Genomic DNA, 60,948 nt, shown 5'->3' with positions numbered 1-60,948 from the left:
TCTTCTTTTCCTCCATCCCCGTGTCTTGCGCTAATCCAGTCTTTTTGTAATCTCCCGTCTACCATGCTGAAATCATCTTCTAATTAATTTCCCTGCCTCCGGTCTCAGCTTGATTTAATCATTCATTCAACAAACATTCGTTGAATATAGATTGTGCGTCCAGTGCTGGGCTGGGTATTAGGGATATAGAACTATCGGACATCATCATTGTGTTTAGGAATCTGATATTATGTTTCTAACACGAAAATTTGGATATGCTGCTCGAATCTCCTTCCGTGGCTCCTTGCACACGTGGAAGGGTCCGCTCTCCTCGGCACAGCGCGCAGTGGGGCTCAGTTAATTAAAGGGCACAGAAGCCCGCATAGGGTGGCTCAGGCTGTCCCCACACTGGCTGTTTTCCTCCACTTGCTCTTCCTGCAGCTTTGCCATAGTTAACTGTCTTCCTCCACGTCTCTGCTCAAATGTCATCTTTCTTATTTACCGCTAGAAACAGCCCCACCCCTTCCTCTTAGCATTCCCCTTACTCTGACATTTTTGGTAATAATCCTTTCACTTCCCAAAATATTATATAATTTCCCTATGATTCTGTTCATTGATTATTGTCCACCTTGACCTCAAGAAGAGCAAAGATTGTTTTCTTTATTTCCTTGCTGGTATATCTCAAGTGCCTGGAACAGTGGCTGACATACTAGGTACTTAATAAATCACTGTTAAAATAACGAAATACTGCCCAGTGGTCCAGGTGAGAGAAATGGTGACATGAAATAAGGTGCAAACAGTGAGGACGGAGACAAATCAGTGAATTTGAGACAGAACTGACAGCAACAGTGAGTGACTGGAGGGGTAAAGAGGTGGGGTCAAGCAGGAATTATTCCAGGTATCTGCAGCTGCGTGACTGGTGAGGTGCGAACGTATAGAACACAAGAGAAGAAATACTTTGGACAAAAAAAAGTGAGCTTAGATACAAGCAGTCTATGTTTGAGGTGTCTGTAGGTCATCCAGACGGCGGGTTGCTTCCGTGGACTGTTGCATACACAGCTTTGAAGCTGAGAAGACCTGCTTTGGGAAAGGGGCTTAGGCAGCCGCAGCCACAGAATCTAAGCGGCAGCGCGTCCCCGGAATTCTGGCATTTCCTGGGGGGAGCTCTTGAGTGAGAAGAGGGCACACTGGTGGTGACACAGGCCTGGGGGCAGAGCCCTGAGAAGGGAGGGGCAGGGCGGGGAGTGGGCTGGGGGGACGCTCGGGCAGCTGGCCTGGGGAGGGGCGCAACAGGGTGGAAGTACAGGGTGAGGAATGGGAGGCTTGGCAAGTTTTTTTTTAAACACGAAAGATACTTAAATACATTTAAATTATTTGGAAAGAAGCTTACAAATCGGAAGTAGGAAAGAGTGTGGTTCCACCTAAGTTGGGTGGAGGGGCAGGAAACCAGCTGCCGTCTGAGCACCCATAGGCCTGTGGGACCGAGACACGGAAGCCACAGAGATGTGGGTCTTGGAGCAGTGTCCTCCGTGGACACTGAGGCCCACCTGCAGGGCGTCGGGACTTCCAGTGATGAGGGAGACGACAAGCCGAGTTCTTCTAGGTCCTTGGTCAGTGGGGAGAAGGAGCCGGTGGGTTGGAAAATGACAGGGAGGATTACGCAGTCATCGGTGATGTTCGATCAGGTGTGTCATGGAGAAGATCTTGGCATCTTCTGAAAAAGACCCTGTGTGTTAGGGTCTGTATAGATTATATGTATATGTGTACTTGAAATATATATGTGTGTGTGTGTAAATTTACATTTATATTGAATATACACATATCCTTTATAGATTTGAAGCACATATGTATGAAACAGGTCATTAAAAGGAGGAGGCAGTTTTGCTGAGTGGCGTCGAGCTGATCTTGTCCTGCGCTGCTAGACACTTTCCCCTTTACAGGCCGAATTTGAAGGGTCTGGCACAAAATTCTTTGTTTCCCCTTGCTCATGTTTATAGTGCATGTATTGTGTGATCCTGTTAGTTCTTTTCTTGAAATGACAAAATTATAGAAATGGAAAACATAAACGGTGGCCAGGGGTTAAGGGATAGAGGAGGGTTGGGGATAGGGGGGAAGTGGGTGAGGCTGAAAAAAGCAACATGAAGGAGTCCTGTGATGAAAGTGTGTCTTGGCTAAAGCAGCACCAATGCACTGGTTGTGTGTGCGTGTGGTTTTTTTCACTACAGTTTTGTAAGATGTTAGCAATGGAGAAACTGGGCAAAGGATACGTGTTTCTCACTCTGGCTGGGAAATCCTCCTGCCCCATTTGTCTGGCCAAAGGACCAAAAGTAGGGACCCCAGAGAAGGCGACCAGTTGGGGAGACTTCAGAGAAGACCGAGCTTAAAAGTGCTGTCCCGGGAAGTGCTGGACGAACAAACTTCTGGGCTCAGCTCTGAGTTTGCATGTGTTCATCTTTCCCCAAATAACACGCTAGAAGCTCTGGGAATTGAACCGCAGGCTGGCTGACTGCCCAGGAACCAGCCTGGCGCCTGGCTGTAGTGTGCATGGGACGGATTGAATGGCATCATAAAGGCTTTGAGAACTGAACAGACCTTAGAACTAGAGTCCACTCAAGGTGAGTTGGAACTTTATGGTCATAACCTAAATAGATCAGTTGTCTAACTAAAAAGAAAAAGCATTCCTAGGGTTTAAGCAAAATCCAGAATCTCATGGCATGCTATTTAAAATACCCAGGATATGAGCCAAAACAATTCAGTATATGAAGAAGCAGGGAAATCACAGCTAACAAGGGAGTAAACAACAGTTGCCAACCCTGAGAGAGCAGATGCTGGAATCATCAAAGGCTTTAAAACAGTGATTTTAACCGTATTAGCTTTCTACTCCTGCTGCAACAAATTACTACAAACTTCGTAGCTTAAACAGTACAAATTTATTACCTTCCATTTCTGGAGATCACGATTCCAGAATGGAGCTCAGTGGCCCGACGTCAGGTGTCACCAGGATGCATTTCCTTCCAGACACCCCAGAGGGGGGCTCACTCCCTGGGTTTTTGCCGCTCCTCTGCTCCTCCACGTCAAAGCCAGCCGCAAGTTCCCCACTCCCATCTCTGGTTCTCCCTCTTCCGCCTCCGTCTTTCACTTTTGAGGACTCTTAGGATCCCATTTGGCCCACTTGGATAATTCAGGATACTCTCCCCATTTTAAGATCAGCTGATTAGCAACCTCCGTTGCACCTCTGATCTTAATTTCTCTTTGCCACATAACCTAACATAGTCATAAGGTGTGTAGAATAGGACGCAGCTCTACTGTCCTTGTTCCTCAACAGGTAAGACACTTTTTATCCCTCTGGCCTCTATCATTTTTGTCTCCGTCTGATATTTTGCCGTGTGAATGTGATATGTTTAGATTTTTTGCTATTCTCCTTGGTGTTGTCTGACCTTCCTGGGTCTATGGTACAGTATTTGTTATTAATTTTGGAAAATTCTCAGCTATTTTGAATGATTCTTCTGTTCTTTTCTCTTTCTTTTCCTTATGGTGTTCCTTTATGTACATGTTAAAATGTTTGTATTTGTCCCATAGTTCTTGGATATTCTGTTCTGTTCTGTTTTGTTTTTTTAACCATCTTTTCTTTTCAGTTTGGGAAGTTTCTGTAGACATACCTGCAAGCCCATTGATTCTTTCCCTCGCTGCGTCCAGTGTGCTAATGAGCTTGTGAACGGCATTCTTCATTTCTGTTAGTGTTTTTGATTTCTGGAATATCCTGTTGATGCATTCTTAGAGTTTCCATCTCTCTGCTTAAACTACCCATCTGTTCCTGTACATTGCCCATTTTTTCCATTAGAACCCTTAGCACCCTAATTAAAGTTATTTTAAATTCTTGGTCTGGTAATTCCAAAATCTCTGTTGTACTTGATTGAATCTGGTTCTGATTCTTTCCTTCCTCCCTTCCTCCCTCCCCAGAGTATTTTACTATATCAAAATAAAGAAAAATATCGTGGTTCAATCCTTCCAAGCCAGTGAGTCATTCTTACGTTAATATCTGGGCAGATATCAGCCTAGTTTATTTTCCTGTTTCTTGAATGCCCAACATGGGGGTTGAAATGAAGAAGTTACCTTCATCCAGGTCTTACATGTCACAGTCTGTTGTACTGATGCTTGCGGTGTTCACAATGTATCCATTTAAAGGACATTCTTACTTCTTTGACATTGGCCATTTCACTCTCTCATTTCCTGGGTTTTAAGTCCTGGTTTTTACAGAAGGAATTTTATTCTTGGAAATTATTTTAATATCAGTTTAAACCAATTTTTATTCGTAATCAGATATGAAAGCCTAAGCAACCTTTAATTTTAGCTATCTACTCTCAAAATGTTACAGGGTTTTTTTTTTTTTTTGCTATTTAAACTTGAGGGTTTTCCTGAAAAGCCAGTAACTAGGCACTGGTGAAATGGCTCAGATGAACTACAGTTAGGAAGTGTCTTCGGTGGTTTCTAATCTCTTTCAGCCAAACCATCTCAGTTGGTGTTCTGTGAACTAGCAATTTCCATGGACTTTTTTTTAGTTTTTAACTTCAGGGGTCAACACAAAGCCATCTTACTTTTAGAAGTGATTGTTTCTGCTACTTTAAGTAAAGGTGAATTTCAAAAAAGCAAATGACTTCAGTTACAACAATCAATACGAGAGCATTTACCCATTGCGCCTTTGTGATGCATTCAGCAAATGTTTATTGAGGACTTCCTGTAGGCAAAGAACATTCCTAAACCCTGTGGAAAATAGAAACAGATGAATCAGGAACCCAGATGACAGTCCGTGGAAGAGACGGATCTGTCCCTTCTCTCTCATGGGATCCATCATCCCCGCCCAACTTCTACTCCAAAGAATGTTCTTAAACTCCTGAGTCGACTTGAATCCTCTTAACATCCGTGTAGCTTCCCTCTTGCTTGGCCACTAATTTCTAGAAAAGTCAGGTAGTTTCTTAGAAGACAGTGCCAGACTGTTATTTTTTAGAGCCATTTATAAACCTGATAGAATTCAATATGGATAAATTGAAGGTCCTAAACTTTTACCTGAAATCCCAACAACATAGGTAGATGACAAAGGTGTGGTTTTTAAGTGGAAAAATATGAAAGTGGCCTGAGTCTTACCTGGGGGAAAGTTTGACTTGAGCCAGTGTATCCACCTTAGCCCCCCTTCATGGTGTTCAGATAAGGAGGTAATCCCCTCCCGTTCTCTGCATTCATGAGGCTGTACTGAGACTGTTATATTCAGTTCTGGGCAAAGCTATGAGACACTTAAGGGGTTCTCTGATTAACTGGAGAATGTGATTCCGGCACGCACAGAAATGAACGCTGTGTGACACTCATGCCATGAACATGTTCTAGCTTTCTGTGTGTATCAGGAGTCTGAGGAAGGTCGGCGCCCCGGGGACAGTCTTCAGCTGGGCTGCCGAGTACCACTATTTCACGGCCACAGATCTCCTCCTGACGAGCTGTCTCGCAGCTGAGTGGCCCTGGGGACAAGGGGAAGCCTGCGGAGACATTGTGAACCCACAGGAGAAAAATCTATCCCAACTCTAGGAAGGGCTACTCATTAGCTTTTTTTATTATTCATTCGATTTCTCAAAAGTGACAACTTTTCATTCATCCCTTTAACATGACCTTCTTAAAGAAAGATGTGTGGAAGAGAGAAGGGTAGAAATAGGTCTGGAGAGAGAAGAGGAGGCGGGGGGAAATGAGGAAGGGGCTTCAGAAATAATTTGTGGTGATAAAAATTACTTACTGTAGGAATTTTTATTGCCAGAGAGTGAGAACAGAGAGAAGCAACGTCAGCTTGGAATGAAGACCCCCTTTCCCAGTGATCATACTGTGAAAACAAGGCGGGTCGCAGCACTTTGAAAACAGTTAAATGATGGGACAGAAAAGACAAATGATTGCTTGCAGAGAAAACTTACCTCGTGGGCGATGCCACACCAGGTCCGCAGGTTTGCTACTTACAGAGAGTGGTGGAAAGTATGTATTTTGTGTTTATTCTGAAATTGTAGTTGATCTCTGAGGTTACTTTTATAATAACTGGAATTCTTTTCTAATGTAGTAGTAGTATTTAATTTGCCAGACATTTGGATTTGAGCATTTAGTAAAAAGTCAAAAAATTTTTAAATTCACAAATGCCATTTTTCTTCCTGTATTCCAATAAAAAGCTAAAAATTTTGTTAAGATTTTAATGCAGCTGGTAAAGTTCCCTCCCTCCCGTAGGCAACAGTGTTGTTATAACTAAAAGTACCCTTGGTTAGAATTTTACAGATGTGTGCATTTTAAAATTACATCATTTTCCTTTTGTTAAAATATTTATTAATTTGTTTTCCATTAGCCTTAAAATATTTTGATTGTCATGGAACTGGGGCCTTAAAACACATGTGCTTCTGGATGCCAAAAGATGTATCTTGACTCAGTGGAAAAAGCATAGTCATTCATTTATTGCCAAAAATCTGTTCTCAGTGGAAGATAAAACCTGTACCCCATGGGAAATTGACTGGATAGCAGCAGACAGAGGTACAGCCATTGTCGTCATTACCCTCGGCCAGCGCTTCAAACCGCCCCCCATCAATGCTTTCGTCTGTAGGGCCATCGAGGTCAAAAGGCTGTGAAGCCCAGAGACTAAGGCGGCCCTGAAAACCAATGCCTCCAGGGAGACGCATCCGACTCGATACAGGGGGGCTTGGCGGCCTTCGCGGCTGTATTCAGAATCTCACCCTGAACGGTGTTGTTATTGGTCTCAACGTGGGTATTATCGGTTCCTAGGATGGGCTGTTGCATAAGGCCTGAATAAGGCCCATCCACCTAACTATGTGACTGGAAATCAGATTAATAGGTTCTTAAACTATATTTACTGAAGGAAAAGTAAATACATTTAACTATAAAAAACCAGTACTAGCTGTCCTCTCAGTTGGCCTCACACATACTGGAAGGATAGTTTAATGCAATCTGATGTAGGAGGAATGAAATTTTAAAAAATTGATTGTAGAAAAATATACATAAAATTTACCATTTAAATCCATTTTAAGGGTACATTTCAGTGGCAGGATGTATATTCACAATATTGTGTAGCCATCATCAGGATCGATCCCCGGACTCCCCAGAACCTTACCATCCCAAGCAGACCCTCCGTAGCCACTGAACAGTAAGGTCCTCGACTCTGCCTGACCCCAGGCTCCTGGGAAACAGCATCCCTCTTTCTGTTTCTGTGAATTAGGCTATTCTAGGTAGCTAGGCTAAGTGGAGTTACACAGTCTTTGTCCTTCAAATTGGCCTCTTTCACTTAGCATATGTCTTTAAGGTTCATCCATGTCACTGCATGTGTCAGAATTTCCTTCCTTTTTAAGGCTGAATAATATTCCATTAGATGTATACCCCACACCTTCTTTATCCATTCATCTGGTGATGGACACGGCATTGTTCCCACCTTTTGGCTACTGAATAGAGGAAGCCGGACATAAGCGATATCTCCGGTGATAAGTATAATGACAGAAGTAGTAAAACCTCACCGTTCTTAATTTAAGAAATGTGTGGCACACAAAGGAGTTGTCTAAGTGATTCTAGCTTAGAGAAAATGTGATTTGTAGGAGAAAATCATAGTAACAGTCTTCTTGCTTAAGAAGATTATTTGAAATTTGATAACCAGTTGTTCTAGATCCTATTAAGAACCAAAGACCACAGTCCAAAACCCTCAAGCTCCTTGAGAGAAACTAAGTATTATGTCAATGTACAGACCCTAAAACCCTGATTCTTGCTGACCCTAAAAGTGAGGTGAGATCCCCTCCAGAAGACCTCATATGACTTTACAAGCTTTGTTTCTAAATCTTTTTTTAAAAGTATCTATGCTTTCCATTAATTTGCTCAAGGTCTTAAGAGTGGAACTATTGTTACTTGGGGGTGATTTCCTTGTTTGGAATGTTTCTTAGTGAGAGGAAATGAAGTTATATTATTATAACAATAGCACAAAGGCCTGGTCAGCCAGGTTAGGATGGACTCTCATAAATGAGGGAACACACATTAAGAATCTTTTCCTTCTATCAAGCTATCCATTGATTCTAATTCTTCTTATAGGAAGCTTGCAAAATAAATCTAATTATTCTTCCAACCATTGCACTCTTAAATCGTTACATGAGTTATTTTCCCAGCAAGGCTACCTCAAAGTCCTTTAACTTAGTTCTCATACAATAAAGTTTCTAGTTTACCCATCACTGTTCTCTGATGCACCGAACTGTGTCTCTGTCACTGTACAACATGCCTTTCACCCCATCTCACACCTCTACAGAATGAAGGGCAAAAATCACGTGATCATCTCAGCGCTGAAAAGACAGCTAACAAAATTCGATGCCCTTTTCAACAAACTAGGACTAGAAGGAAACTACCTCAAAATAGTAAAAGCCATCCATAAACAGCCCACGGCCAACAACATATTCAGTAGGGAAAGACTGAGAGATTGTCCCCTAACATCAGAAATAAGACAAGGATATGTACCCCTCTGACCACTACTATCTAACATAGTACTGAAAGTTGTAGGCAGAGTAATTGGATAAACAGAAAAATGGGCAAATCGGAAAAGTGAAATGAGGAAACGAGCATACAGATTGGAAAAGCAATGCCGTGATCTTATATTTAGGAAATCCCAAATATTCCACACAAAAACTGTTAGAATAAAAGAATTTAGTAAAGTTGTAGGACATAAGATATCAGTTGCATTTCCATACCCTAAAGATGAACAATCTGAAAAGAAAATTCAGGAAACAATCTCATTTACTATAGCATCAAAAAGGATAAAATACTTTAGAATAAACTTAACCAAGGAGGTGAAAGACTTGTAAAATGAAAAATACAAAACATTGCTAAAAGAAATCAAAGAAGACACAAATAAATGGAAAGACATCCCATATTTGTGGATTGTAAGACTTAGTATGTTTAAAATGTTCATACTACTAAAAGCAGTCTAAGATTCAGTGCAGTCCTTTTCAAAATTCCAATAGCATTTTTTGCAGAAGTAGAAAAAAAAAGTCCCCAAATTCACATGGAATCTGAAGGAACCCCAGATAGCCAAAGCAATCTTGAGGAAGAAAAAATTCGGAGGACTCAGACGCCATGCACTCCTCTTGTCGCTCTGGAAGGTAATTCTCAGGTCATCTCTTGCATTTGTTCAGGCTTCTAGCGGCCACGGATGAGGTTTCACATGGAATGCTTAATTCTTTGTAAATAGAGATTGTGGGATGAAGGCAGAGGCTCCTCTACCTGAAGAGGAGCCCAGGGTTGACTCTCACTGGCCAGATACGGGACAATCTGTGCCTTGAAAGGAATGATTGCAATTGTTTGAAACACCTTGAATGTAGAGAATTCTTTGAGTTTATAAGGGAGGCAGGAGAGGGGGAAGGAGAGAAAAACTCATTTACCATCACTGCCGGTAGCTAGTACAGGAAAAATTACCAATTTTTGGAGTAAAGTAAGGTAAAAGAATTAAGCATCCATGTTGCTTTTCCTGAGGAAATTGTATTTCAGGGAAACCAAACAGCTCAAACTGAGGGAAGCTCTCAACAGAGTCCTTGTGGCTGGTAAACGTAGAAAGACTTGGAAAGTCACCAGCTTTTAAACTCCTAATGAATTTATCTGTCTAGGCAATAATGATTCTAATAGGTGCTAAAATGATGGCAGATATCTGCAAGGTGCCCAAACACAGATCGCTTTCTGCCTGTAAAGTGCTGTGCGATCTCGAAGTCAGCCTGCAACCCCCTGAACCGGCATTGCCAGAAGGGGGACAGTCTGCTGCTGTGCGCCGCCCTACGTGATGCAGTCTGAAATGTTTTTGTCCAAAATGTTGAGCCAGAATGTCGTGGAGTCTCGAGATCTAATTCCTAGGATGCAGGAATCCTAGAAGAGCAGGAGAACAACTGCCCTGATGAGGAGCAGGTGGAAAGCTCTAGAAGGCGGGATGTTCTGCAGACCCATTGCCCTGCTTTCCCCAAAAGTCAAAGGCAGGGAAATAGGGGACGTTGGGAGATGACTGTTCTAGAGTAAAAGATTTAAGAAGTAGAGTGATGGGTGCCAGGGGCTGGGGGGTGAAACGGGGAGATGTTCATGGGTCTGAAGTCTCAGTTGTGCAGGAGGAGTAAGTTCCAGAGACCTGCTGTGCACGGAGCTTCCTGAGTCTGACAAAAACGGAATGTCACAGACCCTATGATGGCAGTACTGAATTGTGCACTTAAAATTTTGTTGACAGAGTAGATCTCATGTTGAGAGCTTTAACCACACACAAAAAAACCTAAACAAACCCAAACCGAAGAGCACAGGGAGAGTCTCCGTGTGTTTAGTACGTGTTTATTGCCTGGATTGTGGTGACCACCCCCCATGGGGGGTGCACGTGCCCAAACCCACCAAGTTGTATACATTGAATATGTGCACTTTTTAAATATTATACCTGAATAAAGCTTTCTTTTTTGTTTGTAAAGAGAATTGAGGTATAACATCTAATTCTTGAATGTGTGATGATTTATTGGACCCTGGTTTAAAATTGTAAATGATGTTTGTGACAAATGGGAAATTATTCAATATGAATGGGGCACTCGATGAAATTAAGACATTACTGTGAATCTTGTTAGGAATGATGACATTGTCCTTATGTAAGAGATGCCATTTTTTTAAAAAGGAAGGCATACATACATATTTGGAAGTAAAATGTCATTTGTCTGACATATATTTCAAAATTCTTCAGCCAAAACAAAATAGATGTAAAAATATATTAAAATATTATTCACTATTAAGACCAGACAATAGGTACCCAAGGATTCATTACATTATTTCCATTCTACCTGCTTGTAGAAGTGTTGGGAAATATTCGAAATGAAAACGAACGAATACCCAGAATTCCTACGGCGGAGGGAGGCGAGGAAGCCCATCATTGCCAGGTCAGTTGAGACCCATAATTAGGATGTAAATCTGGCGGACTTCCTGGTGAAACTGCTGATTGTAAGGACCTGTAATCCCTGGAGTAACTGGTATGTTCAGGCTTCATCCGTCTCTGACAAAAACTAAATGTTGCAAATCCTCTTTGAACTTTAAAATAATAACATATGTACATGGTGAAGCAAGTCCCTGTATGACAGGATGGTTTTACAGGGAAAATGCTTTACCCTCCAAGGAGTTAATATTTCTGTTTCAGGTCATCAGGTAATTATAACAAATTCAAGTCCCTCCTTATTGTTCATACTGACATAAGACAGAACCAACCAAGTCACACCGAGAAGAAACCCTGGCTCATTTCCAGCTTCTCCTTGTCAGGGTGGGATTGGCCCGATTCCTTCTCGTGCTTCTATTGTTTTGATGACCGTGGGTGACATACTCAGATCTTTGTTTCATGTCAGAACCCCTGTAGTCTCCCAGCATGGCAGGCAAAGGTACGCCCCCAATTCATCCTTCCTCTGCCTCTCCCGGCCCACCCAAAGGGGGACAGATGATATTTTTAAAGAATAAATGAATAACACTTTTAGGAAACAAGGAAGAATGTCAGAAGCGCATGAGCAATGCTGAACAATTTCTGAAAGTCAGAACACAGAGACGCCCTGGGCGCGTGGGGATGGCAGCCTGGAGGGGCAGAAGCCTGGCTGTCGTGGGCCGTGGGGCAGGGAGAGACGCCTCTGTCCCTCCACGTGGCTCTGGGTGGACTGTTCTTGTCATTCTAGGTCTCTGGTGTGAACCGGAGGTGGCAGTGACGATCAGAACCATTGGATGCACGGGTACAGGGAAAGGGTTTAGAACAGAAATGAACACTGTCCCCCAGGCGTGGGGGAAGGGCTGCTCCCAGCCTAATACGCACACTGCTTCTGGTGGCTGGAGGGTCTCAGGAAACCCCGGCAGGGCCACATCTCTTCTCCGGCAGTTTCCTGGCCTCCTTCATCTCCTGGGAACCTCTCAAGGTAAACTGGGTGTAAGAGGGATTCCAGGGTGCCCGGCCCCTGGCCCTCTGATGTCAACCCCTCCCCAGGGCCTGCTGGAAGCCCTGTACTTCCCACTGGTACCCAAACGGCTGCCCTAATGGGGACACCCTGGGAGGAAGCCCAGCTGTGACAGCCGGATGGAGCCCGTACCCTGCGTCCGAGCCCCTCAAAGCTTTGCACTGTTCCTGGCAAGGGAGAAAACCTACACGGTCAGGGGCTGCCCAGGATGCTGAGGGTGAGTTCAGAGCATGGGCGGCCGGAGCCCACTCTTATTTCCCACCTCCTGGCCGACACATGCGTCTTCTTAGAGGTTCCTTGGACGTCCCCCATTCCTGAGCATGTATGGCCCTCCGGCCGGAGCCCACAGGCCCTGACCAGCCTCCCACCCTGACTCGGTCACACCTCCCACCCCCCGCACTAGCCAGGCTTGTTCCCATGCTGTCACCTCCTGAAAACGCAGTTCCAGGGCTTTCTCCTGCCTGGGCTCTTGGTACCTGGACATGCTGGAACCAGCCTGCAGCCAAGTGTGGGCTGCGTCTGCCCGCTGGCTGGGGTCACCTGAGCCCACAATGCCCCGGATGGTTCTCTTCTTGTCTGTCAGCCTTCGGGGGTTCAGTGGCCTCTCCTGTCCTCACACATGGACACGATTTAATGAAGCGTTTTGATACTTCTAGTTCGGGTCAGTGCAGTGTTATGTTAGGAAAGTGTGGTGGCTTTTAAATATCTACCTGGCAAACCAAAAAATTGGAAGTTTTGTCAAGAAAACAAATTTTGAACAAAAGGAAGTCGCAGGGTATAAGTTATATGAAACTATGCATATAAAGTTTGAAAACCTACAAAACGACCTGTATGTAGATAGTTACATACATATGTGGTAAGATTCTGGCATCACGCACAGGAATGAGGGGAACGGCTGCCTCTGGGAGGCAGAGAAGAGAAGTGGATCGGAGGCGGGTTGTCTGCAAGGAGCTTTGTTTTTACTTCTTAAACTGGGCAATGAGTACGTGAGAGTGTTTAACACATTTCCTAAACTTCGCAGCAAGTTTGCAATTTACTGAAGAATTGCAGGGGGAAAGGAAGAGAGGAGAAAAGAGGAGGTAGGGAAGAAAGGGAGGGAGAGAGAGGAAGACATGTGAGGAAGGGGAGAAGGGCAGGACTGTGGATACTTGAAATCCTGAGTATGAAAAGCACAGAGTTGGAAACACAGTAATGCATGATGTGTTTGTGCAGGAAGAGAGAAACTCAATATGGTAAAATTTCACGGGGGATTCAGCAGGGACGACCCTCAGAAGGGGATTTGTGTTCGTATGCAGTCATGACTTCCCCTGAGCACGTACCAGCTGCATCCCCAAATCCGAGTCTTCTCCTTAAGGAGACAGATTTACTTTGGCCTCCCTGGACAGATGGAGTTTCATGAAACCATGAATTCACCACTAATGTGGTAGGTGAGCAAATGCTTTCTCGTTTTACAAAGTCTTCGGGGTTTGTAGAAATGACCCAGGCAACTACTACAAACATCAGTAAGGAAAATAACTGGTTTTCCTTCAAATGTAAAATACATGGCTTGCATTTTATGACAGGCAAATATGAAAGAAGGAAGTCCATGCCAAGTCATAAGCAGTGGGGTGCCCTTGGGGCCCGCAGTGCTTCTCTGCACTCCATCTTTTGTGGTCAGAACCCTCTCTGGACTGACGTTCATTTGTTTCCAGTTATCCTCTCTGTAGCTCGGCATTTATCAGTAATGCTTGCTATGGAAGGAGGAAACCAGAAACTAAGGACCTTCCCAAGTTTCCTCTAAAAAATAAAATGTCAAACTGGTTGGAGATAATAGCAATAATCACATCCCGTGGGTGGACGCCATTATTCCACTTGACATGAGGAAACTGAAGTTCAAAGAACGTAAGTAAACACTCAAGGTCACATGAAGGGTGAGCCACAAGAATCTGAGATTTCGTCCCTGATCTGCCTGATCCCCGCACCAGATCCCAGCTACAGCCCCGTGCCGCCTCGTGCCTCCAGGGATGCCCGTGTCCCTGTTGCGTTCTCACCCCTGACCCTCGAGCGAGCTGCAGCTGGAAGTCTTGTTCTCCTTATCCCTCCAGGGCTATAAAGGGTCAACAGACTGACATGGAAATGCTACATCCTCTTCTGTCCCATAATGAGCAATGCTGTAGCCAGCATTTACAGTTGGCATGTTAACATTTGCAGACGCAGCAAAACTGTCAGCCTTTGAATTTTTTCCACCATCTTTTCCTATCACTTGACCAGTCCTTTGCCACATGCAGACCTTTGAAGCCCAAATGTTACTTGGCCACACCAAATAAAGACACGTGTTTGCCCTACTGCCATATTTTACATGACCCCGAACCTTCTGTGAGCTCAAGCAGGAACTTGACAATCCTCCATTGTGTTCTCTCCCAACAAAAAGTCGTGCCAGCTATTTCTGATCCCTCCCAGTGGGTGTCTTCTGTGTGCCTCTGAGCCAGTCTGCTGTCCTTACTACGTGGGCCTCTCCATAACCCTCTGCTTGATTCACACCTGCTGACAAGCAATCTCGCAAAGCCCCTCGAAGGAGTACCACCGTGGCTTGCCCGGCCTTGCTGTTCACTCTAGATCAGGCTGCCTCCAGACGCTGCCGCCTCCTAAGGCTAACAGAGCTAGTGGTCCTCAGGGTGCCGTAATAATGCTATATTGCAGGTAGAGGCTGGGAGAACATTCCATCTAAAACTCTATGCTACACTTTTATGCTGGAGTCTTATAGCAGCATTATTTATGCTATAGTTCATGCAAATGTATAGTCCACACTAACTATCTGAAATCTACTTCAACCAGCCCAAATTCCTTATTGTCTGTTATTAAATGTCACAAGTATAGAGCTTAGAGGTGAAGAGACATGGCAAAATCTTCTATGCTTACCTTGTATGTGATGCCACATTTCCATTGACAGCAGGGATCTCACACTCTATCAGAATCACTGGGAAGGCTTGTTAGATCACATGTGCTTCCTGCAGTTTATATCCACTGACAATAAATTCCCCTAGCTTATTTTCTGAATCTGTTTCAATTAATTAAAAGAGCTAATGAGCCAAGTTTGGGTTTTGTTTTTTAAACACATAGAATACACAACTTTGTGTATGTGCCTTTGAAATCTTTTTATCTATTCAACCAAAGTGACAACGAGGTATTGTTTCCATGATTTCATTTGATCAAATGTTTTGACATTTTTAACTTTCCCAAATCAAATTCTTACTGCAGCAAAACAAAAACAAAAGCCCACAAATGTTAATTCGGGCTTATTTGATTTATCTACATGGGGAACATTGTCAAGCAGAGTGATGTCTAACCTTCTTAGATCATATTATATAGGGTCTGTGTTATTCAGAAATTATATGAAATGCCTAAAAGTCTGCCTATATATCCTGGTATAATGTTGTCATAACTCCAGCTATTATCTGGAAGGATTGTACACCATGAAAATAAACCACATTTACTTGTCAATTGTATCATTTTCTGTGCGTATGTGAGCTCTTCCCAGATCTTTAACTATGGCTGTTTTTAAGTGTTTTGTCACCTGCAGTTACTGTTTTACTCTGATGCTTTTATGTAAGTGCTTCATCTTTGAGATTCATGGAAAGGCCTCTTGACAAGCGCAGGTTTCTGATCACCAAGATCAGACCACTGAACTGGGTAAGAGTTAAATAGTGAGAACCAGTAGAAAACTGGCTCACAAAGCTGCTCACCCAGGACGATGCAGAACAGGAGTTGCAGGGGAACTAAGTGGCCTGATGAAGATGATTAGAACTTGTTAGGACTTTGAAAACATTGCTGGTTCTTCAGTGTCTTGTTTTCCAGACTTAAAGGACCCCTTTTTCTCTGCTCTTTTAAGTTATCTATAGCTTACAGCAATTTAGTTAAGTGTACCTTTGTAACCAAAGTTGAAATACTTTTTTCTCCCTATCTGATCCCTCCGGAATTCAGAAACTCTCAGTATTCTTCTCATGACAACATACGTATTTACGTAAGTGATAAGGATCTGTTCTCCTGGTAGCAGGAATCAGGTGGCCACGTCCTGCGCGTGGTTTCTGAGCCTAAAGAGGCTGTAAAGGTCTAATCTGAGATTCCTTATCACCAAAAATTTTCAGAGGATTAAGATTGACTTATAGAGTCAATAAATCCCCTTGGATATTACCCACACTTTGAGAATATGCACAGAATTACTAATCTTCATTTATGGCGCTAACTGAGCCAAGTCCAATAGGCGAGGCTTATTTTACAGGTCAGGTTCACTGTAAATACATGTGATAGAAATAGGATGACTAAAAAAATTGTATCTCATTGGAAAGCTATAATGTATCCATTATCAGATTGTAATCCTATTAACTATCCTTGAGGTGTTACCTACTTGTAAACTCAGAAAAAACCCGCAATACATCACGTACGGACAACCTTCACGCCCGTCCCTATGTGGGGCGTGACGACATCAAGGACGGTCCAGCGCAGGCCAGGGAAATCCCTCAGGCCCAAGCTGCCGCCCTCATTCCGCCACCGGGAGAAGCCGCAAGCTCAACGCTCGGGATCTTCAACCGCCTGCTCTCCAGACTTAGAAACTGAATTTGTAATTTACTTGAACTATTAACCTTTGGTCTTATTTCCGTAGAAATGCCTCTCATTAAAGTACCTGATCGCTCATGCCATACAAGATGTCTAATTTAGGTGGACGCTCCCCTGCACAACGCCCCCTGAAATAAAACACCCTTACTTCATCCCATCCTAAGTAATCTGAGGATATGTTGCCGATACAGCATGCTGTGCCTATGTAACTAACTTAACAATTTGAATCCAATTGTACATAATCCAAAATAATTGTAGATCGTCTTACAAAGGTAAAACCTGAATCTGGTTATAACCCGTTATGTAGTTTTTCAAGTCTTGGCCCCTGGGAATCTCTGCTCTGGAGAATTTTTCAACCCTTAGCTATTATTCTCCTGATAGTCACCCCACATTCACCTCTCTAGGGTGTTGTGTGCTCCCGTGGGTTTTAAATACCTGTCAGCAGCACTCACATGCCAAACAGTATCCATCAGGATCGGACAACTGGATGACATGAGCAATGACCACATAGATGCTGACGACGGGGACCGCCTGGCCCCCACACGGCCCTCCCGCCTGATGGCTCAGCTGGTAGAAACGGTGAGCATGTCATTCTTGTCCTGACTACATCAGCGGTGGTACCTGAGAATGATGCCATCCTAGCTTGGTATGCTAAGAGGGGGGGAATTGTTCAAATAAGAGACAAACTGAGACCACCCTTGGAGTTTCCTGAGCAGACAGAACCAGTTCAGTCATATAAGCAAAGCTTAATTTGACTTATTTTGCAAGACTACCTTGGCATGGGTCATTTCTCATTTATACCTCTGGAAGTCATAAGCAAAACTTGTTTCCCAAGGTTGATAGGAGGCAACCACGGGCCAATTCCCTACAATTAATTGTAATACTCCAACCAGTCACAGTGGGGAATACACAGCCCTCTCCTTACTAGATAAGCTGCTTTATAGCACACTACCCCATTCCACGCGTGGGGCAGTCACTCCAGGTTTGGGGACCGTCTTTCTGGTGTGTGTACAGTAAACTTCTAGGTTGGTGATTCACTGGTTTTACTTAAGCTCTTTCTGAACTTTTGACAGATTCCAGTTGCATTTATGTTAGACTTTGATACTGTCCCTGAGGCTTGGGTCATCTAAGTTTTTTAAAAAGCACATTGAATAATTTCTATTGATTTATATTTAAGTCCACTGACTTCTTCACCTGGCTATTGAGGACATCCAGTGACTTTTTACACACATCTTCATTCTAAGGTTTACATTTTAGAAGTTAGTGTCATTTTTCTGATATTTCCTGTTTTCATGTAAGCACATGTTTTTTACGTAATTGAGAATAGTTCAAAATTTACTATTTCTAACACCTCAGTCATCTTTGGGTTGGTCTCCATTGGATGTTTTTCCTCCCAAAAACGGTCACATTGTCCTGTGTATTCATAAATTGAGAAGTTTGGGACTGAATCCTACATGTTGTAAATGTTGTTTGTGTGGACCATGCCTTCTGTTACCGTATTCCTCTAACGAGCATTTTTTCTTCTTCCTGTTTTTGCCCACAGTGGGCGTGGTGCGCCCCCACCTGCCAGCCTTGCTCCTTGGGAGGCAAATCAAGTCCCAGTCCCGTTCTTTATCCTTACTGAACTGCCTGGTCTCTGCCCTGCACACGGATGGTCTGGGGACAGCCAGAGATGTCAAAGGTTGCACACAGCATTTGGCCCACTCCCTGCCCCCGGGTTTTAGGAATCTCCTCTCTCACTTCCCAGCGACTTTCCCGGCTATCTTTTCTGGCTCTTCAAGTCAGGAAGATGGAAGATTGGCTGGAGGAGTTCGGATGCCTTGGGTCACCCAGGCTAGGATTTTACTGAGACTCAAGGCAGGGAAAACAGGAAACAAGCCCAGTACTGTTATTTTTCCAAATTTCAACCCATCACCAGAGTCTTACCTCCTTTTAGTTTCTCTCACACACCTTTAGATAGTTCTGTCCACCCCAGATTTTAGTTATTTGTGCAAGGATTACATCCTATTCCTCTTGTTAGTAGTAATCCTAAAAATGTTACTATACACCTTTAATTTTTACATAGACTTTAATATTTAGAGCTAATCAGTATTTATAGCTCACCATGACCGAAACAACACCAAGAACCTTAGAAGGAGTTATTTCTATTGTCTTCCCTTGCCGTCATCTATATCGAGATCATCTGGGATTCACGTTCCAGATGACTGACTGTCATATTTAGGCTGCCTTAGCTTCTCCATTTGCCCTTGTTTATGATCTATCTTCCTGATTTCAGTTCGTTTTTCTGTTTGGACTATGTCCTCTACTAATTCTTTCAGAGCTTAATGTCGGTAAACTTTTAATTTAGTTTTGTTCTAATCAAGATAATATACATGTGCATGGATTAATGGCATATTGTATGACACAATTTAGAATGTAGAGCAACCCCCAATATACTCACTCCTGTCACTGAAGTTCTGCTTTCTCGAGTAGCTATGTTTAGTATGTTCATTTTAGACATTTATTCAAGGGCTTTTTCGGACGACAGTATTTATTTCTCTTGCCCTCCTTCCCACTCACACACACACACATCTTTTCCCTTCTCTTCCTCTCAAGAGATCACCATCCTAGCAACTAAGGATTTCACATCACTAGGTGTGTTCCTTTCCTCTTACTGCTGTAACATGGCCACAAGCTAGTGATTTAAATAAAAAAAATTAAAACAAATCTATTACCTTACAACCCGTAGGTCGAAAATTAGTCTCTGGGGTCAGGTCAAGGTCTTGGCAGGGCTGGCGGGTCCCTTCTGAAGGGCGTGGGGTTTTGCAGCTTCTAGAGGCGTCTGCGTTCCTCGGCGGCCTCCTCCGCCTCCCAGACCCCCAGCGTGAACGTCTTGCAGCCCCTCGGCAGCTCCACACGCCTGCTTCGCCCTCCCCGACTCGCCCGCCTCTCTCTGTAAGAATACTTGTGGATACACTGGCTCACCTGGGTAACTCATCCTAAGGTCCTTGTTGCTACTTGAATTAATGAGAATCAGGTTCCAGGGATTAGGATGCTCACATCTGGGGCTGGGGGCTCACCGTTTTTCCCACCACACTAGGAAAATACAGAGTAATTTTCCAAGTACTTACACAAAATCTTTTCCTTACACTATGTTAGAATCATAAAACTTTTAAATAAGTCGAACACATTGGAAAAACTGTTAGCTTTTGTGACGGTTAATTTTATGTGTCAACTTGGCTGGGCCACAGTGCCCAGATATGTTCAAACAGTATTCTAGATAGTTCAGTGAAGATTTAAAAAATGAGGTTAATGTCTAAATCAGTGGACTTCGATATTAAAGCAGATTGCCCTCCGTAAGGGGGGTGGGCCTCATCCCATCAGCTGGAAGCCTTAATAGGAAACGACTGGCCTTCCCAGAAGAGGCGGGCGTTGCCCCGACAGGCTGCTCTCAGAGTCGCGCTGCCCCTCTGCCCCATCCCCAGCCCGACGGCCTGCCCTGCGGATTCTGGACGCTCGGAGCCGCCACCAGCTCACGAGACGATTCCCTGAGGTAGACGATCTTCTCTCTCTTTTTCAGAGCGTGTATGCGCATCCTGTTGGGTCTGTCTCTCTGGAGAACCCCGACTAACACAGATGTTGGTCCTGAGAGTGGCTCTAGAGGAAGAGTCTTAGGGATGAGTTTTCTGAATTGGTTTTGGGGTTTCTGGAGTTGGTTCTCAGATCCTATAGCTGCGTCTCCCCGGTATTGCTTAGTTATGTAATGAGTGGCTTTTAGGGCAACGGTAATTCATCTGGTTTCCTCCACAGAGTGTGAACACAGTGCTTTATGTATTTGTTCGGTTTTCTTTTTACTCTGTTTCAAAGTGCTCGTTGTCCTGGCATTAGTCATGGTTCAGGGAACCAACCCTTGCTCACACCAGGTGTGTAGCTAAAAATTCACCTGCCCACATACTGTTCGTCTTAAAGCTCTGACTGCCAACAGGAAGTGATGTGTCAGCATGACCTCCAATTTACTTAGTTCCACAATGACAGCGTCTCCTGAGTGTGTTACTTGTACCCTTGCGGGGTTCGTAAGCTTGGTAGACTGTCCAGCTTCTCCCGGATGGACATGCTGTCCAGGAGAGGCATACGTCCCTCCGACTGGAGGCCCACTCCTCTGAGGTCAGGAGTCATCAGTGACCTTCACGAGTCTCTCCCTCCTGTGGGGCTGGGGGACTTTTCTGAGAACTGTGGTGTCGTTTTATGTTTTCAGCATTTTCAGAATAAACTACGAAAGAGTCTCAACTCTAATCTGTATTTCTAAGGGTACAAAGGTTTCTTTTCCTTTCCTCTGTGGCTGGGATCTTTCAAAATCCTCTTATGAGTGGTTTATTTCCAGCACTCTGTGCTGTATACTTTAACAGGCAGATTTCTTGTATCTTTTCTTCCTCTCTGACAAGCCAGGTTTGCAGCCCACATCTAAAGATTTCTAGCTATGTGAACATAGGCAAACCCATTTAGCTTTTCTGACCACATTAAAAAAATCGGAGTGTTAAACTCTCTCCATCTCATAGGACTGTTGTGAAAATGAAATGAGGTATGAATGTACCTGCTTAGCTTGGCACGTTAGGGGTCAGTGATGGGCTCGTGTCACACATCATCCTCTCTGCCATTTATGTGCAAATTGCTTCCCTCCAATGTCATTCAAAAGCATCAGCCTAAATGTGCAGGGAGCTGGGGGGGCATTGGAGACAATCACCTACAGCAGGAAGTAACCATAGCATCCTGTCTATAGTCCTTTGTTACAATGTCTCTACGTTCTTGATGGTCACTTAGCTAAGCGGTCCTTCGGGGGCACCATCTGCGCCTGTTGACGTGTTCCTGGAAAGCGTGCTTCTAAAACCTGCTCATTCCCTCTGTCTCTGCACGTGATGACCCGCCAACCTCTCGAGTGCTGGCCATTTGCAAGGTATTGATTTGCCTACTCTCGCACCCCCTTCTAGGACGCACACACATTGTAAAACTTGTTTCTTCCTTTATACAATAGGATTTTCTTTATTTTCTATGTTCTGACAATAGCCCAGTTTCAATCTTCGCCCCAGAATTTTAGTGCTGTGTTTTCCTGCACCCGGTGCATGTGGAGAGGGATGCGAGGCATTAGCTGGTGCGGCTGAAGGGGGGTCTGGGCATTAACCGACAGCAGAGGCGAGTTTGGGGCATGAGCTGATATCAGTGCTGAAAGAATGTGTTTAAAAAGAAATAAGAGCCATTCATTTCTGCAGCAAGGATCAAAATTATAATAAAGTATAAAAATAAATTTAAAACATTAACTTATAAATATAATAGGCAACATTTCTTGAGTACTTAAAAAATGTGTCAGTCGCCAAGTTGAGTACTTTTATGTGTCAACTTGGCTGGGCCACAGTGCCCAGATATGTTCAAACAGTATTCTAGATAGTTCAGTGAAGATTTAAAAAATGAGGTTAATGTCTAAATCGGTGGACTTCGATATTAAAGCAGATTGCCCTCCATAAGGGGGGTGGGCCTCATCCCATCAGCTGGAAGCCTTAATAGGAAACGACTGGCCTTCCCAGAAGAGGCGGGCGTTGCCCCGACAGGCTGCTCTCAGAGTCGCGCTGCCCCTCTGCCCCGTCCCCAGCCCGACGGCCTGCCCTGCTAAACCCTTTTCTTGGGTTATAACCCTGTCATTTTGCCAAACTATCCTTCAAGTCATTTCAACCCCTACTCTCATTTATAGAGGAGAAAACAGAGACTTGGATGGATCAAAGCGCTAACTCAGGATCACACACATCTGGTGGGCAGTGAATCGTGTTCACAAGTCCGGGCTTTACAGGGACTCTAATGTTATGCGCCTACTCCAGACCAACCAAGAGAAACGAAGTGGGTAGGAGGATGAGGATCAAGAGCCTGGATCTTTAACCGATGTGAGTTGGGCTGGAGGAAATGGCTTAGGCAAGGACCCCGCGTTGCCGCGTCCCTCAGTTCAGCGTATGGGGAGGTTTGGTTCTTCAAGGCAGACACACGTCACCGGCCTGCTGCTGCCTTGGGTCACTCCAGGGAGGAGCCGGGAAACAGAGAGAGTGAGTCCCTGCAAACCCTTTTTACTGCTGATGAGAACTGGATTGTAGGATGTGGTTTAATGAGTCATCCAAACGGCCGCCTGGGCTGACCTGGGAATCAGGCCGGCTCCGCCGCCGGGGCCCTGATGCAGTGCGGGGCCCCCGGAGCTGCCGCTCGGGTCCCCCTCTGCCTCTGGCTCCTTCGCTGCCCTTATTCTCACCCATTCCTTCCTCAGCAGCATCTGCGTCGAGGCCTGGGGGTCTCCCCTCTAGATCAGTGGTATAAAGCTCAGGCTCGGAAGTGCTCCTGTAGGACCCCAACCTCCCTGAGAAATAAGTTAGCCTAAGAGTAGCCATCTTGAAGCCCAAAAAGCCATTCTGATATATGACTCAGAGGGAACAACTGAAACCAGGTAACTCCTCTGGAAAAACAAGTTAATCAATCATGACTGCTGGCAGCGCTAACCTTTGGGTTAGTTAAACATAAAAGCTGACCCTACCTTGCTACACCCCCAGGACGTGGCACCAACTCAGAAATCGTAGGTTTGAAAAATTACTGCCTTTGTAGTATTGTTATCTTGCTATGTAGTATTGTTATCTTGTTACTACAACATAATCTGTAACCATGGTAAGTCTCTAGGGCTAAATGCCTCAGAAAATCCTATATAACCACTTAGTTGTAAGTACTCAGGGTCCTTGTTGAGACCCGCTGCGACGGGCAGACTTGGACCCCAACTAGTTGGCTTCTGAATAAATTCCTCTTGCTTGTTGCATCAAGAAACGTCTTTGGTGAGTGATTTGGGGCGGCGCCTTCCTCAGGGGAATCCAACACTCCCACCTGTGACCCAAGCCGCTGTGTTGGGGAAGGGCTGTGGGGCAAGGGAAGCATTTTCTGTCACTTCTGGGAATAAGTCAAAGTGAGACTCAAACCGTAAACTACAACGAATGTGCCCATTTCCCTCAGTGGGTCGACACTGACGCTGTCATAAAGAAGAGCTGAGTTTTAGGCCTGCCCACTGCCCCCAGATTAGCAGAGAGCTTTAGGATCTTGTGCCTTGCTTGGGATGGGGATGGGGGATGGGGGGATAGGGTGGGGCGTGGGCCTCCCACACCCGTTTGGAAGGAGCTCTTGAGCGTAGCCATCTCTGGGCCGACTGGGTGGTGCCCCGCTGTGCACATGTGCATGTGACCCGTTCCAGCAGGGTCCGCTTGTCCCGGCAGGCCGCTCACTCCGGGGCTGGCCGACCCCATGTGGCTGATTTCATTTGGGGCTTTCGAGATTGAACTTTGAGGCATGTGATGGGTCACGTGCTCCATCTCAGAAGTTCTGCTGGGTTTTGCAATGAACATTCGAGCACCTTACATAAAAGCATATTTTAGACACCAGTCTTCCTTTCCCAGTACTTAAACCGTATCTTTTTATTCTTGGAAACTTAGCTTCATACTATGAAAGGACTCAATGCTGAGTCTTCTCCTTGGGTATCCGACTAGGGGGTTTTCAACAAAGCTTGAGGTTTTTGCATCAGAGACATTTGCTTCACAAAGTAACTGAGCGCTGAGATCTACATTCAGCCTGGAGTTTCTCAGATTGCATCTTGCCAGTAAATTCGATGAGTTATATGCTTCCAAACTACGTGGTCTTTGCTCTGTGCCTCAGTTTCCTCACCTGTAAATGGGAATTATGGTAATATTTGGTAATATTGTTTTTTATAGCATCACATGTAAGTGCAATCAAAACAGTATCACACATACTGGGGAGGTGAGGGAGTGATCAGAATAGAGATTTTTTTAATGAAGAGCTTACCTGGATGTTTACTTTATGTAGAGCTTTAAAGTTATGATAATTTCAATGTTCCTATACTTTATCAGTTTGATACTGTAATACTGTTACCTGCACGTTATAGATGGGAAAACTCAGGCCCATCAAGATTGCATGTCTTGATTAAAGTGGAGCAGCCGGTAGACAGCAGAGATGGGAAGACGGCCCAGAACTTTGACTCATCATCTGCCTTCTGGTTAGACATTTTGGATGAGCTTTCTATTTAGTTAGTATTAATCTTCTTCACCAAAGCTAGGGAAAACTGTTTCTCCATCCCTTCTTTTGTGTCTAGGGATTTTGCTTCACGCTCCGCCCCTGGAGCCCTTTGCTAACCTGGCTCAATCCCATATACATGAGCTAATTGGCGAGATTGCTTCCTTGTTAAACTGCCTGGGTGCATGTGGTCTTTGGCACTCACTTGTAAATTCTAGATTTCAGATTCTTCAAAGTATCGTTTGTACACACTAGAGATACACCAAAGTTTGGCTTCACCCCAGGAATTTGGCCTAAAAATCTGTTCATCCTCGGTCATTCTCCTCGGGTATTGGACCAGCCTAGGTGAAGGTTAAAACATAACTTTGGGCACCTTTGGACTCATATGTGGTCAATAACAGCATCATCTTTTGCTTTGCTATCGTGTCTAAGCAGTTTAGCAATATAAGCGATACAGATCTGACATGTTATTCAAATTTATTTAAATATAAGTGAGCTCACTTTAATTATAAGTGAGCATTCTATGTTAGAGTGAAAATCTCTGTGTAATTTATATATGAACATTCCCAGTACATTAAAAGTATGAAGGCATATTTATTACCATAATTATAAAATAGAACAATTATCATGAAAGCTGTTCAATTTTTGTACAAAAATAATGAAGAATCTTTAAGTAGAAAAATAAGGACATAGGTTAACAGTTCATAGGAAAAGGAAGGTAACTTCAGGAAGTTATCCTTTTTCATCAAATAAATATAAGAATTTAAATAATATAAAGAAGGATAAAAATATGATTATGTCACAGTTGTAATATAAAATGATTAATATATCAAACAAAATAAGCTTTAAGAACTATTAAAAATTTTTGTTTTCTAATTCATTTAGGCTATGATTCTTTTGAGAAAAATTTCATTTGGTATTTCTTTATGTCTTGTAAGAATGACGTAAGAATGTCCTTTGTGACCTCCAAATTTCATGAGAAGGGAAGGCTTTAAAATCACCTACAAACACCAGCTATAAAAAAGAATACTGGAGTAGACCGAAAGAGGAAAACACTAGAAAAAATTAGGTTCCCCCAGATTTCTTGTTCTTTTGCCAATTTTAATGAGATATTTCCTCACGAGTGCTTTGTATAGGAGCCACCGAGCAGCTGACTGTGTTAAAGAAATACTGCTCCTGAAGTCAAGCTTAAAATTTCAAAATTTCACTTCTAAAAGTTTAGTGATAAAATTGCAATAATCATACTATTTTTGGTATAATAATACATTTTGTATAGGTGTAAGTTTTGTATACACTTAAATAAAATAATACATTTTTTACCCCATAACTTCCTTCTACAATGGCTATTTTCAGCTTTGACACGGCGTTCACTGAGTATTGATTTTAACACTTTGACCATTGGGCATTTGACCAAAATCTATATTTGGTGAACTTGTACTATAAACTATCTCGTATAATATTGGCAGCTGTGTTGTGCCCTCGGTAGTGGGTTGGTGGCCCCCCATTAGGGAGAATTTCTGGTGTGCAGAAATGATGACGTATCTTGTAGGGTCTTTATTCTGTCAGTTGAGCCAGGTTTTCTGTCAAGAATATCAAACAAATTAAACAAAACAAAACAAAAAAACCCTGAAAACATCTAGTGGGTGTCAGGTATTGTAAGAAATCCAGTATGCCAAATCCAGAGATCAGTTTGAGGGTTTTTATCCAAACCAGAGGTGGGTGAGGAGCAGAAATCCTAAGACCAAGAACTAGCAGGAGCCCCACCTTAGGGCCCAAGAGCCGGAGTGTCTGAAGGACCACGAATCAGCAGGTGGCTTCCTCTCAGAGGACTGGGCGTGTGGAAGCACAGTTCCGTCCCTGCTCCTATGCCAGGGTTGCTGTGGCTACCGGGAGATCCGGGTCCCCCATCTCTTTGCTTAATTTGCAGTGGTATCGCACAAAGATATCAATCTTACTCTCTTCTTTTATCGTCAGTGAGACACTCCTGTCTTTTACCTTCCCTCTTTCCAGGTTTATTTTTTGAATGAAGGAAGTGCCTAGACAGGAGACATGACACTACAGTAATGGACAGCTTCCTAACTTAGTGGTTCAATCCAAAAACACCTTTATTACTTGCTCCCTCTGTTTCTAGGCTCCTGGTGTCTGCCTCCGCGGTGACCCTCAGGACCCAGGCCCGCAGAGAATCTGGCACCTGGTAGCTGCGCCCCCGGAGCACATGGCTTCTCCAGCCACTGCTGCCGGGAGGGAGTGGGGAACAGCAGCTGGGCTTCTCTGCCTCTGCCCTGTGGCCCCTGCTCACCATCCGCGGGCCTAAACTAGCCCCGTTTGGGCCATTTGGGCTGAGAACGGAAGGGAGGAGAACCAGGTTTTGGTGACTACTGACCACGGAGACTGCAGTGTGTATCCTAGTCACCAAACCATCAGTTCCCCTTCTCCAAAAGCCCAGTTCCAGGGAGTGGCCGCTCACGGTCCCGGGCTCAGAGCCCAGGGCTCTGCGGGGAGCGTCCCAGTCTCTGCTTCAGACCTGGGCCCGGCTCCTCTTCCCCTGGAAGCTGTGGACGGAAAAGGAGGGTGACCCGCTCTGCCACGGGCCCCACGCACAACCTCCAGCACGCACAAGCAGTGGCCGGCGCTCAGAACTCCCGGGTCCCCGGGCGGGCACTGCAGAGGGGCGCGCTCTGCCCCCAGAGCTTGTCCTTTCTGTCCTTGGCTCCTGGCATGGGAGATTTTTCCTTTTACCATCTTCTTCTTCAGCCACAACTGACACTGACTTTGGGAAACAGGCCCAGCCTGTGTTCTGACTGGAAAGGTTGGGACCCAACAGGGTCTTAATCTTTCAAAGACGTAGAGAGCTGCTTTCCATTTGATTCCCAGTCATCTGCATGTGCCGGAAGCGGTAGCCATAGTCACAGTTCTATTTTTGCTTATTATTATAATTATCATTTTATTTTGAAACTTTCTCAAGCACATAGAAAAGCTGCAGCTATGGCACAAAGACCTTTTCCCTGAGCCACTTGAAATCAAGTTGCTGATCTGATGCCCCTAAGTATGCAAGGACGCTCTTCTGTGTAACCAAAGTGTAATCATTAGAACTAGGAATCAACACGAATGGATTATGTCACCTAATCCTCAGACACATACAATCTTTGCCAATATTTAAAAAATGTTCTTTAGAGCAAAAGAACCCAGTTCCAAATCACGAGTCGCTTCTCATTGTCATGTCATCCCTAGAGTGTCTCTCACTGTGGTCCCGGTCCTCAGTCTTTCCTGGACTTGCCTTCCTGTGACACTCTTGAAGGTTATAGATCAATACTGTGTCCCCTGTCCCTTGTCCCTCCGTTTGCATTTGTTTCATGTTTCCCCATTATCGGATTTAAGCTGTGCATTTTGTCAGGACCCTTGCAGAGAAGATGCTGTGTTCTCATCACAGGCTCTTGGGTGACACGGCTTGAATCTATCCCTTTGGTCACCCATGAGATGAGTCTTCCTTGCTTCTCCACCGTAAAGCGTACATTTTCCATCCAGAATCACGAACTGTTGTGGGAAGCTATTTTGGAACTATGTATAGGTCCCATTTGTCATCAAACTTGCAATGTATTCATTTATCAATTTGTATTAGAGTGTATGTATAGTTTCCATTTTACTTAATGGATTATAATCCATTACCATCATTATTTATTTTGGTGATCCAATTGTCATTGATTTGACCCGTGAATGCCCCTTTGAGCAGGCATCTCTGTCCTTACGACATGTCTTTAGCATTCTTTGAGCAATTCCTTGTTTTCTACGAAAAGAAGATACTTCAAGCTCTTTATACATGTTTCCTGCTCCAGCTCTGCTGTCAGCCATTCCTCTGTGGAGCCCTGGCTTCTTTGGTGGAGATGGCGAGCTCAGAGGCCGCGATCCGGGCACTGGTGTGCCCACTCAGGCCCTCAGGGTGGCTGCAGAATCTGTGTGCGTGTCTGTGGAGATGCAGACACATGCACATCTGTATTAATATTTTTATTAAATATCATATCGAGTATAACATATACAAGTTCAAACTGATGCCTCGTGGGGCTCCTTCAGAGCCCCTTCCCTTTTGTACTTGAAGTGCGCTTCCCTGACCCCGAAATCTGCCTCCCAATTTCCTTATTCCGTCAGTGCCTGGCATCCCCTGCTGCTGCCCGGCCCCTGCACGAACACCCTCCTCGTTGCTGTGACGTCCTGCCTGGTGTGCTCACCCAGCGTGGGTGCCCCCTCATCCCGCCCCAGATCTGCTGCCATGCCAAGCTGCCCCTCCGCGGGCTGCTTCCCCACCCGGCTGGGTCTCTGATGCCCATACGTGGGCACCCTCCATGGGAACGCCTTTTCACCTGGGCTCCGAAACGCCGTGACAGGCTGTCCTCCTATGGGCGGCTCTGTCACCCGGCTCAGGCTTCGTCCCACATGCCCAATCTGCACCAGCCCCCCAGCCCCTTGGCTGCCCCGGGGCCGCGTGCGCCTCCACGCTGATGCCCTCGGACAGCCCCCACTGCACAGGGATGCCCTCTGCACCCCTGAGGCCTGCCCCCCATGCTCCCTCCTCTGGGTGACCCTCTCCGCGCCCCATTCCGGTGCCCACCCGGGCAGCTGTCCTAGGCACGTGCCCCCCTCATTCAGGCCCTCGCCCCCCGGGGCCCCAGAGCCGCCCCGCCCCTGCTCCGGGTGGAGGGCTGCCTTCCTCCGCCCACCTCACAGTTTCAGGGCCAGATTCTCCCAAAAGGGGAGGGAAGAGAGGAGACAGATGCCACCGTTCCTTTGGGACACTTTTCTCGTGTCTGCTGCGTTCCTTTCCGTTTCGCCTCCACGGCTTTTCTCTCTCCCTCTTGTGTGGGCTGGTTTTACTCTGGGTATTTGACATAAGTAATTTTATACAGTTGAAAAAGATTTACTGAGCAATATATCCTTAATCTCATCCTTGCCCTTAGGTAATATAATCTGTTGAAACATTTTATTGGCATCTCCCTTAAAATTGCTTTCTGACTTGACTCTTAAATTCTATTTGGAGTCTAGAAGCAGTCGGGCTCTTTTTTTTTTCTTTAACCTTGCAAAGCCCCAATTCCTAAATCTCTCAATTTCCTTTCATTTCTACTTTCAAACTGCACAATTTTCTCCTGGGCTTATGCCTACCTTATAACACCGAGCCCCAACACCACAATGTCCCTAAACAAACACCCTCACACGTTTTCCCCTAAGGCTGCTGGTTCACTCAGATCAGGATCTTATTTCTCAAGTCACAGAGTGACAGTTTCACTGAATATTTAGTCACTACAGAGCATGAGTCACAGGCTTTCTAGCTTCTCAAGTCAATTTCCTTGCCAATGACCATCTGTGAAGTCAGAGACACGTGTTTTGGGTTATTGTTTACCAGGGCACCCAACTTCTGGTAGGAAATTTTGTATTAATCCTAATGGACTCAGGTTATGTTCTGGTAACAGTCCAAGGTTTCCACGTCTTGATTTCCTGATCACACTGTCTGTCCTATTCTGGTTGATGAGACGAAGGGACAGCATAGTTCCTCAGAAGCCCAGGCCGTGAGAGGCTCTGCCACCTGTAGCCCCACCATCTGAACAGCTAACTCCCAGTGACTAGGTAGGGGCTGGGGAAGAGGGCATGGGCTTCTTGCCGCCTTGGGCCAGATGTGACCTGTACCCCTGATGGCCACATTTCACTGGTAGGATTAGTTACACGGTCCCAATCAACAGCCAAGCAGCTCAAAGTATAGCGTTCCGTGCGCTGGCCAGGGCGGAGCTAGGCATTGGCAAACGCTAGTGTCAAAAATTCACTAATAACAAGTAAAACCATTGAATTGCCAAAGCAGTAGTTAGTAACAATTTATTGGTGCACACATCAAAAGGTTTGCAGACCCAAACACTCAGACCAAAACATGGTTTGAGGCTCAGGGGTAGGTGTGTTGTTATGAAGCAGCTTCTATAGTGAGAAGGCCATGACTGTGTATTCTTACCAGTGATTGCTTCTAGTAGTCGGATTTTCTTAAATGATAGGGAATTGGTCAGTGGTTTACCTGTATCAACCTTGGGAAACAGTTCCAAGATTAACTTTTGATTTCCAGAGGCATAAACAAGTAATGACCCCAGTCAAGTTAGTCTTGCAAAATAAGCTAAAATAAGCTTTGTGTGTACACCTTAACTGGTTTTCTCTGTAAAATGGGAATTGTCAAGTCTTAGACATAATAGATGTAAGATGCCTTTTAGAGACGTTGGGGAGCTATCCAAGAACCATTTGGATTTGGTAATCTGGCATTTAGAAAAGAGGTAAGACTGGAGATACACATTTGTGGATGTCCAGTGTATGGATGGTATTTTAAGGCTGGATATGATGGCCAAGGGAGAGAGTACGGACAAAAAAGAGTAGAGGTCCCGAGACTGAGCCCAGGACACAGTCAGATCTGGAGATGATGAATGTCCAGTAGAGGAAAATGGAAGTTTCCGTGGTGAACAGGAGGAAAGGTTGTGCTGCGTTCAAGTGGACCAGAAGCATGTTTCAAGGAGCAGGGAGTTCAAATGCTAGTGGGAGGCGAGGTGATAATCAACATATTCAACAGTCAGCATGGTAAAATAAACAAATATAAAAGTGATCTATAACAACCTAAAAGAAATCCCCCTTTATCTTTTAAAAAAGCTAGCTAAAAAAAAGAAAGGAGGCATTACGATTAGCATGTATAGTGGAGGGGGGCATGGGAGGGCTGTGCCACAGAGAGAAGACAAGTGGTGATTCTACAGCATCTTACTATGTTGATGGACAGTGACTATGAATGGAGCTGTGGGGGGGACTTGTGCAGGGGGGAGCCTAGTAAACATAATGTCCTTCATGTAATTGTAGATTAATGATGCCAAAATAAAATTAAAAAGAAAAAAAAGCTAGCTAAATATATTATAATTCCATCATGACATAGCCATGCTATGAATTGTTCATCAAACCATTGTAATAAATTCCAAATCCCTTGTTAAGTTTTAGAGATTGTTGGGGTGGTCTCTTGTTCGAGGAGGCTGTCGCTGGCTAAACGGAGCCCTGGTCTGAGCGATGCTTTGGTGAAGAGGGGCTGCATCAAACACACAGAGCTTCCCTGCTCTCGGCTTCTATTGAAAAGCAATTACATTACAATTGTTCTACCTTCCCAAATGTTTTAGCCCTTATATTACTGATTTTGTGTGTTAAAAATCTTTATCGATTAATCAAGAAAATCACTTTGGAATGTCACATTTTAATCGGGTGGAATATGATCCTTTAGGCCAAACAGGAGGCAGAGCGCTGTGTCCGCTGAGAGCACCGGCCGGGTGCAGACGGGCTGAGTGTCCATCTAGGTTCTGACATTCAAGCTTCAAAGAACTTTTCCGCACGCAAGTTCTCTCATCTGTAAAAATGGTGGTGATTATGATCGTTAAGTACTTACATGCGTTGGTACTTACTAGACACAGAGCGAATGTTATCGTGATTGCTGTCATTTTTATTAACTAAATGATTGCTGTTAATTCTTGAGATGGGTGAGTGTTGAGGGGTTTTAATGAGTCTGTTCTGTTGATGGTGGTGAAATTCAGCAGTGACTCATGCTCTGGGTACCCTGACCTCTGTCCTCAAGGGCCCCACCCATTCCTTCCTGCCCGCCTGTTGCCCCTGCTGCCCTTAGCTCGTTCCTGAAGGAGTCCTATGGAGGCCACGGTCCTCTGCAGTTGCATGAAGGCAAGACTAGAATGAGCACCAGCAGCCCTGGGCCCGAGCTGGGAGGCCAGAAGAGCCTGGGCATTGGCTCACTGGAGTGCCTGTGGCACCAGGGACCCTCTGCCAACCTCTGGGCCTGGTAGACCCAGGATCTTGGGTGGGCCCCGGAGAGCCACAGTGGGCAGGCTGGCTTTCCAGGAGCCTGGTGGACACCAGGAAGCTTCCTGGAGCACTCCCCTTGGAGGTGGGGGCATAGCTGCCAGGGGGTCAGGACCCTCAGGGGCTTAACTGGCACACACACTGTTGGTCCATGAGAAGAGAAGGTGGCCTTACCACTGGGGCCGGCTGGGGCCTGGAGCCCTGGCAGTGCCCGGGATTAACCCTTTAACTCCTGGACCCTGAGAAGGCGAAGAGTGGGTTCCGGGGGTAGCAGCAGTTGGCAGGGGCCCTCAGATGGGTCAGAAATGTGCCTATTTATCAATGCTGTGGGCCTAGTCCAGTATTTCACCAGAACAGCTGTAGCTGTGTGTACGGCTGGGTGTCGGCTCTGCTGCCCATTCAAGGAACCGAGTGCTGGCACTGAGATTTTGCCGTGGCGGCCGTTGATGTCTGCATGAGCCCGCAGAGCTTGAGTCTGACGAGCAGGTTCAAGGGAAAGGCAAGGAGAGCTGGAGACTCTTTCAAAGGATTTTGCTACAAAGAGAAGGAGAGAAATGGGGTTGGAGATGACGCATCAAAAGGAGCGTTTCTTAAACTGGAAGAGTTCACAGCAGTTTTGTGATGCTGATGAAAAGCCCTTCAGACAGATGATACCTACCTGAGCTATTACCCAGGGGTGTGTGTGGGGTGTCCTAAGGCTACACATTTTTCTCAGTATTGTTTTCAGCTTTTCTTCCCATTATTTCCATTATGAAGTGCCAGGTATCCCTCCCATTATTATGCTGTCTCCTCTTGTTATAGCTGCTGCCCTGATTCATTTCTGGACATTCTTCTTTCTTTGCCTCTATTTTTAGTGTAAAGTCTGCTTAATAAATCAGTAAGTACCCAGGGGGCCTGCCTGTAGGGGATGTGTGCTCTTTTCTCTGCAGGGTAACCAACATTTCAGTATCTTAAACCGTGGCCCAGAGATTCACATGCCATCCTGTAGTGTCAGCTTTACAGGCAATCTTGCTTGCTCATCACATATCCATCCGTATTGTCTATTGTCTATCTATCCATCTGTCTATCTATATCTATCATTATCTATCTATCTATCTATCTATCTATCTATCTATCTATCTATCTATCTATCTAATCTATCTATCTATATCTATTTATCTATCTATCCATCTATCATCTATCATCTATCATCTATCATTTAATTCTAGAAAGAGATTAAATCACTCTGGGTGTGTATTGAAATAATTTCTTGATTCAAATCCCAACCTTAGTTGAAATTAAAATACTTCTACCTGAATCTCATGAAAGTCTTCTGTTAAGACAACCTTCCCTAGAGAGCTTCCCCATTCTCCACCCCTCCATCCCCCAGAAATGAGTTAAAGTGGTGAGGATGGGAGCCTGATAAACCCCATCTAGTGTCCATCACGTCCTAGATTCCGGGGCATCAGAGAGAGCCAGCCCCCCTTGACTTCTCATGTCCCCTCTCTGGTGTTTCTACGGAGGGTGAAATGATGTCTCCTTTTTAAAGGTTACGGAAGGCAACGGTGGAACAGAGGAGTTAAGAGCCCAAACTATTGTATGAGACCGACCAGCCCTGTGCTGACCAGCTCTGTGTCATATTCCCTGGAAAGTGGGGATGAAACCTTAACGCTTTATCAGGGTTCTGGCTCAAAGGGGGAAGAAAAATAAAGTTCTTAGCTTTACAAACAAGTCCTTGTTTACTGTATAGCAAAGGATCTCTACTTCACTATGAGTACCACACTTTGTTCTGAGTCTCTAAACTGTGATTTCTTCCAATATTTCTAAATCCTCAAGCATAATTTTCTCAATAGACAATACTATTTTTCTGGAAAGAAAGCCTTATTTATTAATACAATGGATGTCAACAGAAAATCAGAACATTCTGAAATCTTTATCTCATAGTGACTCTCAGAAATCTGTTATTTTAATGAAATAACATTACATGCAGAAATGGGTGTTAAAAACCTGTGACGAAGTGACAAGCAGATTACTTCTTATTTTCAGTTTTCTTGTTCACAGAGTGAGGAGTCAGGTACAGAGAACCCCTAAGGCCCCTTTTAATAAATGTATGCAGCCAACATCAGTTTCAAATTTCTGCAAAGGAGATTTGAGGTTGAATGAAATAAAAAGTGGGCCGTGGTTAGCGTCTACTGCCTTCTTTCGCCTGGTCCCTGGGCAGCGTCGTGGGGATCCGCTGGGAGGAGCAGACACTGGCAGCCACCACGCCCCTCCCTGCTCTGCACCCTGCACCCCGTTAGCTCACCACAGCTCTCTCCCCAGCTGTGCGACGAGGGCTCGCGGCCCCACCTCTGGGCCACAGCCAGCCTCGGCCTCGGCCTCACGTGCATGGCCACATCAGCTTGCCATCCTGGCACCTAAACATCTGTTCCACACTCTGTGTCTTCGTGACATTCAGGAGGCACTCGGCAGGGTTTAGTTTGCTTTTCCCTCCAAGACTCAATCAGCTACGGTGAAAACTACCGCCTCCTGTAGAGGCAGCGTCGTCCTCCTTGCCTCCCACCATCATCTGGCCCTTCGCCACCCGGCGTTTCTTCCCAGGTGGGCGATGCCATCTTGGTTTTGGTCAAGGAGCAAGAACCATTCTGATGGTATTCCTTTTGGTGACAGAAGCTCTTTTTCTCTGTTCCTTATTCTCTCAGTAACCTTTCATTTGACATTTCTAGAATGTTCATGCCCCATTCTTTTTTCAGAACAGAGAAAAATAATTAAAAATGAAAATTAACAGGGTAAAATGTTGTTCCCCTTGGAAGGGAGGGGTTTGGAGAGGGTGATATTTAGTGAATAGCAGTAGCTTTCTATGGTAGCATTTCAGGCAATTTTACCTCCCATTTCACCATCTGGTCCTTCCGGCGAGGAAAGGCACGCGGGTGCGCAGTGGGAAATGCAGGTTGTTTGAAAGAAAGTTGAGGTTCTTAGAGTAGGGCTCTCTGGAAGATGTCAGAGATGAGATAAAAACAAATATTCACACTCAGGAGTGGTGGCATTTAATAAAGTGATTAAGCAGTGACATTAAATAAGTTCTCAGACCATTTTGAAGTGATTAATGTGGGTGGATGGAGGCCGGAATTCACTGGGGAAGGAAGATGGGGATGTTTTTCTTGATTAAAAATGCAAGCAGTGGTGCTAAAAATTTCATGGGAAGTTTTGGTTGATTGTCCTTGACATTAAATGACATTGATTATTAAAAAGACTTCTTCCTCTCCCTGCCCCAGGGGTGGAGAAGACAGAGCCTATGGAGGAATGGAAATATTTGCAAGCAGATTCTGGGCTGGGTTGGAGTTTTTTGCAAATACTTTTGGTTCATCTCCGTCCATTAACCTCTCCCGTTTCCTAGGTAAATTTCACTGGCCCAAAAGCGTTGCTTCCATTTACTAGAATGGCACTACCTCCCTGAGAGCATAGTGGCTAAGTACCTACCTGTAGGTTGTTGGGGGATTCAGTGGGAAACTATGTGTAAAGTGCTTGGCAGAGAATAAGATACATGGCAACGGTTCAAAAATGTAAGATACTATTGCTGTTGTTACTATTGTGTTCTATCTTTGTTTCCACGGGTTCTGATGGAAAGAGTTCTGTAGACTCTCTATCCAGCAACTATACCCATGGAGCTGTCTCCCTGTGCTAACCTAGCAGAAAAGCATACAACACACAGGTGAATTTCACCTGTAGTAAAACTCATGCTCATAAAACACCATGTAAACACCATGCCTGTTTTACTGTTCAAGCAGGTATGTGACTGATATTTGTTGAATGACTCTGATCTGTGCAGAACTTATGAGCAAATGAAAATTAGATGGACACTTTCATTCAGACAGAAGATAATACGGCCCTGGCTGGCCCAGCTTCCTACTTAAAGCAGGAATCACAATCTTAGCTTTCCTTTGAATGTTTATCTACTTCTGTAACATTGGGATTGGCTGAATGTTGACATCTTTTCTTGAGCAAAACGCAGGATACATTCTTGGACAAACGTCGAGTGCACTTGCTGAGATCTGTTGATGCACTAGTTGGATCACAGTGGAAGTCTGGGGTACATGTGGTGATTCTTTATCTGTATTTGAGTCAGTCCTGGTCTATAGCCCGGATTCTCTCACTGGAGAGGCAGCGTAGTGGGTGAGAGTTTGGGCTTTGGAGTTTGGGCTAGAATCAGAGGAGAAAACCTAAGACAGGGCCCTTCATTTGACGGGCCCCGTCCAAAGCCCTAGCAATGTATGCACATGGTCATATATTTTAGTAAAAAAAAAAAATCATATATATTCTATATTGATTTATGTATTATTATATATTGATGGATGTATATAAAACATGCATATCTACTTTGTAAAACTACATTTATACATATGTATATATTTGTATTACATGTAATATATAAAAAATTGCAATTAGGCAAGACTGAGGGCTCTTTCCACCCCAATTTATATGAAGAGGCAAAGAATGAACCACCATTAAAATAACAAACATTGATTGACTATTTCATACATTTTAGTGGAAATATTTTGAAATACATAGCAAGGAGAAATGGAAACAAAATACAAACACAAGTATGAAAATCGATACTCCTCTCTCAAAAGTGGACACACACAGACAGATAATCAGTGTTGATAGGACTTACCACCATCCACCACCTAGACAATGTGACATTTATTGAACATCTAACCAACATCAGCAGAAACAGCACAGCCATATTATGTGTCAACTTGAATAGGCTGAATACACTTCCCAGAATGTTCACGCTTATGTATTTTTTATTATGATGGGCCACGGGAGAGCCCCTGACTGGGCCCCAGTTTGTCCTGGATAACTGTCTTTACACCCATCCCCCCTCCCACCTGCCTCCCCAGTGGCTTGTAACCTCCCGCAGGGGATGTGAAGAGCAAACCTTGCAAGAATGCGTAATTGATCCCATAATTGTGTAAGGTCCAATTCCTGTAACAAATCTATATGTATCTCGTTTTTTCTTAAAAAAATTCTCTATGATACAATTAAAACACACACATATATACATACCCCAACCAATAAACAAAGATAAATAAACCCCCCAAAATGAGGAAGGGGAAGGTAGAGATGTGTCAGGCAGTTCATTAATAAAAATGTTGTTTTTCTAGATTTGGTAATGTTTGTTATGTATAAGCTTTTGAAATGTGTAATTTGTTATGATTTATCTCCTCATTCTAAATAGCCTTTGCTTTTGTACCTAATTTTGTGTTTTTAATGTACTGCTTGTCTTCCAGAAAAAGGAATTCATATCTGTCTCTGATGGGAATCCTAGATCTTCTCACTAATGGGGACGTGGGGCAGGTCCCCTCACTTTTCTGTGTCCCGGTTCAGGCTGTTCAACAGCAACAATCTGTTAAATAGTGTAATGATATTATGAAACTACTAAATTCAGGGCAGGGATTACATGAATTGATGCATGTTAAAGTGCTAATAAATATTAGCTATTCTAATTCTTAGTGATAATATCCTATTTTCCTACAGATTTCCCCATCTTGAAGTGAATGTAGTACAATATTCTTTGTCATGCTCATAATGGTTCTTGAAAATTCAATGGGAATAATATGTACATTGCTGTGAAGACGTAACCTTTTTCTTTCAATCATCTAAAGAAGGGCACACACATGTTCCCACATCCTATACCTCTTATACACATGTGCATGCACACACACTTTTAATTCCAACCTAGGATTCAAGCTGGTTGGCCAACTTTACCCATCCAGGCTGTTTCCATTTCAGCCAGGTAACCCTCAGGGGTCTGAAGTATGGCTCCATCAGCCTTGGCTGTAAGACCTTGGGCAAGTCACTTGAAGTCAATGTGCATCAGTTTCTCCTCTACAGAACTGCAATAATAATCATATTCCTCTCTAGGAGTGTGGGAAGATGAAATAAATGCATGCAAAAATACATAAGAAATAAACCACTGTAAGTATTTTTTTATTTTGGTATCATTAATATACAATTACATGAGCAACACTGTGGTTACTAGATTCCCCCTATTATCAAGTCCCCACCCCATACCCCATTACAGTCACTGTCCATCAACGTAGTAAGATGCTGTAGAGTCATTACTTGTCTTCTCTGTGCTACACTGTCTTCCCCATGTCACCCATCCTCCTGCTACACTATGTCTGCTAATCGTAATGCCCCTTGTTCCCCTTCTCCCTCCCCCCCCCAGTCTCTTTCCCTTTGGCAACTGTTAGTCCATTCTTGGGTTCTATGATTCTGCTGCTGTTTTGTTCCTTTAGTTTTTCCTTTGTTCTTATGCTCCACAGATGAGTGAAATCATTTGGTACCTGTCTTTCTCCACCTGGCTTATTTCACTGAGCATAATACCCTCCAGCTCCATCCATGTTGTTGCAAATGGTAGGATTTGTTTTCTTCTTATGGCTGAATAATACTCCATTGTGTATATGTACCACATCTTTATTCATTCATCTACTTACGGACACCTAGGTTGCTTCCATTTCTTGGCTATTGTAAATAGTGCTGCTATAAACATAGGGGTGCATACGTCTTTTTCAAACTGGGTTCCTGCATTCTTAGGGTAAATTCCTAGGAATGGAATTCCTGGGTCAAATGGTATTTCTCTTTTGAGTTTTTTGAGGAACCTCCATACTGCTTTCCACAATGGTTGAACTAATTTACATTCCCACCAGCAGTGTAGGAGGGTTCCTCTTTCTCCATATCCTCCCACTGTAAGTTTTTTACTTAGGTTTTACTAATACCTAGTGAGCGCTCACCAAGTGTTAGCTAACGTTCATAGCAAGTCAGTTTCTACTGGCATGACTGAGGCTACATTTGTGCTAAGCCGTCTCCCAGTTACATGGGTGACTGGTTGGCTGGTTAAAAAGAAGCCACAAAGTGAGGAAAAAGCAAGTTTTTCATAAAGCAAGTTGTATTACATTTAATGTCCTGCCTTCATTTTGATGACCTTCCTATTTTTTATATTTTATGTAATTTTGTTAGCGGTAGACGGTGATTTGTTATTTTATTTGACAGTGTAAAAAGTTGGCCTTCCTTTAAAAAAGAATTTACCGGTTCATGAAACCCCAGGTCCTGGGAATCATCAGTCTGGAAGATTGTAAGTCTCCTATCAGTTCTCAAATTCTACAGACATAAGTCCTTTCCTAAGGGTCACTGCTTTCACCAGGCGACTGGAGTCTATGCTTAACAAAGCTGGCCCCATCTTCCTGCATCAGCCTTCGTCTTCTCAGGCACCTCCTAAAGCAGGTGCAGAATGAAAACCCAGGCCTCTTTTCTCCACTCTCACTGGCCTGGAGTCACAGATAAGGGACCTAACTCTGAAGCCACAGTGATTCCCAGGACAGCTCCATCCCCTGGTCCTAAAAGGGAAGAATAAAGGAGTCCGCAAGCTCCTCCAGCCTTGAGCCAAGACAAGAGGACATCAGCGGAGGCAGGAGAGGCCGAGTGTCAGTAGACGAGGTGTCCACTGCCAGGGACGTGGTGCGAGGCCTGCCCTCGGCTCCTCACGTGCTGCTCCTCCCACCGGCTCACCTCTGTGCAAAGACAGCTATTTAATAGTCACGACCATTTCAAGGCCGGTGACAACCAATTAATAACAACACGTTCCTGAAATTTCAGCCCCCGCAAACACACAGTTTTAATCAAAAGAGCAGCCGGGCCCTCCACACCCCTCCTCTCACAGGTCCTGGCCTCCATCCGCCCACATTCATCACTTCAAATGGCCTGAGAACTTATTTAATGTCACTGCCTAATCACTTTATTAAATGTCATTGCTCCTGATTGTGGAGACTTTTTTATTTCCTGTCTCAGCCGTCTCCCCCAGACTCCAGCTCTGAGGACACCTATTCCCTGGGAAGGTGGACTGGGGGGCCCTCGTGTGCACTGCCTGCCTGCCGACCACGGTCCCGGGCCCATTCAAATGGGAGGCATTGGTGCCAAGGGGCCGCGCTGTCACGGAGCCCGCGGAAAGCAGACCCATTCAGCGCCTGACACGTACTGCCTCTCCCACTGGCCTTGGTAGAGACGGGAATATGGAAACAGCGGTTTGCAAAAGCAGCATTTTGGGAAAGCGGCCAGTTGTATGGCCTTTGCTAGGAGAGCGGTGTGTGCAGCTGTGGTGAGGAAGCAGAAAGCGCTTGTTTTCCCAGTTACCAGAGCAAGAATCTACATCGATTTATCTTTGGCTCACCAAAGCCTAGATTTCTCATCCTGACATCCAAAGCACCCCAAAACTCAGTCCTGTGCGTGCTTCCCGGCACGGTGTCCTCTACTTCCCCGGAGCAACCTCAGACCCACGGGCCCCTCCGGGGATGTTCCTTCCTGGCAATGTCTTCACTGCCCCCCCTTCGTCCCTGTGCCTCCTATGCCCTAGTCAGTCCTTCTCTGACTTAATCATTTATTTGACCCCAAACTGACGTCTTAAGCTCTTCCACGCGCCCAGCTCTGGAGGCTGGGAGAACAAGGGAGGGTCCTCACCTTCAGCGTGCGTAGTACCTTCTACGTGCAGACTGCAGGTAAGCGGAGCTGTGGGCGAGCCTCCCGGGGCGGACCCTGCCCGGCATCGCGCGCGGGGCAGCCGGGTGTACCGGGGACGTGGGGGGCGCGGGGCGGGCGGAGGGGGCCTTGCCGGGGCCCGCGGGCGGGCGGGGGCGCTGCGTCTCGGCCTGAGGTCCGCGGGCGCGCGTCTGCCAGGCCGCACGTGCGGCCGCGGGGCTCCTTGAACCTCCACTGGGGGACAAATAAGGGAAATGACAAGAGTAGTCCCGGTAATCGCTTCCCACACGGCGTGACCACAGCTGCTGGTAAATGCTGCCGCCGGACGGGAGCCTGCGTCTCCGGTCCCCGTGGATGGGACCCCGGGCTCCTTGCAGAGCGGCTGGGCTGCGGCGCCCCCTGGTGGCCACGCGGGCAGCGGCCTCTCGCGGCCGCCCCGAGCGGCTCTCCGGCCCCGGGGGCTTCATCGTTCCGGCCCGGCTGCGGGCGCACCGGGGAACCCTGCGGACCGAAAGTCAGTCTGGGAATCTCAGCCTTCCCAGGGCTTCCCAGGTCACTTTCGAATATTTGTCCTCGCTTCTCCTTCCTCGCTGGGCTCTCCCCCGCACCGAAGGGCACCACCCCAGAGCTGCTATTCAGAATCCAAATGCCATTTTTGGTGCCCCCACCGTTCTCAGCCCCCAGGCGGATACGCACTCAGCACCCCCGAGGCCCCCGGCCGCCCGCTGCTTACAGGACACCGGCGCCTCCCTGGGTTGGCAGGCAGCAGTCTGGCCTTGAGACCTCCTGCTTTTAGTTCACTAAATTTATTCCTCAACCAACCTTTGCCAGGCTAGAAGCATGCGGTTAACGGCTTCTTTTAAGTGACCGCATGAGCTCGGGTGTGTCCCTTGGGCAATTTCGTCATCTATAAAACCAGGGTTTGTGGCAAGAACGGTGTTGGTCTATCTTTTCACTCCAAGCACTCATAGGAGTTCCCTCAGCACCCTGATCGTTGCCCTTATTTCAAAAAAATCGCTTCTACAAATAAACTCATTGATTAAATAAATTAATTTGTCATCCATTGTTTTTCATCCAAGACGTATTTAACTGCTGTCGGTGCATCTGGTCAGAAGATAACGGATGTTACTGCAAAGAGTTAATGTCATTCACGCCAAAAACAGAACAAGAACTAAAGAACTGATAGTTCATGGAGCCCGCGCAGCCTTATCATGAGGAAACCTCGCATTTCTGTTAGTCATCTTGAAATAGTGAGCAGAGCACATGGCCTCATGTTACAGCCACCAGGGATCCCCACAATATAAAAGGGACCCGTTGAAATAAATGACCGCAAAGGTCACCCTGGCTCTGAGTGTAGGCTTCTCAGTCTCTCCCACCTTGAATCCCTCTAAACATTCCCTACGGTGAACGTAGCCCATCCCTCTTCAATTGCACCTGGCCCGTAAATAGATATTCCATCACAATGCCAACTCTAATTAATTAAAGTTGGAAGGAGTGGCCTATGCTGCTGCAAATTGAGCATATATGTGAAGAGCACTTAGAACAAATTAATTTCACATAGATTTAATGATTTATTATTGAATGCATGGTAATTAAACAGGTTTTGGTAGAGTATAAAGAGTCTAATTAATGTTAATTGTACATTGCCAAATCATATTTCTGAGTTTTCTTTTCTTTGCTGGTCCTTTAACATCTAAAAATCATCATTGTCCTTTGATGCTATGTACCATTCATCTACATCATTACCGTCGTGGCCGCCACCACCACCATCCCCATGACATGGTCACGGATAATCTCAAGCAAAAGCCTGTGCTCTCCAGCCAAGCAGATCTCAACAAGCAGATCTCCTTACTGCTATTGCTCCTATTTCCCCACAGGGCAACTGTGGCTCATTAAAAGGTCAGGTTACCCAAATTCTACCTAGCCTACTTTTTTTTTTTTTTTGAGAGGGCATCTCTCATATTTATTGATCAAATGGTTGTTAACAACAATAAAATTCTGTATAGGGGGGTCAGTGCTCAATGCACAATCATTAATCCATCTCAAGCCTAGTTCTCGTCAGTCTCCAATCTTCTGAAGCACAACGAACAAGTTCTTACATGGTGAATGAATTCTTACATAGTGAATAAGTTCTTACATGGTGAACAGTGCAAGGGCAGTCATCACAGAAACTTTCGGTTTTGATCACGCATTATGAACTATAAACAATCAGGTCAAATATGAATATTCGTTTGATTTTTATACTTGATTTATATGTGGATCCCACATTTCTCCCTTTATTATTATTATTATTATTTTTAATAAACTGCTGAAGTTCTACCTAGCCTACTTTATTGCCTTTCTCTCTCTCTCTCTCTCTCTATATATATATACACATATATGCCTTTATATATATACCCAAGCACATATAAAAATATGTATATAATATATACACATACACACCAAATACAGTATGTGATCCTTCATATGGTTATACAAGGAAGGAAAATAGCTATGAGGTAAATTTAAGAATAATTCGGACTTTCTGAATATGGATGTATACTAGATAAAATTACTGTATTACTATTGAAGTCTTTGGGTATCAAAACAGTATTGCAGTTCTATAGGAGAACATCTTTTTTCCTTAGCACATTCATGCTGGAATGTTCAGTGTGATGTGATGTCTGCAACTTATTTTAAAAATTTTTCTTAAAAAGAAAAAGGAAAGAAAGTGTCTTGGGTCCACAAAAGTGGCAAAATGAATCTGGGGAAGGGCCTGTGGGTGTCATTATGCTAGTTTCTGAAGTTTTTGGAAGGTTTGAAATTTTGAAAACACATGTTGGGGAAAGAAATTTTTTGAATCACTTGGGTCCTGGCATAGTTTTTCATACCCTTTGTTTCCTTAAAGCCCCATTTCTTCCCTGTGGTCCAGTTTCAGGAGGCGACTTTCTCCTTGTGTTGAGTCAGGATGGGCTGGGTAATGCTGCAGTGACAACCTGCAGATTTCAGTAACTGAAACCAATAAAGGTTTCGTGGCCATGAGATCAGTGGAAAGTAAAGCCATCCTCGCAAACGTCTCACGTACCCTCATTCTCTCCACATAAAAGCTCTGGCTCTGATGTGGACTCTCCCGCTCTATTCTCAAAGGAAAGGTTTCTTTCCTCTTATTTAAAGATGCCTGCTTCACGTGAACTCTGAACCTACCTCCTGTGGGCTTTCGCTTCCACAAGGTGTCTCTGGTTCCTCCATCTCTCACAGCACCAGCCTCCATATGTCAGAAAGCCCTGAGTTTGATCTTACTACGCCTTCTAATTCCCCCTCTTCTTTTTCCTGGTAAACCCTTCAAGCTTGTGGTCTCTACAGAAGTCTTCACTTCCTGATACCCCAGTCTGGGTTTTCATACAGGCTGGCATTTCCTCCCGAATTGTATTGAAACATCTTGCAAAACAAATAGGCGTTTTAGTCCCCTGCTCGTTTGTTCCTGATCTCTGCGCCGCGGCACGGCTGGCAGTCCCTTTGCTTGTGATAGCCTCTCCTACTTTGGTCTTTGTGGACCAGATTTGGGGGGTTCCGTCCCATTCTTGGGAATGCTCCTTATCTCCCTGAATGCCTCAGTTTTATCCTGCCTTCCCCAATGCGGGGGTTCTCTGAGGACCTTCCTTCAGACCTTCTCCTGGTTCCTCCAAGAGCTTATTGATGGCCGCCTCCAGTATATCTCTCTAGCGCACGTGAAATCACCCGTCATTTCAATTTCATGATCCCAGTCGCTTCTATGATTTTTCCAGTGGGGGGGACTCGCCCATCCCCACAAACTGAATTCGTTCTCACTTAACGTCTACACACTTCCTCTTTCCAGTACTGACGTCTGCCGGCCCCCACACCCGAGGCACTATTTTTCTGCCAGTTTCCCAGCCTGGTAGAATCTCTGCAGGATTCTTTGACTTTTCTTTCTTCTTTGTTCTTCATTTGTATTTCTAATGTCCCAAGTCCTGCCATTTTCCCTGAGGGTTACTGGCCCCTTGCTGCCTGCAGGTGCAGACCCTCACGAGGTAGCGTAGATCACAGAGAGTCTCGGGTTTGGGCTTTCTACTCTTGTTCCTGGTTCCCCCAAGCCACCCTTCAAACTGTTACCACTCAAATCTTCTTCTATCATCACAATGTATTTCTTATATCTTATTCTTTTCTTTCCAACGAACTCGTTAGCTCTTTGAAGTTCTACATAGTAATCCCCACAGCGCTGCACATGTGGCTGTAGTCAGTGGGTACTTACGATTCGGTTAGTTGATTTCTCTGAGATCCAGTGGGAAGTACTGGTTGTGTTTTCTTTATCATCTTACTCTAGGGAGAAACACCTGCCAATTTCTGGAAATGTTTTTTTCTCCTCAATCTCATATGGAAAGATTTGACCCCTGAAAGGGTGGCTGGTGGTTTCAAAGTCTTAGGGCACCCCAAGCCCTTCAAGCGTCCACACCTGTTTCACTGCATTGCTACCTGATCCTGTAGTATGGAAATGTTTACATTGTTTCATACCTTTTCATACTTACTTTCCCCACATTTTCCATTTTTGCCAGTAGGATGATGGATAATGGTGCTTTTGTTTATAATCCTCTCCCCAAACCTTTTTGGGTTGGTAATATCATCAGACTGGTATTTTGTAATCTAGCAAAAAAATGATTGTAGGGCTCAAAGGATTTGAACTGGCTCAATACCACATACATAAACAGGACTCAAATCCAGTTGTTATGTCACTTCAGAGGCCTTTGCTCTTTCCTTCACTTTAGGTTCTGATCTGGGTGGACCCCCACCCCCAGCCTTGCAAAGTTTCCATCCACCAACTCATGTCCCTGCAGTGTAATCATTCATTTACAAGCTGGTTGCCCCCGTTTCCCTGCGAGCTGACTGAAGGTAGAGACCTGGTGTTATTTAATCCATATTTCCAGTGACTAGCACAGGACGTGTTGGCTGAATGTGTGAAGTAAAGCATGAATGAGTGTGTGGGAAAGGGTTGTGGCTTGTCCTATCTGCCACCTGGGGAATTTAGCCCAAGACTCCACATGACTGTGTACTCTCCATGGTATTTCGTACAGGACTGTAAAAACATCTGCAAAGTTCCTTCCTCTTAAATCTCCTTCCTGATCCCCTTTAGGCCAGCGGGCCACGATCCTCAGAAACACACATGTCCCTGAAGTCTGTGGTTTTGTGTAGACACACAGACTTGGGTTCACACCTTTCTCCTGCTAATTATTAGCTAGCTGAGTGGCTGTGAATAAGTAATTAATCTCCCAAGCCTCAATTTTTTCACCTGTAAAATGGGCATAATAATAGTACCAATTATAGAGCTATTGTGATAAGGCAATGGGATAATTTATTTGAAGCTGTCACCATGGGTCCTGGGCCAGAATAATTTGCTCAGTGAGAGTTAACAATCATCGTGCTGGGGAAGGGCGATGCATGTACCTCCAGAGCCTCTTGGGCCGTAACATGGGGCTCACTGGGTAGCATGTTTTCAACTTCAAACCTGCAAAGGTCTTTCCTTGGCCAAACTAAAGCAGAGAATGTAGACAAGGATTCGAATAATTTGGTCCCTAAATTCTGCTTCCCTCTGAATAATTCTGAGGAGTAAAGAGATAAGATGCTCTAGAAAGGTCATGTTTAGTTTCCCAAGAACCTTACAAGAGTTGGAACAAGGGGTTGTCTGCCGCTTATATTTGTGAAGTGGGACCCTCCTGCCGGGCTCCTTCCTTGGTCTTGTCGCTGCACCTGTGCTCCCAGAGCCATGGGGTGTGTGTGTGTGTGTGTGTGCGTGCTTCCTTAAAGACCTGAGTTGCTACCAGGTGTCCAGTGTGTGTGTGTGTGTGTGTGTGTGTGTGTGTGCTCGCGCTTCCTTAAAGGCCTGAGTTGTTACCAGGTGTCCAGAGGCAGTAAAGTAAGACAATACTCATAGGTATTGGTGAACTACATAGAGTCAACAGCACATTAATGCTATTTATCACCAAGTGCAGGGCTTTAGGTTTAGAGAAAAGGTGGGCCGCATCTCCATACAAATAATCCCGGCTTTAGTAGATTTCTGAGAAAAAAACAGGGTCACTTCTTTCGCTGCAGTGCGTTGCCCCAGCCAGTCCGTTTTGTAGGTGAGCAAACTGGGTCCTGGCGAGGTCGCACTGCACACCTCCCTAGTCTGAGCAGGCTCTCCTTGGAGGGGGGCTGGAGAGGGTTGCGGCCGGCGTCTTGCGCCCATGTCAAATTGGAAAGAAAGTTGATCTTTGACATCAGAAAGAAAGGTTCCAGTTGGTGTGTGAACTTTGGCAAATTGTTCAATTTCCCTAAGGCTAGTTATTCTCTGTATAATAGGGTTTATGATTCTTTGCAGGATAATCAATTACTTATTCATTTTACTGATATTTACTGAGGACATAGTATGCGCCAGGCTCTGATCTTGTAAGAATTAAGCGATATTACTGATGTGAGCATCCGACCAAGGGCTGGATGTACAGCGGATACTCAGGAAAAGTCCCCTCAGGCCTCGCGGCTCTGACTGACCTTCTCCGGGGAGGAACCCGCCCACCCCCATTTAGGAATGAGTCAGGTCTGGAGTATTTGCAGCCTGGCGTCATTCCCTGTCTCCCCCTACCCCCCACCCCATGCCCCTTCAGCCCCTGGAACTTTACCTCGGGGCCCTTGGGACTAGAATACCCTCTGTAACTCTGACAGACCTTCTTTGAGGGGAGAAATGTCCGGCATTCTGGGCCCTAGGTGACAGCGGAAGGGTGTTCAAAACGGTCCTGCTCATATCAGATAAAGGTGACTTGTCAAAAGGGGGCAGATCATCTTAGCACCAGCTCACGGGAAGCCTGACAAGTAAATAGTTCTTCCCATTTTAAGGACAGGCTTGTGGCTTTCCTCAAAGGTGAAAAGGATGCCAGGGTCACAGGGAGACAGAATGCCTGGGCAACAGGGTGAGGAGAAGAAGGCAGGACTGCTTAGGAGTGAGAGTCGCTCTGGCAGTGGGACCGAACATGCTGGCAAGCGCTCAATCCCACCGCCCCTTCGCACAGACCTCGCCCTTTGCTTTGACTGCCTCCTCCACCATGGCCCAGGGGTGCCCTCTGCCCTCTCTCCCACAGCCCCCTGCAGGGCCCCCAGAGCATCCCATCTGCCGGTGGTGAGCATCCTGTTTCTCTCTCTGTCGTGGTCTCAGCCACGGCGACTGGTGCAGGGAAATATAAGAGCATAACCCTCTTCACACCATTTAGTCCCCAAAGGTCCTTACTGAGAATTCTCCATTTATCTGGTCATTAGATCTAATTAAATCCCTCCAACTTAGAGCACTGATGAGCAGCACCACTTTCTCTCACCAATTAAAAGACAGGAGATTAAGGAATGCCCTTGACACCATCCTTGGGAGGGCGGGGACAGGGGAGGAGGCGGTGAGGGGGTGGGCAGCGCAGAAAGCTGTCCTTGGTCTCTGAAGACAGTGCTGGTGTCCTGTGGGTTCCTGCTAAAACAAATATGCTCTTTGCATGGCCTATCCAGCTGAGGCCGGGACGTGCATTGAATCGTCTGTTGTCCCATGGAAATATCTACCTCTTTGCAAAGATGGTTCAAACAGCTAAAGGGACACCTGTGATGAGGTAAATGGAAATCAAAAAGGGAAATCATGATTGAGGAAGAAGGGAGTCAACAACGGTATTAACAATGTATTTATTGCAATTAACTCAAAATCTAATTGGAGCTTCCTGGTAGCCAAGGCAAAAAAGGAAACAAGATACATTACCATAGCTCTTAGCATTTGAAAGGGGAAAGGGCACCTTCCTACTATTCTCTGTTCTTAGGGGATTCAAGAACATCCGGTCCTAAATTCTGAAGAGAAATTCTCTTGTGGGACTTTATTTAGGAGACATTGAGTAGTAGCCAACGGTTTCAACAGTACTACTTGATACTCGTCTTGCATTTGACAGGCAAGGTTTGAGTGTCCTGGCAGCAGAGTTTCCTTCTTTGAAGAGTTGACTTTCCCACATTGGGCTCAAATAGTGATCCTGGCTTTATCAGAACAACGCTCAGGCCATCTCAGTGCATGGGGTCCAACAGGGAGGGAGAGGCTGTGGGCTATGGGCTCCTTGCATGTCTGGGACCACAGTGAGATCCTTCTGAGAAAGTCACAGGGAGGGACTCTGACGCTAGAAACGGACCTGCCCTCTCTGCCTACTTCGCTGACGTGTTTGTGCTTGAAGGCAGTCACCAGCTGAGAGAGGGGCTAGGCGTTTGAGAAGCAGAGGTTGGGCGCCAGGCTCGTTCCTTTAAAGCACTCGGCAGAATCTTGCGTCTCTCCTCATCACAGCCTTGCTGAGCCAGAGCTTGTGTTTCTCTCCTCCTGACTTCCCAGTGTGCTGTTTGGGAAGGACATGCGTGGAAATCTTTCGAGCCCTCGATAGTATTCAAAGTGGAATCTGGTTGGTTGAAAGGATGGGAAGGCAGCAGGGCGTGGAGGTAGAGGGATGAGCGAAGTGACCTCAGGCTCCCTACCCCTGAGATCTACTTCCTACTGGGAAGAAATAGGACAGCTGGCTGCCACCCCAGTGCAGGCCCACAGGAAGACGTTCTGCCACAGATTCCTCGGCATGCAGCTTCCTCTGTTCTCATTCCAGACTCCCTCAAACAGGCTTTAAGAGAAAGCCCTGGGTTCGTGTCAAGCCCACACCCTGTGTAGCCCGCTGCACCCCGAGTGCTCCCAGCCCCTCCTCGGCTCTCTGCAGCCCTGACCCACTCACTCAGTCGGCTGCGTCTTTGAGATGCTTCCCGATAAGAGTTCTTCCTTCCCCTGGACTCAGCAAAGCTCTCCAAGGCTCCTTCCAGAGAGCTGCCCCTTTCTCCCTTCTGTGTTCCCACCTCCAGGGCTCCCCGGCCAACCCGCTGGGCTCCTGGCTTGTCTTCTCACCCCTGGGGCTCCCTGACCCTCGGTGTGCGGTCACCTGATCATGCTTCTCCTGCCTGAACCGCCTCCTGGATTCCGGTTGGCATCCGAGGCCTAGCGGTGTCTCCCCTGCTGACCGGAGCTCGCAGAGGGCAAGCCCCGTTGTGCTGGAGCCGGGTTCTGGTTCCAAGGCCGGGGCTCCTTGCCTGCGGCCTGTTCGCAGTACCCGAGGACCGAAGGGAGCAGAACAGAAATGACCTGCCTGTGACTGGTACGCGTCCAGCGTCCTCTCCATTTCCAGCCGAAGCCCGCGAACGTCTTGTCCGTGCCTCGGATGCCCTTGTTTCTCCTTACTGTGATTTCCGTGGGGAACTTGAAAACACCTCTGTGGACAGCGCTGGGAGGGAGCAGACGCCCTTCACAGCTCTCTCCAGCCACGGGGCACGGGTCTGGTTATCCGAGAGGACGCGGGCCTGGGCGGCCCCTTGTGTCCTTCGGATTCCCGGGTCTTGGTTGGTAATCTGGGGTGGGAGGCTTAGCTGTGGCTGAGCATCTTCAGTGGGAATGCGTTCTGCTGGGTGTGTGGCACTGCGCTCATCCCGTGCAAGTGTGCGCACGGCGCTCCCCGGGGCCTGGTCCCCTCCCTGCCCCTCCCGCCCTTCCGGCCCCTCCCCTCTCCCTCCCCCCACCTGCGGCCTTTCCCGCCTGGAGGAGGAAGCCGGCCCGGCCAGTTGCAGTAGTTGCGTCCTTTCCATAGGGGGCGCTCTAAGATCAGGAAAAAGGCCTGTGGCGACCTCGTATGTGTGTCTGAAAACCGCACTGCTACCTACGGCTGGACATTTAAAAAACGACTTTTATGAAATCTTTGCCTTGATATGCTATCAATTTTTCCAGATGCCTTTTCAATATCTGTCTACAGAACTCTATGGAATTATAGGAAGTCCTACAGCTGGGGGATGACGATGTGGCAGCCGGGGACGGACATCTTGGGCTCTGCTGAAAGAGCGTCAGTCTCCCGGCGGTAGGTCCGCGCTGGTGGGGTCCACCAGGCTGCCAGCCGACTGGATGCAGGACTCCGGGGGCGCCCAGCCGGGGCCGGTGCAGGCCTTGCCCCCTCTCTGTCTTTCTCTGCCCTTCCTTCCAGGCCTGTACCCCCCAGGGGAGACAGAGCCAGGCGTCAGGCTTTCGGCAGTGCAGGGTGGGCGGCTGGCCCGGGTCCGCCTCCCCCTGCTCCATCCAGGGCCTCAGAGATGGGGGGAGGCGAGAACGGGGGTCTGGACAGCCCTCCTGCAGCCCCCCGGGGTGGAGAAGGGGGAACTTGTTGACGGAGGCTCAGAGGACAGCGCCTTTGGTATGAATAAGAAACGGACAGTTATCAGCCTGGCAGGTGGGGGTGTGGGGAGGCCGTGCACCTCCAGGGGCTCCCGACCTCCCACCTCCCTCCACCATCATATTCCGGGGCGTGCAGGGCACCATGACCCAAGAGCCCAACGATGCTGTGCTGCGAGCAGGCGCAGGGGCCTCTGGGGAAGGGTGTGCAGCAGGCGGGCGTGCCTGGCCCAGATGGCAGCGAGGCAGAGCCTGAGGCTTTGTAGGACGCCCGCTGGAGGGAGCGGGAGGGCCCCGTGCCTCCCCTGGGACGCCCGGCTGTCAGAGCTTGGGAGCAGCAGGCCGGCAGGGCAGCCTCGCACTGGGGAGGCGCTGAGGCCCGGGAGCGGTCGGGCGCCCCCGGCAAGGGGGCCCTAGGCCGGGTGGGCAGCCCCTGCGTGTTGCTGTTATATGTTGACATCTGACAGCGCCTGTCATCTGTCCGTGTTATCCACCCGCCAAGCCCGGTTCCAGTGGGCACGCAGACGGGGAGGCATCTGCGGCTGAGAGCGACCGCCTTGTGGGAGGTGCGGGAGGTTAAGAAGCTTTTCTTTGTTGCTGTGCAGAGACCTGTGGCTGCGGGCAGTGCTGTGGGGGCAGCAGAGACAGCGTCAGGCCTCAGGCGGGGAGATGTGCGCCTGCGCTGGGAAGCCTGGGCACTGGGACTGGGCACAGCTTGGCCCCTGGTCGGCCTGCTTCTTCCCTCCCCCAACTCACTGGAAAGGACTCTGTCAGATGACACCTCCGCAGAGGACAGCTGGGTCCCGCCTGAGGAGGCACAGGCGTGGTGGTTTCCCCCTCTGCCAGTCTGTCAGTCTCAACACGAAGACCTTTGACACCCGCCCCGGAAGTTCCCGCACTTACTTGGTTTATAGCATCTTTAGGCCTAGTAGCTTCTCATGGTGCCCAGAGGCCAACACAACTAACAGCTCCATGATCTAAGCAGCTAGGGTCAAATGACTCTGCACATATTAACGTCCTAGCAACTTAATAGCTACCTGAAGACAAACTGAAAGAAGCAACATTTATATTTCATCCTTAAATAATCACCATTACTCACTAATGGGACGTGTGCACCTGTCAGGCGCTGAACCACGTCTCAGACCTTGAATGCCTTCCCTTTCTCCACATTGATGTTTTGTGTTCTACTGTTTATCAGCCACCATAGAAAACCCACCTTCATAAACACAGGACTCTCTGAAGGAAACAGCACTCAAACCAGAAGCTTCCTCCAGTCAGCAATTTGCCCAGTGTCTGGCAGTGGTTGAGTATCTCCATGTTTCCTTCCAAAAATTAAAATATTCTGCAGGGCTCTGTGAATTCACTGTGTGCCACAGGATGCGTGGTAGATGGCTGGGAACTATGGCCCTATTCTGTGAATGCATCGCATCTCCTTGTGTTGAAGAAAGTAGAAGGGGCTACAGGTTGGGATGGGGGCAGAGGATGGGGAGAGAAATGGCTGAGACTGACTTCAATGCATCCTCAGGTGAGGCTCATTCTATAAAGAGACATTTCTAGGAAAAATCATGAACTGGGGTCTTCCCTGGGAATGCTGAAGACGTATTGTGCTGAGTAGGAATGGGTTGCTCCCTAAGTGGAGTGCGGAGTCTGCAGCGTTAGGCCTGGCACCACGTGGGCACCTCTCCAGCTGCTCCTGGGCTGATAATTCTCCCCCTGCTTCTTACCCGCTTCCTCCCCCTGCCCCAGGTGAGCACTGTCCTCTTCCTGTGTGAGCACAGCACAGAGATGAGAAGCAGGAGCCCTGAACCAGGCTGCCCGCCCGTGTGACCTGAGGTGATACCTCGCCTCTGCTCCCTATTCCGCTTCTGCGAAATGGGTTTGGTGGGATGATACTCCTTGTGGGTTTGTTATGACACTGCATGACCTGATAAGATTAGGACAATGGCTGTATGATGGATGAGAAGCAGGTGGCTCAGCAAACAGCTGTGACAAGACAGACTTCTGCTGGGCTTACAGTCCAGGGGAAAAGATAAATGTCAAACCACTGTTTGTCCAAACAGTTAATTGATTACAATTCTGTGTGGGTTATGAAGACACGCAGTGTCCTATGTGGTTGTGTAACATGGGGATTGAACTTAGATGTGGGTGGTATCTCAGAATTCTTCCCAGAGTAAATAACACTTGAGTTGGGACTCAAAAGCTACATAGGAGTGAGTGAGGCCTGGTCCAGGGGGTGGGGGAGGGGGAGGCCCCGGGGAGAGTGGGGCGGGGGCGGGACATACAGGCCTTGCTGGTCCGTGTAGAAGAGTCTTCAGTTTCTCCTAAGAATGATGGGAAGTGACTAAAGGGTTGTGAGCAGAAGAATGGCATGACTTCATGGCTTGTGAAAGACCTCTCTGGCTGCTGGGTGGCGCATGGACTCCGTGGGCAGGAGAGAAGGCACAGAGGCCGGGTAGGAGCCGCATGATTGTCTGGGGGAGCCGGGAGGGGGCTCTTCCTATGGTCACAGTAGAGAAGAGGACCGACTGCGAGGTAATTGGCGGGCAGAATGGCCATGAAGGATTGGTTGTGCAAAGAGAGGAGAAGCCAGGCAATCATCCAGGAGTCTCCCTGGGGTGGCCGGGTGGCACGGATGACAGGGACAGGGCGTCCTGGAGCCAGGAGGGGACCGTGAGGGCTGTAGGTGGTGTACGAGGGGACCAGACCCAGCTCTCCAACACCATTCTCTGCAGCTCCTCCTTAGATAACTGAAATATACAGGATTTCTGCATTTCTCTTGCGAAATATCTAGATACTCATCTGAGGCCTTCACTTTGCACAAAGGCCAGATGGGGGATGGAGGATAAAAACCTCCACTGTGGCTTCTGAGTTCTCAACTGATCCTAAGATGTATGTGCAGTAACGGAAAACAAAGATTATTGTCACACTGCGCACGAACAGGCCTGTCCAGACTGGCCATCAGCTCCTCTTTCTCCTCTGTGGAGTCATCCTTCTTCTTTGCATTTAAGGAAAAGAAATGTTTTTGATATTAATTAAGTTACGTGGCAATTTCCTCCCCCTAATTAAAGTGGAACCTTTTCACAGGACACTTTGAAGTGTGGCTCTGTGGATATAAGAAACTTTTCATCCTCCGCCAGAGCTCTGTAATGTCTCTTCATATTGTTCACTTCAGTCAGAATAAAACTCTTTCTGATAATGAAGGGAAGAGCATTTAACTTTTTCCAGCTATCGCACAGTCAAGTCGGCCAGGAGTGGGGTGTGGGCAGCCTGCTGGAGCCGTGGCGACAGCTCAGGGCACCTGGGCAGGGGTCCGCTGGGGCTGCAGGGCTGGGAGGCAGAGAGGGGGCAGAGGTGCGGTGGGAGGGGTGCCAGGAACCACTTTGCTTGGGACTCTGGGACAGCGGCTGCACCCGCTCCTGGCGGGTCGCTCAGCTCTGTCAACCACGTTTTGCAACAAGCTTTGTTCTCGCCACTGCAAGCTGGAGTGGTTGGATTTGGGGTTCTTCTATTTCCCAGGGGACCATTTCTGCACTTCGTTTGGGTCCAGGTGACCTCCTGAGAGTCCCAGAGATGGGAACGCGGGTAGCAGCAGTCAGGAAAGGAAGGGCAGTCAGTCCCTCACCCTGAAAAACTCACCTGGCCAGGGAGACGCTTTTGACTTTCCAAACCCTGCTGGCTCCTTGATTTACTCTTTCCCTCCCTCCACGCCGTCCTCTCTCGGGCCCTCTGAAGGCCCTGGAGGTGGGAAAAGGAAGCCCAGTCTCGTCCCTTCCTTGCCCGGAAACCAGTTTCTCATGAAAACACCCGGGAGAAGCAGAGGCCACTGTTTTTATCTGTGACTCTTATTGCTGGTGTTTTCCCTGTCGGCATCGACAAGCAGTAGAACACACGTGGTAGGCAGACCAGAAACAGTCCTGGTGTGTCCACCTAGTTCCTGCCGAGATGCTACCAGCCCAGAGCGTCGGACGCTTTGATTGGGTTATTGCTGTTTCTCCAGCGGTCTCAAGGTGTCTCCCAAATAGCTCCAAAGCTACAGACAAAAGCTGATGGAAGACGCTGGGAGGGGTGTAGGGAGAGGCTTCGGGCTCCTTTCCGCTGGTCCCCCTTCAGCAGCCGCCTGCCTCCTGCCTCAGACCTAGGAAACAGGAGCCAGTCCTCAACTGGCGGCCTCAGCTTCCTGCCGGCTGCAGACCCAGGAGGGGGTGCGGAATGGGCAGAGGAGAGGGGTGGGGAGCGCAGGGCGGGGTTGGAGCAGCGGTGTGGAGGGGGTGGGGTTTCCCCAACGTCCTGCAGCTTCATTCAATAACTAACTCAACTCCATCCACGGGTAAGGTACTGCCCTGGGTGCCAGGTGTCCAGTGAGGTATAGTTAGGAAGACAGAGGCCCTGAATGTCGGCGCTTCCCAGCCTGGTGGGAAATGGCCGTACGTACACGCAGGCAGGAGGTGTTTGTACAGAACAAACGACACAGTCCAGCAGCGTCAGGAAGGCAGATTTGATTCCATCCTGGGGAGATCGGATAAAAGCCCCCGACGTATGATTTCAGCTGCCTGGGCTGCCCTGGGGAGAGAGGAAAGGTGGCCAGACAGAGAGGCAACGGCTGGAAGGTGCCAAGCAGGACGCGTCACCTCTGAAGGTGTTGCTGGAGCTCGAGAGGCACTGGGGTGGCAGGGAGGGGGCCAGGCAGAGGGGCAGCAGAAGTTGGTGAGGCCTGTCTACCAGGCTGAGGAGGGTGGCCTTTCATTTTTGTATCATGGGGAGTCAGGGAAGACCTACAAGGGGTGGGGTGATGAGATTAGAACATTTTAGAGGAACAATTCTGTTTCCTCGTGGCAGAAGCTCCCCAATCCTTCTCCCCTACCACAAGGCCTGCGTTCCCAGGGATACTTAAACATACTTCAGTGTGTGGCTTAGGAGGAATCCAGAGCCACGGCACGTTGCCCACCTCCTGTACCTGGTCTCCGGCTCACCTGTGGCTGCCCTGTCGATGATTTCAGCAAAGGTCCAGCAAAGCAGGACAAGATGCCAGAATGACTTTGGTCAAGGACCATCCCATCCTTGTCCCTGGCCACACTGACTTTCATTAGGAAGGTATTTAATAACCCAATCAAATCTATAAATGTCCAGGGAACTGAGAGCCAAAGAGAGATGTGGTTGATCTGGGAAGGCTTCCGTACAGACACGGCCTCAGGACGGACATCTCAAGGTGGTAGAGACATGATGTGGCAGGAAGTAAAAGGGAGACGCGATCCAGGGAGACTCCTCAAAGCCTGGGAGAGCAGCTGTGACGGGGTGGGGGTGCACTGTGCTGGGGAGGAGAGGGAGCTGGGGGTTTGCAAAAGGACTTGAAGGTGGAGATGCCGTCCGATGGGGCTGTGAGGTCCCGGTGATGGAGGACCATGGATTGGTCTGTGTATAACGGGCCACATCAATCCTCCTCCGGCGCTCTTCACCCCCCCTTGCACCCACAGTGCAGCAGCCCCCCCTTTTTTTGTTCCCTGGGCACAGCCTTGCAGAGGGAAGAGAGCAGACCCCCAGCAGGAAGATCAGAGCAGTCGTAGCACCCCCTGCGGCACCCCCTGCGGCTGGCAAGCACAGGGAGCCTGTGCTGAGTAGGGCGAGTGGCCCTGCTGGGCCGCGCGGTGGAGGCCATGCACGGATATTCATTCTGCAGTTAGGACCAAGGGCTGTGTGGAAGCCTGTGCTTCTCTGTTTGGCAATGACCCTGTACTGGCCAGCTAGGAGCAGGATGGGGTTTTAGATGTGCCCTGAATACCAGGAACTTCCTTCCATGGCTTCACTGGGAAGTAGCTTCTTTGACAGAGGCATCAAAATTACACCTGAAATGAGCTAGCTGGGTGGGAGCGAGTTAGCTGGGGGAATGGTGAGTTAGCTCAACAGCTACTTTGTATTTTAGTATATAAAATAAAAGCCATCCATATACCATTTAATATTCAGAGAACCCCTATGAAGACTTCAGGGTAGATATTATTATACCCATTTTACAGATGAGGAAATTGAAGCTCAGAGACATTACGTAATTTCCCCCACAGCTCTGAATTGCAGAGACTCAATCCCCGTCTTCTGGGGCTGAGTCATATGTGTTTTCTGCCACAGACATACCCGTGATTAATATCAGTTCCTCTCCACCAGAATGAAGGACAGTTTGAGTGCTGGGATCCAACCCCTGGTTCTTACTGCAGGGCTTCCTCAGGGCTGGGTCTCTAACTCTGATGAAAGCCAGCCTCCAGCACCAGCCGCAGGAGACCGCTGCAGGTGTCCCAGCCAACCCTGAGACCCAGAAAGAAAACCCAAGCATTCTTAACCTTTAAAAAGATCTCAGCCTGTGGACAGATAAATTAACTCCAGGGCTCTGGGGAGAGGAAACCTTATTTTATGGTTTGCTTGTTAAAAACGCATAACTCCAAATCTTACCAGAGATTGCAATTAAGATAGCACAGGGCTACTGCTATATGGGAAATATTAGTTACTCCTGGCTCCCTGCAAAGTCCAAAACGACAATGGGCTTTTCCATTTCACAACCTGCAGTCTATCTGAAGCCACCTGCCTTTGTACCTGAAATGCTTTAGGACACGTGTTTCTCCTCTTCCTGTATAGCTGTCGCCATGGCTCTGCTATCCTTTGTGGTCACCCAAAGTAAGCACAAAACCAAGTTAAAACAAAATTTCCAGGGTGCAATGTTCAAGAGACACCAAAACACCTTTCACCATTGGCTTCTCTACTGTTCCCACCTGAGGGGCCCTTTCCCTGTGTTCTCCTTTGAATGCCTGAATTGTACAAGCCCCAAATAGCTCCTTGATTTCCAGCAAAGTCCAAGGAAAAGCCAGGTCACCCTGAAGCAGACTCATCTCACTTAAAAATGTGCTCAAGAGAGAACCATGAGCCTTCTTAACAATCGCTGTTGGAGATGTCACGGATGAGGCACACATTTTCTCTCCTGGTCTGTCAAAAAGTTAGTAACTCTGTGTATGTGGAGCCATCACACGGTTCAGATTCCTCTTTCTGGGATCCTTTGTACCTCTTGAGATGAATGGTTTGTTTTTTCCCCATTATCTGTATCTGTAGAAGACACATACAGAAAGTGAGTCTTTTTCTGAGAAGTTCCCTCTTAGCAACTGTGGTGCAGTGAGGGTCTCTCTCAAATGTGTCTCTTCCATCTTAAGACTCATCTGGGACAGTTGATTAATATTCAGATTCCAGACTCCAGTCAAGAGTTACTCAACCTGGTGATTTGTATAATCAGTAAGTTTGGAGTCACTGGTGTAGAGGAAGGAATACTCAACAGGAAGGTGGGAGAACTGTATTTTAGATTAATCTTTACTACCTGCTAGCTGTTGGAGATTCATCTAGTTGCTGTGTCTTGCTGGTTGTTAAATTCCTCTTTGTAAAAGAAGGAGGCACTATGCTTAAATGTGTCAAGCATTTTCTAATTGCTTTGTACACTTCAACCCTAGAGAGCAGCCCCGAGGTCCCCCAGCAAGTCAGGGGCGGGGCCAAGACGCACACTGAGGTCGGCTGGACTCCTGAACGCACACTTGCCAGATTCTGCTCCCTCTCTAGATCGTTGATACATTATCAGCTCAACTCTCCCACAGCTTCATACAGGCACCACAGGAAAGATCTCACATTGTATGAGAAATAAACCTTCTGTGCCAACTTGTTCTCTCTCTGTCCACTGGGTTAATCCCCCAGCCCCTAAATTACGCGAAAATCCTGGACCAGCCCTGTATTTTTATCCCCTTCTCTGGTGATTATCTGGGGCTGATTTGGCCAAACTTCTAAGCCTGTTCCCTAGCGAGTCCCAGCACATCTGGAGCCCCGCTGCTGTCTCCATTGCGCAGCTGTCTGCAGCGGAGGGGCGGCCGGTGGGGCGCTGCTGCCCAGTGGAGATCCGGAGGCCAGTCTGTATATGGAGAGGCTCTTGATGCCTTTGTGTTGTGGATTTCACTCCCAGTCACAAAGACAACGGGCTGGCGAGTTAGCAGAGCTCACACTGAGATGTGAGTAGCTTTATAACCAGCGTGAGGAACATTTCCACAGAAAAACCTCTTCTTTCCTGGTGGCAAACCTGAGTTTTTGCTAAGGGGGGAAAAAAGCTCTCTCTCCAAGAGCATTTGTGTGGACCCAAGGGCTTTGAAAAATGCTAGAAGATTCTCTGAGGCAAAGAGACACCACCCAGTAGCACAGGCCCCACATTTAGGTTTGCAGACCCACACAGGATATTTCCAGATGCTTAAGGAGGCAAAGCCAATTGCAAGCTTTTCTTTTTTTTAATGCAGCAAGGTAGAGGCTATTGTTTCGGGGGTGGGGAAGATTGGAGCCTGCAGTGAAAGTGAATGAAAACCCAAAATCTCCGCTGGAGGTGTAGATAAAAAACCAGATAATAATAAGAAGAAAGCAAAACTGACCAGTCTTCTTTAGCTGCCCAAGGAGAGCAGGGCTCCTGGGAGGAAGGATGTGACAGCCAGGCTGGCGCCTCTACTTCTGCTCATCAGGCCTCGGTCAGCTGACACTCCCCACACAAAGCCACTGCTGCCCAAAATGGCGACCCAGGCAGGCAGGGTTCCCGAGTGCTTTCCGCACCAACAGGGGCCAGGAAAATTGTCCCCGGGAGCCAGCCTCAGATTGTCAAGACTTTAGAAGCCTTCTAGTGCAACCCCCTCACTTTGTAGCTGAGGAGACTGAGGTCAGAGGGGACGAGGCTGGTTGCTGCAGAGCTGGGAACAAGACCCCAGGCTTCTGCGTCCCCACTGCCCTTCCCAAGACCCCACACCGGCGACCCAAGGGCCCTATAATTACCTGGATGCGGTGATCTCTGGGTAGTAGGGGTATACTTTCTATTTTCCATATATTTGATTAAGTAAAGCTCATCAATGATTTATTTTTCTTTAATTGAGGTATATTGCTTTATACCTTCAACTGGATATAACTTTATATTAGTTTCAGGTCTACAACATAATGATTCAATATTTGTAGGTATTGATTAATCCCACGAGCAAGTCCATCCCTGTGTGTCGGTCAGGCGCATGTACTCAGCCCCTCTGTGCTCCCAGAATGCAGTTCTCTTCCCATGAAGGCCACCCAGGGGAGCCCTGCCTCCCTGGGTCCTGTCAACGACCTAATTTATTGATTTCCCCTCCCTCCCAGTTTAGAGACCTGGACACAACTAGAGCTCTTCACATTAGCTGTCAGTGCTGTCATTCATGCTTGTATCAATAATCCTGAGCTCTGACAACTTCCCTTATTTTTAGACCTAAATCCTATCTTATAATATAAATATCACATTCTAGGCAGGGCAGTGAACAGCAATTATTGTCCTTCCCAGACAAGGTGAATTTCTTGGCCTCGACTCCTGAAGGCAGCACCTGAGACGCGTTCTAATCACTCAGAAGCGCTGGGGCAGAAGTTTATTATACCACTAAATAGTGCAGGCGAAAGAGGACACCCATCTCTTTGGTGGACTGCCGGATCCTTCCCTCCAAGAGAAAAATGAGGGCGGGTGGGTCGGACATGCAGTGAGGGGGCAAGTACAGGGGCTACAGGGGCCCATAAGGCGGGGGTCCACCCCAGAGGAGGGGACTGAATAGCCTTCCTGACCTGGTACAGAGCTTCGCAATTCATAAATGTCTTTCGTTTGCACTGTTGCCCTGAGCCCCACGGAGGCATCTGGGATTTTTATCTGGAAGTTAGACTATT

The 60,948-nt window shown here is 46.8% G+C and overlaps 1 protein-coding gene across 1 annotated transcript; it reads left to right on the top strand.

Annotated features, from left to right (window-relative positions):
* Window positions 1-1,652: 1,652 nt before the first annotated feature.
* LOC108387179 (NXPE family member 2) lies at window positions 1,653-42,040 on the top strand. The gene is given in 9 exon segments (XM_073240031.1): window positions 1,653-1,664; window positions 5,761-5,920; window positions 5,923-5,985; window positions 6,344-6,373; window positions 6,376-6,674; window positions 6,676-6,775; window positions 6,778-17,144; window positions 38,807-41,032; window positions 41,315-42,040. Coding segments are annotated over 7 exon segments (753 nt in total). The 3' UTR covers window positions 6,867-17,144; window positions 38,807-41,032; window positions 41,315-42,040.
* Window positions 42,041-60,948: the final 18,908 nt, after the last annotated feature.

The sequence above is a fragment of the Manis javanica genome, chromosome 6 (genome assembly GCF_040802235.1).
Source record: "Manis javanica isolate MJ-LG chromosome 6, MJ_LKY, whole genome shotgun sequence".
NCBI lineage: Eukaryota > Metazoa > Chordata > Mammalia > Pholidota > Manidae > Manis > Manis javanica.
Note: the sequence above shows the minus strand (reverse complement) of the source record. Positions and strands in the feature narration are given on the sequence as shown.